Here is a 70,114-nt window from a genome sequence, read left to right as displayed (position 1 = left end):
AGCTAGAGGGGGCACCAGCATGCCTGGCCTCTGGTCCAGCTGTCGTGCCCCTGAGTCGTGACCTCCGAGTCCCTTCCCCACCCAGGCCAGTGGCCACGGGAGTCCCCCAGTGCTCCCAGAGCCTGACTCTGCCCTCCCAGGCTGCCGGTGGTGCCAAGCTTGATGTCTGGCTGGCCGACGGTGACCACGGTTGGCTCTTCTGTGTGCGGGTGTGGAGCTGGGTGCCGTAGCTCACTTGAACCCCACCCTCTGGGCAGGTGCTGCTGTTGGTCCCCTTACAGATGAGTAGATGAACTCAGCTGAAGCCCCTGAGTCTGAGCTCTGACCACAGGCTGGCCCCGGATGTCCCTAGCAGGGGGCCCCTGATCCTGGCTGCTGGTCAGCGGCCCGGTTCTTGTCCCAGGAGTTTGACCGTGAGCTGAGACCCATGGAGAGGGGTGGGAGGTGGGGTGGGGCCCACACTGATGCTGAGAGTAGCGGGGAGCCCCAGCCATGGAGGGACAGCCAGGGGCCCCTTCCACGATGTGCAGCCACACGTGGAGTGGCTGTGAGGGGCGCTGGGGGGCCTGGGCAGGCAGGGGTGCTCGGGCAAGGGGCTGGACGCCCCTCCCAAGGGCCCACGCCCTGCCACCCTGCGCCCACAGGCCCCACTGACTGTGGCTGGCGTGAGGAGGGGCTGGGGCTGCTCAGCCTGGGTGCCCATGCTCCCTGCTCCCTGCCCGCCTTCCCACCCAGTGGGCATGGACAGCGGCTCCTGCCGGCCTGCTGGACGGCATCTCCATTTAGACCGAAACGTGCTGAGCGGCACTTCCTCGGTCAGTCCATGGGCGGGGCTGTAGGGGACACCGGGGGGCCACGGGGGGCCACCTGCTGGGCGTCAATGGGGCCGGGCTACAGGCTTCCCTGCCGCGTGCTGAACAGGAATGTCCACCCTGTCCCTTCTATGAGGGGGCCCCGTCCCCAGGCCCCCCCAACCCCGGCTTGCTGCGGCTCCCCCATGCTCTCACCCGTCTTTCCTGCCCAATCAACCTGCTAATCCCAAGCATTACCTAGCGGGGAGCTAACCGAGTTCTGCGGGGCAGGTGGCATAACTTACTGGGTGGGTGTGCTCCAGCGGGGGCTGTGATCTATTTGCTTTGCGGCGATGTGCTCGCGGCCTTGGCTGTGCGCTGTTCACCGTGTTTGGTCGGCTTCCAGCTCGCCTGTCTGGGAGTGTTTGTTGAGATGTTCATTCGAGCCCCCGGTGACTCCCGACACAGGTGGGCATCGATTGGCCTGGAGTCCTGCAGCTCTGCCTCCTCCCCACCCCCCGCTTGCGACCCCTGCCCCGGGCTTGCAGGGCGCATCTCCAGGTGTGGGGGCCTCGGACGGGCAAATGGAGCTGCACACTGACCCTGCTGTGGGGCACACACGGGCTGGCAGGCTGCAAGCGCCTCGTGCGAATGCGCATGTGTGAATGTGTGTGTGGCTGTGCTGTGTGTGGCTGTGCTGTGTGTGGATGTGATGTGTGTGGATGTGGTGTGTGTGAATGTCGTGTGTGTGATTGTGGTGTGTGTGAATGTCGTGTGTGTGGATGTGGTGTGTGTGGATGGGATGTGTGTGAATGTCGTGTGTGTGGATGTGGTGTGTGTGAATGTCGTGTGTGTGGATGTGGTGTGTGTGAATGTCGTGTGTGTGGCTGTGCTGTGTGTGGATGTGATGTGTGTGGATGTGGTGTGTGTGGATGTGGTGTGTGTGAATGTCGTGTGTGGATGTGGTGTGTGTGGCTGTGCTGTGTGTGGATGTGGTGTGTGTGAATGTCGTGTGTGTGATTGTGGTGTGTGTGAATGTCGTGTGTGTGGATGTGGTGTGTGTGGCTGTGCTGTGTGTGGATGTGGTGTGTGTGGATGGGATGTGTGTGGATGTGATGTGTGTGAATGTCGTGTGTGTGATTGTGGTGTGTGTGAATGTCGTGTGTGTGGATGTGGTGTGTGTGGCTGTGCTGTGTGTGGATGTGGTGTGTGTGGATGGGATGTGTGTGGATGTGATGTGTGTGAATGTCGTGTGTGATTGTGGTGTGTGTGTGTGGATGTGATGTGTGTGGATGTGATGTGTGCGGATGTGGTGTGTGTGGATGGGATGTGTGTGAATGTCGTGTGTGTGGATGTGGTGTGTGTGGATGTGGTGTGTGTGAATGTCGTGTGTGATTGTGGTGTGTGTGTGTGGATGTGATGTGTGTGGATGTGATGTGTGTGAATGTGTGTGTGATTGTGGTGTGTGTGTGTGGATGTGTGTGTGGATGTGATGTGTGTGAATGTCATGTGTGTGGATGTGGTGTGTGTGGATGTGATGTGTGTGAATGTCGTGTGTGTGATTGTGGTGTGTGCGTGTGGATGTGGTGTGTGTGGATGTGGTGTGTGTGGGTGTGGTGTGTGTGGATGTGATGTGTGTGGATGTGATGTGTGTGAATGTTGTGTGTGTGATTGTGGTGTGTGCGTGTGGATGTGGTGTGTGTGGATGTGGTGTGTGTGGATGTGATGTGTGTGAATGTCGTGTGTGTGATTGTGGTGTGTGTGTGTGGATGTGATGTGTGTGGATGTGCTGTGTGTGGATGTGCTGTGTGTGAACGTGCTGTGTGCACCATGCTGGGACGTGTGACGGCTTTGCGGGGACCACTGCAGTGTCAGACGCAGGCACACCGGTGGCCACTTACGGAGCAGTTATCGGGTCCCAGGCTTGGGCACAGACTCTTCGCCCAGCTTGCTCCCTGAGGGTGCCCAGCCACCTGAGGTTGGTGCCCCCGTCTGGACACCGAGGCGCAGGTGGCGGATGACTTGCCCGAGGGAGCCTGGGACTCCTGCCGTACCTTCTCTGTCTCTTCCGGTGAGAGGAGCGCGGTCCGATCTTAGGGACCCGCCCTCCCTTTCCTGCCCCTGTGTGTCTGTGCTGATGGAAACGCTCGTTCCGAGGAGCCTAATGCGGTTTTTGTTCCTGGCCCAGAGAGATCTGATCACGGTAATTCTGTATTCACTTGCCTCTGTTTATCCCCCAAGCCCGGCCGGCACCGGGAAGCAGATTATCAGCGCCAGGCTTGATAAATTGGACTCAAGGCTGGAATGGAAGAGAAATCCTGTTTTATTATTGCAGACAAAGCTGGCGGGCAGGCAGCGTATGTTGTGTTGGCAGCCCCTCGGTGCTCAGAGCCTCAGAGCAATAAGGGCCTTTCAAGAGGCCCCCTACCTGCACGGGCGGCAGGGACCCCATTAGCCCGGCTGTGGGGGAGGGGTGACAGAGTGTCAGTGGGACGGAGGGGGAAGAGCTGATCAATAATGGGCGATCGATTCGCATCTTTCCCCTCGATTTGACACGGAGCAGGGTGGAGATGAGGCCTGTGGAGGGGGTGTTGGTCTGATCGGGGCCAGCAGAAGCTCAGAGGGTCTTTCATGTGATGGAGGGTGGGATGAGGGCTGATGCTGCTTTGTCAGGTGCCTGGTGAGTATCGATCATATTAGAAATGATAATGAGCCAATTCTTCAGGGCTGGGAGGTCTTAACCATTTCACGGCTTGCTGGGCTGACCCAGGTGGATGCTGGAACCCTCCCTGGGTCTGCAGTTGATACTCTGCGTGTCCTGGGCCATGGCCTGAGCCCACCCATGGTCCTGGAAATCTGGCCAGAAGGGCCAGGGCCCTGGGCTAGGAGCCTGGTGCCAATGGGCCAGGGTCAGACCCCACGGGGTTGAGCGAGCACCCAGCGGGTCCCTGGCACTGGTGTGTCTCTCCAGCCCCTGCGAGGTGGGTGAGGGTGACTCTGCCTGTTGTTCCGAGGCCCCCAGCTGTTGAGTGGCTGGGCCTCTGCCTGCCTTTCTTCTCCAGCACGACGCTGCCTGTCACACCTGCCACTCACTCCCTCGTGGAGCGCTGACTTTCGTTGGCCACTTAATCCCTCTGAGGCCCACTCTGCTCATCTGTAAAGGGGGGCTGTGACAGACTGGCTGGGAGAATTCAGAGGACAGGGGCGAGTGCTTTGTACACCCTAGTCTGTACCATAAGGCCCGGCCTGAGCTCCGGGGTGGCTCCAGTTACATGTCTGCGCACGTAGGTGAACATTTCACGTCGAGAAGTCTGCTCCTCCAAGGAGGGGAGAACTGCTGTGCAGCTTTCCGAATGGTTCTGAGAACCAGATGAGTCGATTCTGGGCAAGTACCTAGCATGCTGTGTGCTCAGTCGTTAAGTCGTGTCCAACTCTTTGCCACCCTGTGGACGGTAGCCCACTATGCTTCTCCGTCCGTGCCATTTTCCAGGCAAGAATACTGGAGTGGGTTGCGTTTCCTTCTCCAGGGGATCTTCCAGACCCAGGGGTCAAACTTCCATTTCCTGCATTGACAGGCAGGTTCTTAATCACTGAGCTACCTGGGAAGCCCACCTAGCATGCAGTTGGTGCTTAATAAACGATGGCTTTCATCCTGTCATCATCGGCATCGTCGCTGTCATCGTCAGCAGCACCGGCAGCGTCACCATTATCAACACCACCGCCACCCCCGAGGTCATGGCCATCACCAGCATCATTACCACCATAATCATCAGCCCCCGTCATCATCGATACCATCACCACCGCCACCCCCGAGGTCATGGCCATCACCACCCCCGAGGTCATGGCCATCACCACCCCCGAGGTCATGGCCATCACCACCCCCGAGGTCGTGGCCATCACCACCGCCGCCGCCACCGCTGCCGTTGCTGTGCTCACCGTCCTTGTCGTCACTGCCATCACTAGCGTTCTTGGCATCATCTTGGAAGATAACGCGTTCCAAACAAAGAGGGTGGAGAAAGGACGCATCACTGGAGAGATGAGATAGAAGAAGGATGACACTAAGACACGATTCTGTGTCGAAGGAGTGAACAGGGGCAGAGGGAGGAGCTGATAGGTGGAAGAGTGCCAGTTCCTGGAGCAATACACTTGCTTTTCTCCTCTCTGTTTTCTTCTCAAGGTTTTCTCTTTAGCATTGGTGTTCAGTGGTTTGACTACGACATGCTTGGTGGTGCGTGTGTCTCTGTGTGTGTGTTCACCCTGTTGGGAGTTTGCTGAAATTCTCAAATCTATAACGGACATTGTCTTCAATAGTATTGAAAAGTGTTTTATACTTTCATAATACTTTTCAGGATATTTGACCATCCTATCTTCAAATATCTTTCCCGCCCTTTTCCCCTCTCCTTTCTTTTGAATTCCAGTTACACACATCTCTCAGGCCAGCTCAGCCCCTTGAAGCCCTGTTAAAAAACATGGGTGTTATTCCAGCTACACATGCCTCCCAGGCCAGCTCAGCCCCTTGCTGCTGCTGCTAAGTCGCTTCAGTCGTGTCTGACTCTGTGCAACCCCAGAGATGGCAGCCCACCAGGCTCCCCCGTCCCTGGGATTCTCCAGGCAAGAACACTGGAGTGGGGTGCCATTTCCTTCTCCAATGCATGAGTGTGAAAAGTGAAAGTGAAGTCGCGCAGTCGTGTCCTACTCTTTGAGACCCTATGGACTGCAGCCTACCAGGCTCCTCTGTCCATGGAATTTTCCAGGCAATACTACTGGAATGGGGTGCCGTTGCCTTTTCCATCAGCGCCTTGAGGCCCTGTTAAAAAACATGGGTGTTATTTTTCGCCAGGTCTGGTGAAGCCACCAGATCGTGCATCACCAGTGAAGAGAATTCATTCTTCACAGATCCCAGGAGAAGCGGTCACGCCGCTCTGTGCACGGCCAGACGGGGACACACCAGGGTTGGTCAGGAGAGAGAGTGCAAAGGGAAAACTGTGGGCCAAGAGCCTGTGCTGCTTCCACTGTCAGGGCAATGTCCAGGGAGGAGGCTTAGCAGCTATGCCATCCTGGGCATAGGGTTGTCCCTACTTGCCTGGCACCTGGCCTCATGTAGGGATGGTCAGGGCAGAAGGAGAATTGGCGAGAGTGTGATGTAACCCAGTGAAGAAAGTGCTTGGCGAGTGGGCTCGGACTGACTTATTTGTCTGTGAAAGATGTGCTGGAGCCATGCGGCATCTCTAGGAATTGGCTGCCCTGGGCGGGGGTAAGGGTCGGGGGTTGTCTCTCCAGGGTCAGCAAAGCCCCACCTGTCAAAGCATCAGACTAGAAAGAGGTGCTTAATGCAGATACTCTCCACGTTCTACAATTCTTCCATCTCTTTGTTCTTCAGATTGAATACTTTCCATTGATCCGCCTTTAATCTTCCTGACTCTTTTACAATCTCCAGTCTGTTGTTAAACTTATCCAGTGATCTTTAAAAAAATTCAGTGTTATATTTTTCGGCTCTTGAATGATTGTTCTTGTTTATAATTTCTGTTTTTCTACTGAGGTTCCACAACGAATTTCATAAGATTTTTTATTTAAACCCTGGACGTAGTTATCATATCTGTTTTAAAAGGCGTTTATCTCTTTGTTTGCATAATCAATTTTTTTTATTACACACTGGACGTGGTAAGAGCCCCTCGAAGAGCCTTAGGCTTGGTGGCCAGGCGGTCACAGGAGGCCTGTCTGGAGATGGGGTGGCAACACCAAGCTCATGGGGAGACCTGGCAAGTTGGAGGCCAGACAGGAGCCGGGCTCAGGGGGCAGTGGGGCGTGCAGCAGGCATACAGAGAATGAAGTCACCCACCGGTCCCGAGGAGGACCACACGCAGGGGGGCCCTGAGCTGGGCCTGAAGGCTGCAGGGTGAAGGGGGGTCGTGGGTGGGGCAGCTTCCGCCAGGCTGGGGGCTCCCGTGCAACTCTCAGCACAAGCCCCCCCAACCCCCACTCCGAGCTGGCAGCCAGGCGTGCCCTCCCCCAGGAAGAGGATGAAAGACTCTGGGCTCCGGGGCAACCGCAGCGATCAGCTCCTTGTCAGACAAAGAAAGCGCTTCTTAATGTTCCGATTAATTATTGACCAGTGCCGCGCGTGCCTGGCTGCTGCTTCCTGTCGACCGACTCTGGGTCCCCGCTGCTGCCGGCGCTGGCGGAGTGGCGGGACCCCCGGGGTGACGGTGACGCCTCATCACTCACCTTCTTGTAGGAGGACAGCAAGGGAGCCCGCCCTGGGGGCTGATGCTGCGCTGGTTCGGCAGGTCCGCACCGCAGCCGCCCCCGGACAGTGCCCGGTGGGCGGGCTGGCGGGGGTCGGGAGGTGGGACCCTCAGCACAGGCCCCGCGCCCCTAACGCCCCGAGGTGCCCCGGGCTGGGACCCGGAGCCACGACTGCGGCGGGGGATTTGCACCTTGAGTGAAGCAGAATAAGCAAATCACAGGGCAAAGTACATTCTTCTTGGCTTTTTATTCTTATTTTATTGTAAAATACAACACTCAGGCCGAAAGGTGCGTAAATCAGAAACGTACCAAGGATAAGGAACTGAACGGCCGCTCCCCGCCCCCGCCCCCGGCGCCCCGCCCCGCCCCCGCCCCGCGAGCCCCGCCCCGGAGCCCCGCCCCCGGCGCCCCGCCCCGCCCCCGCTCCGGCGCCCCGCCCCGCCCCCGCCCCGCGAGCCCCGCCCCGGAGCCCCGCCCCCGTCCCCGTCGCCCCGCCCCGCGAGCCCCGCCCCCGGAGCCCCGCCCCCGGCGCCCCGCCCCGCGAGCAGACCCCTCGCTGACCACGTGGCTATCACTGCGCCTTCTCCCTCTCTGGTCCCCACCCCAAAGCCAGCAGCCCTCCACAAGCTGGTTAAGCTGTCCCTGGTGGTGAATTTCATATAAACGGAATGAACCGTGATTTCCCCTTTGTTTCTTGTTCCTTTCCCCTGCCGTTCTGTCGTGACATCCAGCCGTTTTTACAATATTGCGTCTCCCCGGCTCGGCCCGGTGGTCTCTGACTCTGGGTGGAAGCCCCCGGGGAGCCTGGATCTCTACTGACTCCTCGCTCGGATACATCCCAGTCTCCTCCCTCATCCCACTGCTGAGGGAAAGCTGTGGTGCTCCCACGTGGCTGGCCCGACCAGTACCACTAAGGACATTCTTGCCCGTGTCCACTGGGGTGTGTTTTCTGCGGAGGAGAACTGCTGGGTCATAGGGCCAGCTGTTCTTCAACCCGTCTAGAGAATTCCAATCTGTGTTTTTTTTCTTTTACTTTATAGACTTTATTTTTGAGTAGTTTGAGGTTGACGGAAAACTCGAGCGGAAAGCCCAGAGCGTCCTCAGCGACGCCCAGCACCTTGCTCTGGCCTGTGCACTTGCCACGCTTGTTGAACCAGCGTTGGTGGATGGTCACTAGTGGGTGACCATCGCTAGGGCCCGTGGCTCACATTAGGGCTCACCCTGTGTTGTTCTTCCTGTGGTGTGGATGGACGTGTAGTGCCATAAATCTCGCACTGCAGCATCACCCAGCCTTGTTTCTTTGCGCTAAAATGCCCGCGCTCCACCCACTCCACTTCCCAAAGGGACTGCCCCCCCAGACACTGCAGCCAGGGTCGATGGGGGCTCCTGATGTGAGTGCTTGGTATCGTCAGAATTCAGTTTCTGCCCTTCCGCTGGACTGGCGGCGGAATCTGGGTGCTGTGATCCTGTTCTGGGTTTCCTTGACTGCTGATGGGCCCCGTTTAACACTGTGTGGGTTTTCCCTTTTGTGAAACGCCTGTTGGAGTCTCTCCTCTGTTTTTAGACCGGCACCGTCTCTCTTTTTCTTGCTGACGCCTTTCACACATCCTCTGCACGAGGCTTCACGGGCTCATCTTCCCTGTTTCATGGGGGTCTTCGCTCTCATTCCAGGGGCCTCCTCCACCCAAACTTTCTAAGGTTATTTAATGTTGTTGAATTTATTAATCTTTCTTGTTGGTTAAAGCTTTTAGTGTCTTATTTAAAAATTCTTTCCCTGTTCAGGAGTTGTGATGCCATGACCCCATATTATCCTCCCAAAGTTTGGTGTTTTGTCTTTTCCACTTAGGCTTCCTTGGTGGCTCAGATGGTGAAGAATCCACCTGCAATGCAGGAGACCTGGGTTTAATCCCTGGGTTGGGAAGATCCCTTGGAGGAAGGAAATGGCAACCCACTCCAGTCTTCTTGCCTGGAGAATTCCATGGACAGAGGAGCCTGGCTGACTATAGTCCATGGAGTAACAAAGAGTTGGGCACAATGGAGTGACTAACACGCATTTGGGTCTGTATATTTTTTTAATATGGTTTTTTTTAGTGGATGAATTGTATTTATTTTTAATGTGTATTTATTTATTTATTCTTTGGCTATGCCACAGCATGTGGGATCTTAGTTCCTTGGCCAGGAATCGAACCCATGTCCTGTGCGGTGGGAGTATGGCGTTCCAACCACTGGGCCTCCAGGGAAGTCCCCTGGGTCTGTACATTTACTTAGGGTTGATTTTGTGCATAGTGTGGGGAGAGCTGCAAATTCATTTTTCCTCTGTTATTGCAAAGACTGTCTGTTCATCCATGCTCCGGGGTCCAACCTTGGTACTAGTCAAGTGTTTGTCAACTCCCAGGTCCGTATCTGGGGTCTCTGCGCTATGCTGTCTGCTTCCCTGTCCTGGCATCATGTTGGTTAGGGCAGGCTCCCCGCTGCTCTCCTCCTCCTCCAGGGCCTCTGGGCTGGTCCAGGCGCTTTGTAATCCCATGGACCTTTTAGTCAGCTTGTCAACCTCCCCAGCTCCATAGAAACAAGCCCTGTTGGAGTTTTGTTTGGAATCTCACGGAACCAAAATGATCTGGGGAGAAGCGGCACCGTGGCTGTGTCGTGTCTTCCAGCACGTGGACGTGGCTGTCCGTGTGTTCTCAGCCTCCTGTCGTATGACGCTTAGCCTTCTTTCCTGAAGCCGTGTGTAACCTTGTTAGGAATCCCGCTAGACCGCCAGCCTCCTCTGATGCTCTCGAGTCCCATGTCCACTTCGTCGGTGTCGCCGTGCTGCGTTCTGAGCAGGATCCGCAGATGGACGGTCTCGCCTGCGCCGTGTAAAGTCTGCCGTTGAACCCGTCCCCCTGGCTTGCATCTGCGGGGACTTTTCAGATGTGCACATTTTTCTTCTTTTCTGAATCTGCTCCGATGTGTGCTTTTGTTTTCAGTCTCTGCAGGGTTTGGTTTTTATCCTTCAGAGGATCATTCCTCCATATTTCGTGCTCGTGACGCCAGAACCCAGACTCTCTCTGCATGTGTTTCTCTTCTCTGTGTCTTTGCGGCTCCAGACCGTGGAGTTTTATTTACAGTGTGGGGAGGCTGTCCTCGTGTGCTAGAAACTGCTTCTGGAAGAGTCCCGGCGGGAGTCATCTGCACCCTAGAGGGAAGATTCTGCCTTTAGAGATGGTTTTGGCTTGCTTTCCCCAGGTGCCGGGCAGGGCGCTCCATCTGTAACTATTCTAGGCAAAATCAAACCCCGATGTTTCCCAGGTGGGGACCTTATCACCAAGTGTGAGCCCAGGCAGGGCTGGCGTGCCCCGGGTCCCCTCACCCGGAGCCAGGCCTTCGAGCTGAGAGGGTGGAGGCTCTGTCAGACGCTGCCTCCTAGTAGCTCCGGGGTCCTCTGCGCTGGTGCATCTTTACCGCCTGGCTCTCCAGAAATGCAAGCCCAATGTGCAGCATCTGCTGACCCCCAGGGTGTGAATACTCGCACTGCGGCTGATTTCAGGCCGGCAGGCATCACACCTGATGCCGGTGCCCACAGTCAGCTCCCGGCAGCAGGATGGCCTGCTCCAGCCGCCTCCAGAGGCCCATCAGCGGCCTTTCAAGCAAGAGCAGATCTGACGTCCGTCAGGGCTTAGCTTGCAGGCCCCCTGCCTCCTCTGAGTTTGGGGTGGGGATGCATTCCTCATGGTCTGAGCTGTTCTTTTCTGCTTTAAACTAGAACCACTCGCATCCAGCTGTTCTAGTTGTCAGGGCTGGTCCCGCTCACCTCGCCTGTTCTTACTGGAAGCAGACGCCCTCTCTTTTCTGTTTTCAGGATAATATCCGGTCACGGTGGGAGAAAGTGGAAAATGCAGGAGGAGGATGCAAAGCGCCCCGCAGGAGGCCGCTGTGGACCCTGTGGGGACTTTTTCTTCCGGCCCAGGGCCTGTGCTGTGTGCAGAGAGGGCCACCTTTGCACAGGGCAGGGTGAGGGCAGGACACAGACGATGCTGACCACAGGGCTGGGCTTGGCAGAGCCTCCGGCCTCTCTGAGCCTCTGTCCCCTCAGCCGCCAAAGGGACCGTCCCCTGCTTTCCTCAGCTTGCAGAGATAAGCCAGGCCCCGCCTTGGTGTGGCCACTTGCTGCTCAGGGGACATCAGGAGACCAAAGGCTCCCTGCGGGCAAAGCAGATGCGAGCATGGGGTTGTCAGTGGCCGCAGGGACCAGCCTGGCCACCCGGCTGGCAGGGATCGGGCCAGCTGTTGTGCTCTGTGGAATCCTGGGTTTACGGGGAGCCTGAGCCTCAGAAACGCCCAGGAATGCGTTCTTGGCAGCCCAGGAATCAGAAAATGTGTCTCCCAGGACGGCATTCCTTCCCTGGAGCACAGCTGCCCGGCTCGTGTTTTCACCCTTGAGCCATAATTAGTCCTTGTCCCCGACCCCGAATTCCTGGCCGGCCCCAAAATACACTGAGGCCACTCCTCATGGCAGCCTGTCCCTCCTGCCCTCCCGTGGGCCCGGCAGGTGGCAGAGGGGCCCGGCATGCAGAAGGGAGGGCTGGGGAGGGGTCCCACAGACGCTGCGGGGGCTGGAGATCTGCTGACCGAGGTGGTGGGGCAGGCGCTCGGGGCTGGGATGGAGTGGGTGACCGGTGGCCCTCACCCAGCGCGGGAGGTGAGCATACAGCCGGGGTGGGGGAGGCTGGGGTCCAATGCTCCGGTCCGCCCACCCAGGACGGCTGCCAGGGCCTGGGGCAGAGGAGGCCATGGGAAACATCATCCCCGCCCCACCCCTGGGCCGGTCAGCTGTCTTCCTCCTGAGCTGAGGGGCAGGAGGGAGCAGGAGATGGGGGCGGAGGGACACACGGGTCCCTGGCACACACAGGCTTGCCCGCTGCCAGCAGGTGAGGGCTCTGACCAGCACCAGGCTCTGCCAGTTCCCCGCTGTCCACACTCGCCCTTCCCTTGGTGGGCAGAGGCCAGAAAGATAGGGGATGTGCCCCCTGAGCCTCTGCCCTTCCTGGCCTGGCTGGGCTCTGTCCCCAACAGCTGCCCCAGTGTCCGTGTCCCCTCCGCTCCCAGAGGAGGTGACCGGGCCTGCAGGTTTAAGCCCCTTGGCCCAGACCTGGGTCTCCACAGAGGCTGGGGTGGGGGTCAGGGCAGGTAATCACCCCCCTCCCTCCTGTGCCTGAGCAATGAATGGCTGGAGCGTGGCCCGAGCCCTGGCCCAGGTCCGGCCCCGGCGTGTTACCCTGCCCAGCAGTGTGAGCACCTCGGGCTCTTGGCATCTGACCAGCCACATGGTGAGTGCTGACCCGGGACGGAGAGATGAAAGGAAAAGCCTACTTCAGGGGGAGACCGAGGCTCTGGGGGTCAGTGAGTGGGGCTCGGGGTCCTGGCTGGGCCCCCAGCGCCTCCGAGGTCACAGGTCATGGGAGCCTCAGGACGCGCAGGGCACTGGGCCCCCTTTTGTCCTTGTCGGCCTCACTGTCGAGGGCGAGGGGCCCTGGTCCCGCCGGGAGGGGCGGGCTATGAGCAGATCCCCAGGCCCTGGAGGCCCCGCAGGGAGCCCATGCGGGACCGACCCGAGGCTCATGCCCCGGGGCCTTTGCAGGCCCTCGGATCCCTCCGGACGCAGGAGTAGATGGTTGAATGCTCGCAGTGTCAACATGCCAGCAGGATGTCCCAGCTGGTCTGGGGGGGCCCCGGGGGCGGGGACACAGCGAAGGCGCGTCCCTGCCTGCGCACCTCTCCCAGGCCAGCTGCTGGCCTGGACTTGCTGCTGGGACCTCGACCTGGGCCAGGACTTGATCCTAAGGCAGAGGCACCCCTGGTCACAGCCCTGAGCCAGCTCAGAGGCCGCTGGGGCCAGCATGGGAAGCAGACGGGATGGCGCGTGCGGGAGAACGCCTAGTACGGTCCCCTCCTCCAGGGGACCCGCCTTCTGCCTTCCCGTGCCTGCGCCTGCTCGGGGGCTCCTGGGACACGGGGAACGGCCCAGGGGGAGCCTGCCTGGCTCTCTGCAGTGTGTGGGGTGCCGGCCCGGCCAGAATCAGGAGGCTGGCACTCCGCAGGGCCCCCAGCTGTGCGTGAGTGTGTGTGTGTGACCCAGGAGGGGCCAGGCCTTTGAGGGTCCATTCTTCTCTGGGACCCTGGTGAGCAGGAATTTGGATGAGCTGTGGCCCCACTGGGGAGCAGTGGTGGGGGGCTCTGGGAGCCCAGAGGACCCAGGAGGGGGTTGTTCTGGCCCCTGCAGTCGCCCTGAGGAAGGCTGGGGGCTCCGGGACACAGAGCTGAGGGTGGAGAGCGGGAGGCCCTCGAGGAGCCGACGGGCAGCACCGTGCTGGGATGGCCGGGTGAGAGGGCACAGCGGCCCCGCTGTAGCGGGGACTGGACGCGTGTATGGTCCCCCCCGGGGTGCTGCTGGGTGGGGCAGCAGGGTTCCTGGGAGCTTCTTTGGCCATCTCTGGGCACCTCGCGGGGTCTGTCTCCCCAGGAACCCTCCTGGCCAGGCAGCCGGGTGGGGCGGTGGGATGGGCTGGACTCTGCAGGGCAAGGTGCCTCCAGAAGCTCCAGCTTCAGCCCCAGGAACTCCTCTGAGCAGCCACCCGCCCTCCCAGCCCTCCCGACCAGGGTCTGAAGGGAGAGCGAATTGCTGCAGCCTGGTCTGTGGGTAATCTGCTCCTTTGTGGAAGTGCTGTGGCTCTTAAAAGCCCGGGTGAATGCCTTTAAGGGAACGCGACAACGCTGACGGGGAAAATCGATAGCCCCGTTCTCCTCCCAGGTCTGCGTTTGCGCAAGCGCGTGCGGCGCCGGGCAGTGTGGATGTCCCGGAAGTCTTCCGCTCAGTCCGCCGCTGGACGCAGCTCGGCCAGCGGGCTGGAGGGTCGGTCCCACGGAGCGCGCCGAGGCCCAGGGGAGAGCGGGCCCGGGGTGCCCTTCCCTGCGGCCCCTGGTTGGGGCAGACCCGGGGGCGCCCGTCCCTCTGCCCACTTAGGTTCTTTCTGCTCTGTGATAACGCCCTCCCCCGATGGGTGAGAAAACCAGCTCGAAGCTCAGGTGAGGCTGGGTCCTCCTGGCCAGCGTGGGGTGGGCATGGGGGCTGGGGGCTGATCTGGCCACCCTGCGGGGACTCCTGCCTTCCGGGGGGACATGGGCCCAGCTCGCCCACCCCAACCTCACCACCCCAACCTTGTGAGTGGAGGGACCCTGAGGAGAAGCTGTTAAGATCTCAAACTGCCTTCTCATCAGCTCCCAAGTGATAATCAGACTAAATGGTGATCTGAGTTTTCTAAGAGCAAATTAAATATACATAAAAGCAGACTTAGATGATTTATAAAGTTTCTGAAGCAGAAGAGAACCGGTTATGTGCTCGAGAGTTGTTTCAGGGAATTTGTGCTGTGGGCCACCCCCCACCCCTGCCGCCGTCAGGCGGAAGGAGATGGGGGGCAGCCCCTCCTCCTCCTCCCTTCAGCTCGGGGGTCCCGTACCTGGGGATGTGCTTCGTAGGGGGTGCTTTGTCTGCCCTCCGGACAGCGGCGCCTGGAGACAGCGGAGAAGGTCCTGGCCTCTGGGGCTCCTGCCCTGCCTCCAGGGTGCTCCGGGAGTGATGGACAGCTGAGAGGAGCCGGGGAGGGTGTGTGGTTCCTCCTGCGGGGCTGATGCTGTAGCTGCCAGGCGAAGGCCCCGGGCCCGAGACATCTCTAGGACCCCGGTGCCAACCCCCCGGGGCTCAGCTGTTGCACGCACGTTTCAGTGGGGGGACTGAGGCTCAGCGGTGGGAAGGGACCTACCCCCGTGGGAGACCAGTAGGACAGGGACCGGGCCAGCGCCGGGGCCCACGTCCTCTCCCCAGGCCTCTGGGGCTTAGGGAGCCACTTGCTAAGGGGCCGGTGAGCAGGGCATGGGGGAGCAGGGTGTGAGGTGTCTGGAGCCTGCAGGGGAGTGGCCGGGGGGCGAGGCCTGGAGCGGGTCACGGGGTAGGGGCAGTGAGGGGGGTATGAAGTGGTGGGCCTGGTGGGGGCACGGGTTCCCTGCCTGCACAGTGGGTCCCGGGGGACGCTATCTGTAGTGGCCTCTCAGGCCAGGAGACCGAGGGCTGGGCTGCAGGGGCTGCTGAGGACACCTGCGGCCATGGCGCACCTGAGAGGGCTCAGAGGGGCGTCGTGGGGCAGGTGAGGGCACTGGGGAAGGTGGGGGACGGAGTGGTGGAGGGGCAAGGGGGGCCAGGATGGGGGAGGGGCAAGGGGGCCAGGATGGGGGAGGGGCAAGGGGGCCAGGGTGGGGGAGGGGCAAGGGGGCCAGGATGGGGGAGGGGCAAGGGGGCCAGGGTGGGGGAGGGGCAAGGGGGCCAGGGTGGGGGAGGGGCAAGGGGGCCAGGGTGGGGGAGGGGCAAGGGGGCCAGGGTGGGGGAGGGGCAAGGGGGCCAGGGTGGGGGAGGGGCAAGGGGGCCAGGGTGGGGGAGTGGCTGGGGGAGGCCCCATCAGTGGGCAGAGGGGATCCCGCTCCGGGTGAAGGTTAGACCGGGTGTCCTGACGTTGGTGGGCAGAGGGGACCGTGCTCCGGGGGAAGGTTAGACCGGGTGTCCTGACGTTGGTGGGCAGAGGGGACCGTGCTCCGGGGGAAGGTTAGACCGGGTGTCCTGACGTTGGTGGGCAGAGGGGACCCCTCTCCGGGGGAAGGTTAGACCGGGTGTCCTGACGTTGGTGGGCAGAGGGGACCCTGCTCCGGGGGAAGGTTAGACCGGGTGTCCTGACGTTGGTGGGCAGAGGGGACCCTGCCCCGGGGGAAGGTTAGACCCGGTATCCTGACATCGGTGGGCAGAGGGGACCCTGCCCCGGGGGAAGGTTAGACCCGGTATCCTGACATCGGTGGGCAGAGGGGACCGTGCTCCGGGGGAAGGTTAGACCGGGTGTCCTGACGTTGGTGGGCAGAGGGGACCGTGCTCCGGGGGAAGGTTAGACCGGGTGTCCTGACGTTGGTGGGCAGAGGGGACCGTGCTCCGGGGGAAGGTTAGACCGGGTGTCCTGACGTTGGTGGGCAGAGGGGACCGTGCTCCGGGGGAAGGTTAGACCGGGTGTCCTGACGTTGGTGGGCAGAGGGGACCGTGCTCCGGGGGAAGGTTAGACCGGGTGTCCTGACGTTGGTGGGCAGAGGGGACCCTGCCCCGGGGGAAGGTTAGACCGGGTGTCCTGACGTTGGTGGGCAGAGGGGACCGTGCTCCGGGGGAAGGTTAGACCCGGTATCCTGACGTTGGTGGGCAGAGGGGACCCCTCTCCGGGGGAAGGTTAGACCCGGTATCCTGACGTTGGTGGGCAGAGGGGACCCCTCTCCGGGGGAAGGTTAGACCGGGTGTCCTGAGGGGCCTGCTGGCTGCCACTGTCACTTGGCAGCTCATCCGTACGTCCACCATCTGTCGTGAGTCATCACTCATCGTCCCTCCACCATTCGTCTGTCCATCCATTCACCCACCCACCTCTCCCTTTTCTCCTTCAGTCCTTCTCCCCTTTTCCTGTCTTTCCCCAAGTTCACTACAGCCTCTGTGAATATTCTCCCCATCTCTGATGGGGGAGGGCGTGTCTGTAGCTGAGAAGCCCCCTCCTCATGCCTCATCTCACCGCCCAGAACAGCTGGCCCCCAGCCCTGCAGGCTCAGGCCTGCTGACTCCTGGCATGAGAGCTGGGCTGCGGGCAGAGGCTCTCCCCAGCCCCCTTAAGGTCTTGCCGAGGGAGGCAGGCAGTCCCTGTCCAACCCTGACTGGCCCCTTAGCCGCTGGGTTGGCCTGGTGGCTCACGTCGGGGAGCCGAAATGCGGCCGGGGCCATGATGAAACCCCGCTGGCAAGCGCGGCCCTGCTCGCGGCTCCGTGGGTGGCTAGCAGGCGGGTGGGCTGCAGCCGGGGCCTTCCTGGCATCCCCTTGGAACACTGGTCTCTGAGGTCGAGGGTGGTGTGCGCACGAGCTCCCGGGGACCTTGGGGTCAGTTCTCAGGACCCGCCTAGGACCAGAAGTGCCTTTTAGAGCCAGTTCTGGGCCCAAGTGGCCCCCGAGGCTCAGTCAGAGCTCAGGATTCATGGGTAGCACAGACCCCCGGCCCCCGAGAGAGCTGCTGCTCCCGCCCTGGGCTGAGCCCAGAGCCCCGAGCAGGGGCCTCCGGAGACCACCGATCCCTTCCATAGCGTCGCAGCAGAGCAGGGAGGCTGGCTGAACGATCACCTCTGGGGGACAGGCTCATGGCGCACAAGCAGGTTCCCTCCTTGGCCGCCCATCTCTTCCCTCTGAGCCCTGCAGACCTGCTCAGGAGGGCTGCTGTGTGCTCAGTCACCTGTCCGGTCTGCCTCTTTGCGACTCCCTGGACTGTAGCCCGCCAGGATCCTCTGTCCACAGGATTCTCCAGGAAAGAATACTGGAGTGGGTTGCCATTTCCTCTTCCAGGGGATCTTCCCGACCCAGGGATCAAACAAACTCTTGTCTCCTGTATTGCAGGTGGATTCTTTACCACTGAGCCCCCACTTCAGAGGGGCCGGGGGGGGGATGTCAAACATCAGCTGTCAAAGGGAGGTGTTCAGGGGTCCCTCTACCAGCTGCTAACTGGGAGAATTGGCAAAATGGGGCACTTCCCTGAGCCTCAGTTTTTCCACTCAAAAACTGGGCACAGTTGGGTTACTGGGAGGAGGCAGCCTGGCTGTCTGGAGTAGGTCCGGCGTAGAGCGCCTGTGGGCAGTATCCTCTCCTCCCCCACAGCTGGGCCCCCGAAGCCTACTGCTTCTGTGCATCCAGCCTCCCCACAGCCTCAGCTGGCCCCCTTCCCCTACTCAGGCCAGGCCCTCTGCTGCCGGCAAACCTGGTGGGCACCCCCATCTCTCCGGATGCCCTGGGGTCCGGCCCCGCTCTGATTGAGGGTGGCGGAGCAGGCTGCCCCATCGGCTTCTACTGGGGCCTCACCCTAGGGCTGCAGACTCAGAGTCTGCAGGGCTCTGGGGCCGGACAGGCTGGGTGGTGGGGTGGAGCTGGGACCTCTCAGAGGGCGAGCCAGCCATCGCTGGGCACCGGCTGATGCCTCCATGATGGCCCCTGCAGCTGGAGCTTCCAATATTTCCAGAAAGCCAGAAATCTGGGCTTTGATCTGAAATCTGTTTATAAATGTCGACCATGAGTGACTGTGTGTAAACACAGTGCAGTGGAGATGGATACGTAAGGAAACGGGAGGGGTTGAGGTTGGAGCCCAGGATGGGGGGAAGGGGAGGGGGTGGTGGGCAAGCTTACAGGGCTGCCTGGAGATGGAAGGGCGTCCGGCACCTTCGCTCCCAGCAGAGCTGTGAGTGTGTGAGCCTGAGCAACGGTGTGTCTAAGTCCTTGTTAACACCCTGCCCTGCCCTTCCGACTTGTGGTTCAGGGGCCCTGCAGGAATCAGCTGTGTCCTGTCTGTGGAGCGGCCACCATGGAGGAGCGTGGCCAGGCCCCCTCAAGTTCACCCGGCATGCTGTGGGGGCCGGGGGCTCCCAGGGGGAGGTCAGCAGGGCCGTTAGGGTCACCGAGCCTGGGCAGGGGCTCCAGATGCCAGCTCCACGCGTCCAATTTCAGACTTAATCCTGGCACTCCCCCGGGACCGAGGGAACCGTGCTCATCAGCTTTGGGGAGTGGACGGCAGACCCTGGTGTGTGTCTGCTCATCACGCTGCCGGCTTATAAGGCTGGGGCCTCACGGGACTCTGAGCAGCCCTCCAAAGAGGTGGCAGGGGGTGGGGCAATGCATGCTGTGTCTTTCTGCAGGATACACTTGGATGCCTGGGTGTGCTGCTGGGTGTGTGTCCATGTGTGTTTCTGCAGGCGTGTCCATGCCCGTTTCTGTGTGCGTCAGGAGAGTTGATGCCTTTGCAGAGTTGCCAGCAGCGGGCAGGGTGTCTGGAGGCCAGCCCCAGGTCTCGGCAACTTCAGCCTGACACGGGCAAGAGTGGAGATCGGCCTGGGAGGCCTGGGAGAGGGTCCAGACAGTTGGAGCTGAGGGATCCCTGGCCATGGAAGCCCTCCTTGTTGGTGTGGGTGGGGAAACTCAGGCAGAGTCAGAGGCTGGGAGACAGGGGCGTGAGGAGAGCCAGGCTGGGTGGAGGGGACTATGGGCCTGGCTTACCTTCGTATAAAAAGCCACGAAACCTGCCCGAGCCAGCCGTGGAGGAGAGGGCACCAGGCTGGGCTGCTCCTGGCCCCCCCACCCGCACCACCTCAGGGCCTGCCCCGCCTCTAAGATATGGGTGCTCAGCACGCTATTAGCCCCAGGCAGCTGCCGTTCCCCGCTCAATCTGCTAAATTTATGCTTCTGGGAAGACGCACACCCTCAGCCAGAGCTGAGTGGGATTCATACGAAGGTGGGAGAAAGCCCGCTTCCTTCACGTCAACGTGTCAGAGGCTGAGAGCATCAGCTTCGCCGTCTCTGACAGGTCGGTCCCCAGACGCCCAGCCTGGCTGTGCCCGAGACTCCGTATGGCTGGAGACCGCCTGGGCTGTAGGCAGCCCCTGCCTTTACAATAGCGTGAAGTGAACACAGCACCATCGCTCTCATCTCAGTGCACGACTGCTCAGTGGCCGTCTGAGGACGTTCGCAACGCTGTGTACCTGTCACACCATCTGCACCTGAAGCTCTTCGGCGTCTCCAGCAACTCCGCTCCTTAACCACTAACCCCTCCCCCTCCCCCAGCACACCCCCCGCCCCCCCCCCGCCCTCACCCTTCTACTTTCTGTCTCCGTGAGACTGACTGCTCTAGGTACTTCATTTGTGTGTGATTGTGTAACTGGATCGTATCCTCCCTTCTGTGACAGGCCTATCTGACTTGGCATGACGTCATCCAGGTTTGTCCATGATGGAGCAGGTGTCAGAACCTCGTTCCTTATTATGGCTCGATCCTGTTCCATTGTATGGATGGACCACAGTTTGTTTATCGATTTACCCAGCCACGGACACTTGGGTTGCTTCCGCTTTTGGCTGTTGTGAGTGACGAACGTGGGTGTGTGAACACTGGTGCCAGTCTGTGCCCTCTTTTGAGTGGTCACCCAGGAGCGGAGACACTGGTAATTCTGTGCTCACCCTTCTGGGGAAGTGCCACGCCAGTTCACAGCCCCGCCCGCAGTGCACAAGCTTCCGTTTCTCCACAACCTTGCCAACCCTTGTTGCTTTCTCTTTCTCTGGTAGTGGCCAAACTAGTGGGTGTGCGGCGACGTCTCATTGTGGTTTAGACTCGCGTTTCCCTGATGGCTAATGATGCTGAGCGTCCTCTCCTGGGCTCGTTGGCCATTTGTAGACCACCACTGGGGAAATGTCTGTTCAAATGCTTTGCCCATTTTTGCACTGGGACCTGCAGTCTTTTTGAAGCCTGTCTCCCTAAGTCACAGAGGTTAACAGTGCTGCCAGGCTGGGTCTCGATGGTCTGAATTTGAACTGTGGGAGCCCGGTTCCCGTCATGCTGGAGGACTCTGGGGTGGGGGCTCTGAGAGGCTGGGAGGATGAGGACAGGAATCCTCTCGGGGGGACAGTGCCAGGAGATGGGGTGCTGAGTGATGGCAGAGCCCCCCGATTGTAGGTGCTGGGGGCACAGTATGGGCAGAGGAATCTCCTCATGTAAGAGAATGAGGACCTTAGGGTGTACATGCTGAGTGGGGGCCTTTGGGGACAGTCTTCCTGGTGCTGGCTTATTCTCCTGCCAGGCCGGGGGCTTATGTCACATTTTTCCTGCCAACTGTTCACTCAGCAAACACTCCTGGGCACCGTGTGCTAGGGCATGTGGTGCCCAGTGGTAACGAGGCAACTGGGTTTCTTTCCTGACACAGCCCACAGTTCTTTTTTTAAAAAACTTCTTATTTTATTTTAAAAAATCTTTTGGCCATGCCACACAGCATGTGGGATCTTAGTTCCTTGAACAGAGATCGAACCCATGCCTCCTGCATTAGGGGCAGGAGTCTTAACCACTGGACCACCAGGGGAGTCCCAGGGCACAGTTTTGAGCTGTGCCACCCAATTTTTGTGAGTACTCAGTTCAGTTCAGTTCAGTCGCTCACTCCTGTCTGACTCTGCGACCGCATAAATCACAGCACTCCAGGCCTCCCTGCCTATCACCAACTCCCGGAGTTCACTCAAACTTATGTCCATCAAATCAGTGATGCCATCCAGCCATCTCATCCTCTGTCCTCCCCTTCTCCTCCTGCCCCCAATCCCTCCCAGCATCAGGGTCTTTTCCAATGAGTCAACTCTTCGCGTGAGGTGGCCAAAGTACTGGAGTTTCAGCTTCAGCATCAGTCCCTCCAATGAACACCCAGGACTGATCTCCTTCAGGATGGACTGGTTGGATCTCCTTGCAGTCCAAGGGACTCTCAAGAGTCTTCTCAAACACCATAGTTAAAAAGTATCAATTCTTTGGTGCTCAGCTTTCTTCACAGTCCAACTCTCACATCCATACATGACCACAGGAAAAACCATAGCCTTGACTAAATGGACCTTTGTTGGCAAAGTAATGTCTCTGCTTTTGAATATGCTATCTAGGTTGGTCATAACTTTCCTTCCAAGGAGTAAGGATCTTTTAATTTCATGGCTGCAATCACCATCTGCAGTGATTTTGGAGCCCCCCCCAAATAAAGTCTGACCCTGTTTCCACTGTTTCCCCATCTGTTTGCCATGAAGTGATGGGACCAGATGCCATGATCTTCGTTTTCTGAATGTTGGGCTTTAAACCCACTTTTTCACTCTCCTCTTTCACTTTCATCAAGAGGCTTTTTAGTTCCTCTTCACTTTCTGCCATAAGGGTGGTATCATCTGCATATCTGAGGTTATTGATATTTCTCCCGGCAGTCTTGATTCCAGCTTGTGCTTCTTCCAGCCCAGTGTTTCTCATGATGTACTCTGCATACAAGTTAAATAAGCAGGGTGACAATATACCACCTTGACGTACTCCTTTTCCTATTTGGAACCAGTCTGTTGTTCCATGTCCAGTTCTAACTGTTGCTTCCTGACCTGCATATAGGTTCTCAAGAGGCAGGTCAGGTGGTCTGGTATTCCCATCTCTTTCAGAATTTTCCACAGTTGATTGTGATCCACACAGTCAAAGGCTTTGGCATAGTCAATAAAGCAGAAATAGATGTTTTTCTGGAACTCTCTTGCTTTTTAATGATCCAGCGGATGTTGGCAATTTGATCTCTGGTTCCTCTGCCTTTTCTAAAACTAACTTGAATATCTGGAAGTTCATGGCTTGCATATTGGTGAACCCTGGCTTGGAGAATTTTGAGCATTATTTTACTAGCGTGTGAGATGAGTGCAATTGTGCGGTAGTTCAAGCATTCTTTGGCATTGCCTTTCTTTGGGATTGGAATGAAAACTGACCTTTTCCAGTCCTGTGGCCACTGCTGAGTTTTACAAATTTGCTGACATATTGAGTGCAGCACTTTCACAGCATCATCTTTCAGGATTTGAAATAGCTCAACTGGAATTCCATCACCTCCACTAGCTTTGTTCGTAGTGATGCTTTCTAAGGCCCACTTGACTTCACATTCCAGGATGTCTGGCTCTAGGTGAGTGATCACACCATCATGATTATCTGTGTCGTGAAGATCTTTTTTGTACAGTTCTTCTGTGTATTCTTGCCACCTCTTCTTAATATCTTCTGCTTCTGTTAGGTCCATACCATTTCTGTCCTTTATTGAGCTCATCTTTGCATGAAATGTTCCCTTGGTATCTCTAATTTTCTTGAAGGGATCTCTAGTCTTTCCCATTCTGTTGTTGTCCTCTATTTCTTTGCATTGATCACTGAGGAAGGCTTTCTTATCTCTTCTTGCTATTCTTTGGAACTCTGCATTCAGATGCTTATATCTTTCCTTTTCTCCTTTGCTTTTCTCTTCTCTTCTTTTCACAGCTATTTGTAAGGCCTCCTCAGCCAGCCATTTTGCTTTTTTGTATTTCTTTTCCATGGGAATGGTCTTGATCCCTGTCTCCTGTACAATGTCACGAACCTCAGTCCATAGTTCATCAGGCACTCTGTCTATCAGATCTAGTCCCTTAAATCTATTTCTCACTTCCACTGTATAATCATAAGGGATTTGATTTAGGTCATACCTGAATGGTCTAGTGGTTTTCCCTACTTTCTTCAATTTAAGTCTGAATTTGGCAATAAGGAGTTCATGGTCTGAGCCACAGTCAGCTCCCAGTCTTGTTTTTGCTGACTGTATAGAGCTTCTCCATCTTTGGCTGCAAAGAATATAATCAATCTGATTTTGGTGTTGACCATCTGGTGATGTCCATGTGTAGAGTCTTCTCTTGTGTTGTTGGAAAAGGGTGTTCGCTATGACCAGTGTGTTCTCTTGGCAAAACTCTATTAGCCTTTGCTGTGCTTCATTCCGTATTCCAAGGCCAAATTTGCCTGTTACTCCAGGTGCTTCTTGACTTCCCACTTTTGCATTCCAGTCCCCTATAATGAAAAGGACATCTTTTTTGGGTGTTAATTCTAAAAGGTCTTGTAGGTCTTCATAGAACCATTCAACTTCAGCTTCTTCAGCGTTACTGGTTGGAACATAGGCTTGGATTACTGTAATATTGAATGGTTTGCCTTAGAAATGAACAGAGATCATTCTGTCATTTTTAAGATTGCATGCAAGTACTGCATTTTGGACTCCTTTGTTGACCATGATGGCTACTCCATTTCTTCTAAGGGATTCCTTCCCACAGTAGTAGATATAATGGTCATCTGAGTTAAATTCACCCATTCCAGTCCATTTTAGTTCACTGATTCCTAGAATGTCGATGTTCACTCTTGCCATCTCCTGTTTGACCACTTCCAATTTGCCTTGATTCATGGACCTGACGTTCCAGATTCTTATGCAATATTGCTCTTTGCAGCATCGGGCCTTGCTTCGATCGCCAGTCACATCCACAACTGGGTATTGTTTTTGTTTGGGCTCCATCCCTTTGTGAGTACTGCTACTGCTGCTGCTAAGTCACTTCAGTCGTGTCCGACTCTGTGCGACCCCAGAGACGGCAGCCCACCAGGCTCCCCCATCCCTGGGATTCTCCAGGCAAGTACACTGGAGTGGGTTGCCATTTCCTTCTCCAACGCGTGAAAGTGAAAAGTGAAAGTGAAGTCGCTCAGTCGTGACCGACTCTAGAGACCCCATGGACTGCAGCCTACCAGGCTCCTCCGTCCATGGGATTTTCTAGGCAAAAGTACTGGAGTGGGGTGCCATTGCCTTCTCCTAGTCACTTCTAACTAATGCAATTCAAGGCAATAAAATAAAATGGGGCTTATTCTAGCCAAGATGGAGTGCTATGGACCATATTCATCTTCCCACCTGTCATAAGCTAGAAGTAGACAGAAATATGTTTAAAAGCCCATTATCAAGATGAGGGACATCAGGCAGTGGAGTAGGGTTAGAGACTGAGTACCCTCCCTGAGTCTGGAGGGGGCGCTGATGTGGGGGACCCTCCCTGATTCTGGAGCAGGAGCTGATGCGGGAACCAGGGAGCTGAAAATGTGGGAGGAGTGAGTGGCGCACGGGAGCCCTGGGCTTGCAGAGGGCCCCGCTCAGGGCTCCGCTGACTCTGCTGAGGGATTATCGGCACCTGTGAGTCAGGGAAATGCTTGAGGTAGGAAAGGATTTGGGGTAATCCTGGTGTTCAGGGATGGTGTCTGTCTCACAGTCATCTAGAAAAGTTCAGGACTCCTGGGCCTGAGGCAGAGGCCTTCCAAGGGCCTTATGTCTGTGGCGGATGACCCAGACTTAAAGCCTGCTCCACTTCTGCCTAGAAAGCCTTTAAAGAAATGCCCCAAAGGATCAAACTCTTTCCACATCTCAGAAAGAGCTCAAGAACCCAGTAACCGACAAGGTAAAACTCACAATGTCTGGAATCCCATAAAAAACACAAACATGCACAGGAGTTGGAAAATGCAATGCATAATGAGGAGAGAAATCATCAAAACCAAAGCAGCACTGATGCAGATGTGAGGATGAGCAGAGAGAAGCGTTAGGACAGTTATTACAACTGGGTTCCGTATGTTCAAGCAGAGACATGGAAGATGTGAAAAAACAATCCTGACTAAACTTCTAGAGATAAAAACTCCAGTGCCTGAAATAAAAAACTCAGTGTTTATAATTGATGATGGATTAGATATTGCAGGAGAAATGATTAGCAAACTTGGAGATAAAACCATAGAAATTATCTGAATTGAAACATAGAAAAACATTAATTTAAAAATAAATAGAGTGTCAGTGAATATTGAGAAAGCTGCAAGTTGCTTAATATGCTTAATTAGAGTATCTGAAGGAGGGAGAGGGGTGGGACAGAAAAATACTGGAAGAAATAACGGCCAAATGTTTATCATGGATGAGGAAAACATACATATCCAATAAGCTCAAGGAAGTCACAGCAGGAGAAATATAAAAAAAACACACCAAAGTGCACCTCCATCAAATTGCTCAAAGGCAGTGATAAAGACAAAATCTAAAAGCAGCCGGAAAGTAAAAGAGAAGATTCATACTGTGGGAGCAAAGTAAGGATGGCAGCGGACTTCTGTGGAAAATGTGGAGCAGATTGTGGAGCAACGTCATCCAAGTCCTCAATGGAAAAGAATCAATCAACGTAGAATTCTATACCCGGTACAATGTCTTTCTAAGACAAAGCAAAAAAAGGCAGCTACAAACATACAAAGGCTGAAAGGACTCACCAGAAGACCTGCAGTACAAGAAGTGGTAAAGGAGGTCCTTCGTGGAGAAAGAAGATGGTACTAGGTGGGCACCTGGAGCCACGTACAGTGGTGGGAAGTAGTGAAGCCAGCACTTTTATACGTAAACATGAGATGCGTTATTACTGTTCAGCTACATTTAACAGATAACTGTTTAAACAAAGATGGTAACAGTGCAACATGGAGTTTATGACACGTGCTAAGTCACTTCAGTCGTGTCCGACTCTTTGTGACCCCATGGACTGTAGCCTGTCATGGGATCCTCTGTCCATGGGATTCTTCAGGCAAGAAGATTGGAGTGGGTTGCCATGCCCCTCCTCTAGGGGATCTTCCCCACTCAGGGAGCAACCCCGCATCTCTCGTGTCTCTTGCGTTGCCAGGTAGGTTCTTTACCACTAGCACCACCTGGGAAGCCCATTTATGACTTACAATTAAGTAAAATGTATAAAAACAGCAACATAAAGTTTTGAAGGGAATAAGTGAAAATCTTCTATTTTAATGTTATTATATTGTACATGAAGTGCTATAACATCGCTTGACGTGGACTGTGATAAGTTAAATATGCTCCCTATAAACGTTAGAACAATCAATAAGCTACACATCAAGGAACCATAGCTAATAAGCCAACAAAAAGATAAAATCATAAAAACATATTGAATTCATCCCAATGAAGGCAGAAAAAAATGAAAAGGAGAAAAACAGATGGAACAAATAGAAAATAACAAGATAATGGACTTCAACCTACCAATAGTACATTAAATGTAAACAGTCTAAATAGCCCAAACGAGAGACAGATTGACAGATTGGGTAAAAAAGCAAGATCCAGCTATACTTTGTCTGTAAGAAACACACTTTAAATATAAAGATACAAATAAGTTAAAAGTAAAAGAATTGGAGGGCACAGCCCTGGTGGTACAGGGGATAAGAATCTGCTCTCCAAAGCAGGGGACATGGTCTTGATCCCTGGTTTAGGAAGATTGCACATGCCTTGGAGCAACCGAGCCCATGTGCCGTGACTCCCAAGCCTGCACTCTAGGGCCCGTGAGAGCCACAGTTACCAAGCCCACGTGCTGCAAGGAAAGTAGCCCCCACTTTCTGTAACTAGAGAAAGCCTGCACAAAGCAACGAAGACCCAGCACAGCCAAAAGGTAAACTGAATAAATAGTTAAAGAAAAGACTTGGAAAAAATATCCTATGCTAACACTAATCACAAGACGTCTGTAGTGGCTATATTAATGCCAGACAAGACAGCTTTCAGAGCACAGAATACTGCCGGGGATGAAGAAAAGTGTTTCGTGATGATAAAGGGGTCAAGTCATGGAGAGGACATAATAATCCTAGATGTTTATGCAACAAATAAGAGAGCTTCAAAATACACAGAGCAGAAACTAACAGACCCAAGAGGAGAATTAGAAAAGGTCCACAATTAAAGCCAGAATTGTAATATCTCTTTTTAAATAATTGTCACAAGTCAGTAATCAGTAAGGCTATCAAAGACTTAGAAGTCAGACTCAACTGACTTTCATGAAACCCTCGCCCCCAACAAGAGAATGGCCATGCGTTTCATGCATGTATGGAGCATTTACTAAGATGGATTGTATTCCAGGCCACAACACAAACTCCCAGAATATGAAAGGATCCAAGTCATAAAAAGTATGTTATCAGACTATAGTGGAATTAAATGAGAAATGGAAGATTTCTGGAAAATCCCCCAGATTTGGAAACTAACACATTTCTTAATAACCCATGGGTCAAAGAAGAAACCAGAAGGAAAGCTGAAAAGTATTTTGAACTGAATCAAAATGAAAACTGCAAATCCCACAGAAAATGTGTGGATTTGGCTAAGTCACTCCTTAGGGGGACATCATTTATAGCATTGAATGCCTATATTAGAAAGGAAAAAAGATTTCAAATCAATGACCTCAGTGTCCACCTTCAGAACCTAGAAAAATGGGAACAAATGAATCCCAAACTAAGAAGAAGAAAAGCCGTAATAAAGATTAGAGTGAAAAATCAATGAAACAGTAAACAGAAAAACAATAAGAGAGAATCAATGAAACCAAAGCTGGTTCTTTGAGAGGATCAATAACAGCAATAAACCGTTAGCTTGCCGGATCAAGAGAAAAAGGGGGAAAACAAATTACCAGTATCAGGAATGAAAGAGGTGACATCAGAACCGATTCCACTGATATAAAAAGGACAAGAAATGCTAGGAACAACTTTATATCAATAAATTCAACTACTTGGCGATTTCCTTGGTGGTCCAGTGGCTAAGACTTCACTTTCCAATGTGGAGGCTGTGAGTGTGATCCCGGTCCAGAGCTAAGATCCCATGTGCCTCACAGCCGGAACACCAAACATAAAATAGAAGCAATGTTTCACATAACCAATAAAACCAAAGACAAAACCGATAAAACCAAAAAATTTATTGAATGTAACCAATTCAATGGTCCACATAAAAAAAACTTTAAAAAAAATCAGTGACTTAAAGGAAATGTATAAAATGTATAAAATTGTACATGAAGTGCTATGGCATTGCTTAAGTGGACTGTGATCAATTACATATACTTCCGATAAACCTTAAAACAATCAATAAACCACACATCAAGGAACCGTAGCTAATCAGCCGACAAAAAGATAAAATGGACAAATTCCTTGAAAGACAAAAATTACCAACGCAGGATGAAACAAATAGCCAGGTAGCCTTATATCTATGAAAGAAATACAATTTGTACTTAGACGCCTTCCTATCTGAAAGACCCAGGTGGCTTCCCTGATGAATGTTACTATGCTTACGGAAAAGACACCACCACCAAGCAATAATGGTTAACAGCACGCAGCACCGGTCAGGATGCCCAGCCTGGTTAGCTGTCACGGAGACGAAGTTAGAACCACGGAGGCAGGTGCCCCCCGCCTATCAGAGCAGCAACACCGCAAGGTTGGCGAAACGAACAACAAATAAAAAGACTGGCCGTGCCCCGTGTCCCAGAGGCGGGGGCGGGGCTGGGGCGCTCAGGCCTGCTGCAGGCAACATAAGGGGACGACCACCTTGGGGAGCAAGCTGACAGCTTCATTTCAGGTTAGTTTATTTATTTTAATTGGAGGCTAGTTACTTTACAATATAGTGGTGGTTTTTGCCATGCATTCACATGAATCAGCCATGGGTATACATGTGTCCCCCATCCTGAACCCCCCTCCCCACACCATCCCTCAGGGTGGTCCCAGAGCACCGGCTTTGAGTGCCCTGTTTCATGCATCAAACTTGGACTGGTCGTCTATTTTACATATGGCAACGTACATGTTTCAATGCTATTCTCTCAAATCATCCCACCCTGGCTTTCTCCCACAGAGTCCAAAAAGTCTGTTCTTTACATCTGTGTCTCTTTTGCTGTCTCGCCTATAGGGTCGTTATTACCATCTTTCTAAACTGCATATACATGCGTTAATATGCTGTGTTGGTATTTTTCTTTCTGACTTACTTCACTCTGTGTAATAGGCTCCAAGCTGACATCTTTTTAAACATTGTATGGACACCTGCTGTGTGATCCAGACGTTCCTCTGCGAGGGGAAGGGCCCACGTACATGGAGCTGTGCCTGGAGTTGCATTGCGGCCTTAACAGCCCAGAGCCGACACAGCCCCGACGTCCAGACAGCCGAGCGCACAGATGAGCCTGGCGTGTCCAAACGTGGACACCTCTCACTGAAAAATAGCACACTGCGCCTGAGTGTCTGAATGCTGAATGAAGGAAGCAGATAAAATGTAAGTGATGAGTCTACAAAGAATGCATAGAACGTTCCAGAAAATGCAAACTTGAGAGTCCCTTGGACAGCAAGGAGATCAAACCAGTCAATCCTAAAGGAAACCAACCTTGAATACTCTTTGGAAGGACTGAGGCTGAAGCTGAAGCCCCATTACTTTGGCCACTGATAACGAAAAGCCAACTCATTGGAAAAGCCCCTGATGCTGGGAAAGACTGAGGGCGGGAGGAGAAGGGGACCACAGAGGATGAGATGGTTGGATGGTATCACCGACTCAATGGACATGAGTTTGAGCAAACTTTGGGAGCTGGTGAAGGACAGGGAGCCCTGGTGTGCTGTAGTCCATGGGGTCACAAAGAGTCAGACACGACTTAGTGACTGAACAGCAACAACAACAATTCTTAATGACAGAATACGGATCAGAACCGCCTGGCGGCTGAGGCCAGACGCAGAGGGCGAGTGGGCTGGTGACCGCGCGGCTCCAAGTTGTCACGTGCTGGGCCTGGATGCTTTTGCTGTGCATATTCAGGTCAAGTCAGTTCAGTTCAGGCGCTCAGTTGTGTCCGACTCTTTGCGACCCCATGGAAAGCAGCACTCCAGGCTTCCTATCCATCACCAACTCCTGGAGTCCACCCAAACCCGTGTCCATCGACTCAGTGATGCCATCCAACCATCTCATGCTCTGTCGTCCCCTTCTCCTCCTGCCCTCAATCTTTCCCAGCATCAGGGTCTTTTCAAATGAGTCAGCTCTTCGCATCAGGTGGCCAAAGCATTGGAGTTTCAGCTTCAGCATCAGTCCTTCCAGTGAACACCCAGGCCTGATTTCCCTTGGGATGCTCGGGTCAGTACCTCTCAAACTGTTGACCACAAATGCGCATGGTTTACTCGTGTTGGTCATACAGCAATAAACCGATTAAATCAAGTACAATCTTAAAATCCAGCCCTGCGGTTGGAATAGCCCCCTGTCCAGACCTCAGTGGCCCCGTCGTCCAGTGGCCCCACGCTGGACGGGGCGAGTGAAGAGTGTCTTTGCCTTGAGGAGATGTGTGGGAGACAGTGCCTTAGAGGGAGCGAGGCACACTGAGCAGGCTGTGGCCAGTGGCTCCATTCCCCCCATGGACATGAACCACCTGGGGGACAGCTGTGGGGGTGACCAGGTCCTGGGGGCCCCTGGTGGGGGGGCGGGCCCTTTCTCACCCAGTCAGGGCAGAGGTGTGGTGGCCGCCCTGCAGGGTGGTCCTGATGCCAGGTTCCCGTGGTGGTGGTGGGGGGGGGGCTCGGGGCGTGGGGGTGGGGGCAGGGATGCTGTCCAGGAGGGAGGCCTTGGTGAGCTCCGGTCGCGGGTGGGGGGCCTGTGTTGAGTGAGCAACAGCCTCAGTCCCACGGGCTGTCGCTGGTCCCTTGCTGCTTATCTTTGGGGAGTGGGGGATGGAGCGGCCCCACCCCTGCAGGTGGGGTTACAGGCAGTGGGGGCAGGTCTCCATGCCTCCCTGACCCTGGCCCAACGGAGCTGCGTGCAGCAGACAGGGGGCCCAGGGGGGTTCAAGCTCTGGGCAGAGCCCCCTGCTCTGAGCTCCTACCTTCTCCCTCCAGCCTAGGGATTCTGCCACTGATGGGGGCACCCCCGGCTGGGACTCTGGAGCCTGACTTCCTGCCTCCCACCACCATCTCCCTGAGTGGAGGGGCTGGTTCAGGGTCAGGCGCCAGCTCAGGGTGGCACAGTTTAGTCTCACGGCCCCTGCGTGGGGACAGTGAGGCTGGGAGCCAGCCTGAAGGTAGGGGCACAGCCAGCCCTGGGGGTGATGCTGTCCCCCAGGCCGGGGGGCGGGTGCCAGAGGCAGGGACAGTGCTGGGTGGGTAGTGGAGGCTCGTGCGTGGCTGGGCAGGCGGGGGCTGGTGGCGTCCACTCGGGCTGGCGCCTGGCCTTCACTCCTCCCACGCCTGGTAGCACTGGTGGGCTTTCCTTGCTTTGTCCCATCTGCCCCTCGGGTGAAATTGAGCAAACCCATAAAAGCCAAATGGACCTGATTGCAGAGGACGGTCCATGGCCCAGGTACGTGTCGGGACTCGTGAAGCTGAGTTGATAAAAATGTAATAAGTTCCAACAGAAGATGTATTTCATGACAGGTACGGCGGGGCCGTGTGGACTATGCCTACAATTAATTAACCTCCACGCCGTTCATTAAGCTCCGGTATTTATGAGCTTGGCACCACATGATTGGGCAAAGCCACGGGGCGGGGGGCGGGGGCAAGGGGGGCAGACACGATGAGAACCAACGAGCGGACTGTCGGCCGAGGGGTCCCTGAGGCCGGCCCCCGGCACTGGCGTCTGCGGGGGCTCGCCCACCCCGGACCCGAGCGGCCACCGTGGAGCAGCCGCCGCGCCTCCCGGCTCATTCCTTGTGTGGTTGGAAATAATTGTAGTTGTGGTTTGCACAGAAACCCTGCCCTGCACTGATTTTTCAGCTACGGCGGGACGAAAACAAGAGTGAGGCGGAAGGAGAGGGCCCAGCGCGGGTGGCCGCGGCGTTACAGCCGGAGGCCCCCTGGCGGGGAGCCTGGTGGGCCGGGGACCTTGAGCCGGTCAGCACCTCGGGGACTCTGAGCTACAGGTGCCCTCAGATGTCCTGGTCTGTCTGCCCGAGGAAACGGATCCTGGGTGGGGGAGGGCCTCGCCCGCGGGCGGAGGCCAGGTGGACCGGGAGGTCAGGTGGACCGGTAGGTCAGGTGGACCGGGAGCCCAGCCCTGGAGTCCTGGGGGGCGGCCGGTGCCCGGGGAAGCAGCCAGTGCTGCCCAGGACCCTCGGGCCAGGGAGAGGGCAGTGCTCTGCTGTGGTATGAGCGCGTGAGGGCAGGACAAGCTGAAACCTTCCGGCGGGTGGGGGGTCCATGTAGCCCTGTGGGATTGTGCAACTAGCTAAGGATGCTGGGACTGGCACCCTCTGCAAACCGTCCCCAGTACTCCAGCCCGCACGAGCGCCCGCCCTTGGGTGACATCACCGTGGGCCTCTCTGCGCTACGCCTCTTTAGAGTCTCCGTCTTGGCCAGAGTGCTGTCCTCGGCTCCTCCCAGAGCCCCCCACCTTGTCCTGTCTACCCCTCCCCATTTGGCTTCTTGTTTCCAATCTGGCCAGCATCACTAGGCTGTTGGGGGCATGGGTGCGGTCTGGGGTGCAGGGCTGGCTCTCTCTGCCTCCTTGGCCCTGGGGTGGCGAGCCCACAGCGGGAGCAGGGAAGCTTTAAAACGGATTCATGATTAGGGCGCCCGGCAGCCCTGGCCAACGGGCAGAGGGGAGGGGGCTCTGGGCAGGTGGGTCTTGGGGTCCTAGGACCCCGCAGGGGGTGCTGAAGCTGGAGTTGGGTGTCACAGCCAGAGGGGTGCCTGCAGGTGTCTGGCACCTCTTTGCTCTGCCTCCTCATCCTGTCCCGGAGCCTGGGACCCTGAGCCTGGTGGGGATGACAGCGCCGTGGCGAGTAAGCCTGGGTGCTGGTGGCAAAGCGAGGGCCCCAGGGCCCCCGGCTGGCGCGGAGGCGGGCCCAACCAGGGCTCTGAGCCGCTGAGCTGAGCTGAGTGCAGAGCAGCCCAGGGGGCTTCCCGGAGGTGGAGGCAGCACAGCTAGACTCAGAGACAGGGTGGGGCCAGCTCTCTCAGCACCTCCACGGCAGCCCGGAGCTCAAGGATGACATTTCGCAGTGCCGTGCGTGATGCTGGGGCGGGAGTGGGGTGGCGATGGGGCCGGCAAGCTCTTTGCAAGCAGACAGTCTTTTGGAGGCTCAGGCACAGCCTAGACTGGGCTTTAATTGAAAAATCAAACTCGTATTTTCTCCAAAAGAGCCCCGCTCATTTCTAAGCCCCCAGGAAGCTGTACAGACTGTGTTTCCCCATGTTCTTCTTTTTGAAAGAAGCGGAAACCACACAAAACAGAGCACAGAGCACCTCTTGGCGGCAACCTCTGTTGCAAGGAACTTTTTGGCGTCCCCTGAGATGGAGGTGACACGTCCAGGGGCCCAGCGCTGTCCTGGATCTGACAGGTGCAAGCCCTGCGGAGGTGAGGACTCAGGGTAGGAGAATGGACCAGGAGCCGGGACTTCCGGGAGCCCGTGGGCCTACCCAGGTGTCGAACATCTGGCTTTCTGGTGGCATGGGGGAAGGAGGGGCCAGGGCCTCCGTGGCTCGTCCCGAGACCCGCTCACCGCCTCCTACTCCGGAGTCCACAGTGCCTCACCTCCTCTGGAGCAGGAGATGGATACAGGGTCCAGGCCCGGCCTGGCGTGTTTGTGTGAACACCACTGTGAGTGTGTGTGCACAGGGCCAACTGGGGGTGATTGTCAGGGTGGGCGCCATTTCTCGATGACCATGGGGAGCTGATGGTGGACGCTGTCTGGGGACAGGAAGGGGCAGGTGTTTCTCGGGTTGGGGTCACGCAGTTTCTCCAGCTCCTTCTCCGGCCGCGGGAGGACTGGATGGTGGCTCCTTCCTGTGTCCGGGGGGCCCCACGTGGGTGGGGTGTGGGGGTGCGGGGGCTGCACGCCCCGGATGGGCGTATGCCGGGTCCCCACTGCTCAGCCCCTGTGCACGGACTGCACGGGGCTCCTGACCTGGGTGTGGGCGCCGAGATCCTCCTACAGCCCAGGACCTGGGGTCCCCAAGAGGAGGTGGCCGGGTCCCACGGCCTCGCGGAATCCCCTGGGGAATTCCCTGAGTGTGTCTCTGTGTAGGTCTGTGAGCCCGGTGGGGTTGGGGAGGGTGTCTGGGAGGCAGAGCTGGACGTGACCCTGTCGGAGAGGGAACCCCTTGTTCAGGCCACAAGCACGGGGCATTGAAAGCCAAGGGGTTTCTCTGGCTGTGAGGAGAGCCCATGGCTTGGATCCTGTTTTCCTGGCAGGACCACCACTTCTGAGATCCCTGTTTCTTGTTTCTGTTTGGGGTTCAGTCTCAGGGAGGCCTGGAGGAGTGAGTGTGGGGTTTCTGGACTCGGTGGTGTGAGGGGGAAGTGGGCAGAGGGATCCTGGCTTGTCCACCCCACAGGGGACGGAGAGCAAAGCTGGCCAGAGGGACAGGGCCCCTGAGGGACTTGGCCCCAACGCGGGAGGGTGGGGGGGCCTGGTGAGACCCCATCTCTGGGAGGGACCCTCCTGCGTGGGCCTGAGCCCTGACCCTGGGGGGCTGTGAACCCCCCGACCTGTCCTGACCGGGTGAAAGAAAGGGTTGGGGTGTCCTCGGGGGCCGTGGGAGCCACCCACCGGCTGTGAGCCTGCCTTGGCTGGACAGATGGCCTGCAGACGGCCGCGGGCCCCTGCCCACCCTGGGGTGGGCTCTGTCTCAGAGCGGGTCCGGGGGGTGAGGCCCGCTGCCGGCCCTACCTGTCGAGGAGGCTGCCTGGGCCCTCCCTGTTCAGAGTGCTTTCCCCGCCAGGCCAAGGGCTCGGTCTTGCGAGCCCCCTTCCTTCCGCCGGGACCCCTGATGGCGGGGCCGCAGCCGCTGCGGCTCAGAGGCCTTCTTGTGGACGGCAGCGTCTTCTGGCCCAGGACTCTCAAGAGCACCGGCCCTTCTTTTTGGCCTCCTCTCTCCCTGGGGGCTTTCCAGCCGAGGCCTGAAGGGTTCTGAGCAGCCCCTTCCTCTGTGTCTCGGGAGAGGCCGGTCAGCCGCCCGGACTCCCGCCGCTCATCCCCCTCTACAGGGGCCAGTGGGAGAGAAGGGGGCCCCTCGTAAAGGGAGGCTGGGGCACTGGACCATCAGGGTATGGGGTCCAGCCCCGCCCAGCAGCGGGCTGCCCTGTGCCCAGGGGCCACGGGCCCGGCCAGGCGGGGGTGGGTGCGGGGAGGGGCCGGGGGAACCCCGTCTGGACTAGCGCCTTCCCTCGGGCCCATCTGTCCACTACCCTCTGGCACAGGCCCAGAGAGGGCAGGGGTGCGCCCAGGATCACACAGCAGCGGTCAGAGCCCCGAGGCCCCCCACAGTGGGCAGGGGCGGGAGGGCAGAGTCTGAGGGCGGAGGTCAGGGTGCTCAGGGGCAGCGCCTGCCCGCCCAGCTCATAAATCACCACACAGGTAAAGGGTTTCATTTTCTCTCGTTGGCTCGTTCTGTGTTCTTGCTGCCTCATAAATCTGCCGGTTATGACTCTCTCTTCGGCACTTTTGCGATGGCCGATAATGGCTGAGGAAGGGGCAGGCTGGATGGATCCCGGAGCAGGTTTTAAACAAACATGCGCATCAGAGCTGTAAATAACTCTAAGCAGAGGCGGGAGTGGACACCACCTCACAGCTACTGGGTGGGGGGTACCACCGCCTGTGGGCAGGGCCCGGGGCTCCCCACCCCGAGGGGATCAGGGCCCAGGGTGGGGAGGGGGCTCCTTTCTAAGGCTCTCAGTCACGAGGAACAGAGACCCACCAGGGCAAACGTGTAGTGCGTGTGTGCACGTGTGTGCCGTGTGTCTCCATCTGGGGCGCCCGGTCGCCCCTGGGGCTCTGTGCCCTCTGTAGGATGAGCCCTTGTTCAGTGGCTGAGGGGCCAGGACTGGAGCCCAGCCTGCTCAGCCCCCAGCCCCTGCACCTCCAGGGCAGCCCCCTGCAGCCTGGACCCCCGGGCCAGCCGCCTGCTGACAGAGGTCTCCCCAGCTCTGATGTCCCGGCCCCTCCAGGCCAGTTGTGGGGGGCAGAGCCCACAGAGAACCCTGGGCTCAGAGCGGCGGTCCACGGGGGTGCGGAGGTGGGGACCGGGGGGGGGCTGGGCTGTGGCCAGGGGAACAGGGCGTGGGGCTGGCCCCCGGAGCAGAGCCTCCCTCTGCCCTGGGCAGGGGGCTGGGGGCTCCTTTCCCCCAAGACCATCCTCTCCTCAAACAAAGAAGACTCGAGGGAGGGGCATCCCCACGCACACACCCCCATGCACACACACCCATGCAGAAAGTCCCCCGAACAACAGCCCTTGGTTCATCTGAATCTGCCGGACCCTCAAACACAGCCCGGGACCTCAGCGCCTGCTGGGCACCCGGTGACCCCATGCCTGCTGTTGCTTATTTTCTGCTTAAACTTGCTCTGCCAACCAGGGGGCTGGAGCAGCTCCTCATAAAGCCATAAGCGTAATTGATATTCTCAGCATTTCGAGAAAAAATACGAGTATTAAAGATATACAGTACACCCCATAAAATTCTCTCATATTTCTTCTTTATGGTGGGCTCTAAAATTGGCAAAATAAATTCCCGAAGACCCATTACACTTAATGCAGAGTGTGTTTTGGAGGTGGGGGTGGGGCTGGGCGGTGGGCGGTGGGCTTCTTGTCAGGGCGGCCTCAGGCCCGCCGGGCCGTGTGCTGGTCTCCTGGAAACCTGGTTAATGTGGGAATGGTGATCGCCTTGCCACAGTCTCCAGCCACGGCCGAGCGCTGGGCACGTCCATCTCAGCGCTGGGGGATTTCCGTCTTTCTCCAAGAAAAGAGAATGCCTTACGAGGCACCCCTGTGCTGTTCTGCCATGTCTGTGATTCTGTGGGCACCGAGGTTGGGGCCAGCGTGGCCAGCCCAGAGCTCTGCACTGTCTCCTCTTGGCCAGGCCAGTGATCTGCCTGCCTCAGGCTCCCTGCTGGGTCCTGTGGGTTTAACTCAGAGGGGAGAAGACAGCCTGTGACTCAAATGCATGCTTTTCTACATTACTACCTTCCTCCTTCATGAGACTAAAGCTCCCAAGAGCAGGGACCACATCTTGTTTTAAACTTGAAAAAAAATGTTTATTGGGGGATAGTTGATTTTCAATGTTGTGTTGTTTCAGATACACAGTGAAATAAGTCATATGTATACAGTGAGTGAGTGAGATCGCTCAGTCGTGTCCACCTCTTTGCGACCCCATGGACTGAGTGACTAAACACACGCACACACACACATGCACATGCAAACACACACATGCGCACACACACACAAACACACACACGCACGCACACACCCGCTCGTTTTTAGATTCTTTTCCCATATAGGCTATTACAGAGTACTCAGTAGAGTTCCCTGTGCTGTATGTTGGGGTCTTGTTAGTTTATCTATTTTATATGCTTGTTTGTGTTTAGTTGCTCTGTCATGTCTGATTCTTGGTGACCCCATGGACTGTAGCCCTCCAGGCCAGGCTCAGAACATGGGATCTTCCACGCAAGAATGCTGGGCTGGGTTGCCATTTCCTCCTCCATTTTTATATACAGTAGTGTCTATATGTCAACCCCAATCTCCCGACTTATCTGTCCTCCGCCCCACGCCCTGGTAACCATGAGTTTGCTTTCTATGTCCATGACTATACTTCTCTGTAAATAAATTTATGTGTACTCCTTTTTTAGATTCCACGTAGAAGCGATATCATATGCTATTTATCTTTTTGCGCCTGACTTCACTCAGTATGACAATCTCTAAGTCCATCCTGTTTTAAACTTTAAAACCAGCTTTACTGAGGCATAATTTACATGCAATGAAATGCATGCCTCTTTTAAGAAGTAAAAAAGTAAACTTAATTCTTTTAGAACAGGTTTAGATTTACAGAAAAATCGTGATGCTAGTCCGGAGTTCTCATATACCCCAAGTTCCCCTCTTATCAACCTCTCGCATTAGGACAGTGTGTCTCATGCAGTGAGTGACCTGGTGTCCTGCATTATTATCAAGTAGACCTGACTAATAAGCAGCGTCTGTGCATCATCCAGGCTTCCCTAGTTGCTACCTGGTTTCCTTTTTCTGTTCCAGGCCGCCAAGTCATCCCCCTTCCTCAGGCGGCTCTCGGTTGGGTCAGTTCCTCAGGGTTCCCTTGTTTCCGACGATCCTGACAGTTTTGAGGTGAACTGGTCAGGTGTTTGGTATGTCGTCCCTCAACCGGAATTTGTCTGCGTTTTTCTCACGATTACACCGGGGTCCAGGCGGACGACGCGGAGATAAGCCCAGCTGCATCACACGATTTCAGAGGCACACACTCTGGGCGTAGTGTCTCTCAGCCGACGCTGGTCTAGACTCTGGCTGAGGCACGGTGAGTTGGATTTCTCTGCTGTAATCTGGCTCCTCCCCCACACCCCCAGTTTCCCACACTGTCCTTTTTGGGACGAGGTCACCCTGCAGCTCAGAGCTGGGGACTGGGAAGTCCACCTCCGCCCCCGTGAGAGCAGAGCATCTGCATAAATTATTGGGAATTCTGCAGGGAAATTTATCTCTTCTCCCCATTTAGTTACTTGTTTCCCTTTCTTATATCAGTACAGACCCCTGGATGCTTATTTTATGCTTTGGATCAGAATCCTGAGCTGCTTGTTTCATTGCTCAAACTGTTCCAGTCTTGGCCACTGGGAGCCCTTCAGGTGGATCCTGTGTCTGGGACATGCTTGTGGCTTGCTGACCCTTTCTGACTTTCTGGTATGACAGGAAGCTGCAGGTTCTCTGAATTTTCTCTGCTCCAGCCCTAGGATCAGTCATTTCTCCAGGGAGCCCTGGTATTGCTGGAGAATACTGTTAGAAACCGATATCTGGGCCCTGGTTGGGGGCTGCTTGCTGCCGGGGTGTTGCTGCTTCTCAGCCCTCTCGGCTGACACGGCCAGGGAACATGTGCGTGCTAACTGGTGTGGGGGTTTAGCTGCTGAGTCGTGTCCGACTCTTGTGACCGTGGACTGTAGCCCGCCAGGCTCCTCTGTCCACGGGATCCTCCAGGCAAGAATACCAGAGTGTGTTGCCATTTCCTTCTCCAGGGGATCGTCCTGACCCAGGGATCAAACCCGTGTCTCTCGCATTGGCAGGCGGATTCTTTCCCACTGAGCCACCAGGGAAGCCCACTAACCGGTGTCCACACACTCACATCACATACACGACGCATGTCTCTGTTTCTATGTGCTGGTGATAAGGCTCTCCAGAGACACGGGCGAGGGGCATGTGCGCCCCCAGGGAGGTTTTCTATGGGGACTTGGCTCCTGTGATGATGGAGGCTGAGAAGTCCCACGAACTGCTGTCACAGACCGGGGACCCAGGAAGCAGGTGGTGTGAGTCACCCCAAGTCCAGAGGCCTGAGGACCCGGGGACAGGAGATGGGATGACACCAGCTTAACGCCAAGGCAGGTGCAGAAGGGCAAATCCCACCTTCCTCCACCTTCTGTTCTATCCACACCCTCAGTGGATGGATGAGCCCCACCCGCCCCAGGGAGGCACCCACCCTGGGGAAGCCCACCCACCCTGGGGGGGCACCCGCCCTGGGGAAGCCCACCCACCCTGGGGGGGCACCTGCCCTGGGGAGGCCCACCTGCCCTGGGGGGGCACCCGCCCTGGGGAAGCCCACCCACCCTGGGGGGGCACCTGCCCTGGGGAGGCCCACCTGCCCTGGGGGGGCACCCGCTCTGGGGAAATCCACTCACAGTGGAGGGGCACCCACCCTGGGGAGCCCCTCCTACCCTGGAGAGGCCCACCCTGGGGAGGCCACCCACCCTGGGGAGCCCCACCCGCATTGGGGGGGGCACCCCTGTTACTGAGACCACCTGTTTCACTGCTGAGCTCACCAGAAACCCCCTTACACACACCCAGACACTGCTTAACCTGGGCACCCGTGGCCAGTCGGGTGGACACACAAAACCACCCATCCTCCAGCTGCGTCTCTGCTAAGCTAAGCTGAGTTCCTGCAGTGTCTCCACCTCAAATTCATCACCACGTGCTCATCCCAGCCTCCTCCTCATGGTCGACTGTGACCTCCCACGCCAGTAGCCGAGCCCGGCCCTGCCATGGACCTCACCGTTCATTTCCAGGGTGGACATACAGCGGTATCCGAGTCGTCCAGCTGTCCTTCCAGGGAGACAGAGTGGGGAATTGACCAGGGCACGGTGTTTCGAGCAGCTCTCCTTGTCTGTAACCTCACAGACTCCTCTCCTTTCTGAAATCACTGAGATCAGCACTGTCCCTAGCTCCTTCAGTGAGGCTGTTTCAGACAATTTTTATTAAAGTAGGGTTCTTTTGTTCCAGTCTGCACATCTTCTCAGGAACCCCTAGCCTCCTAAATACGTTTTTAGTATTTGCATACGTTAAGACCATGCATTTGCATAAAGCTGCTTGTTGCGGCGAACGCACAGGGTCTTGTATCTGTCCTTCTGGCCTCATGCAGAATTCTTTCATTGCCCTAAAAATCCTTGCGCTTCACCTGGGCACCCTCTGCCCTCTGCCCTGCGACCCCTGGCAACCACGGACCTGTGTCCTGTCTCTGGTTTTGCCATTTCTGGAACGTCATGGAGTTGGAATCCTGTAGCACCAAGTCTTTTCAGATTGGCTCCTCTCCCCTAGCCATATGCATTTGAGGTTCATCCATGTCTTTCTGTGGCTTGACAGCTCATTAATGTTTATCCCTGAATAATACTCCACTGTATGGATGTACCAGGATTTGTTTATTCATCACCTATGGGAGGACATCTTGATTGCCTCTGGTTTTTGGCACTTCTGAGTAAAGCTGCTATAAACATTTGCATGCGGGCATTGTGTGGACATAAGTTTTCAAGTCAGTTGGGTAAACGCCTAGCAATTCAACTGCTGGTTCATATGGTGGGACTATGTTTAGCATTGAGGGAACCTGCCAGACTGTCTCCCACAGTCAGTACCAATCTGCGTTCCCACCAGTGAGGGACGAAGATTGCTCCACGTTCTTGAAAGCAATCGGTGTTATCGACTTAGGGGCATTTGGCCATTCTTGTAGGCATGCAGTTGTTTTTCCCTGTTTTAATTTGCATTTCCCTAATGATAAATGGCATTAGTATCTTTTCATATGTGTATTTACCATTTGATTATATTTATAAATTTTTTTACTGAGGTGTCTGTTCTGACCTTTATTTTATTTTGATTATTTTATTTATTTATTTTTGGTTTTGGTTATGCCATGGGACATGTGAGATCCTAGTTCCCCAACCAGGGATGGACCATTGAATCGCCAGAGAAGTCCCAGAACTTTTCCTTATTTTAAAATCAGCTGTTTTTGTTTCCTGTTGAGTCTTAAGAGATCTTTGTGTATTTTGAAGTCCTTTATCTGACATGTGTTTTGCAAAGGTTTTTTCCCTGCCTGTGGCTTGTCTTTTCATTCTCTTAACAGTGTCTTTTGTTTTTCATTTGAAAAAGTCTAACAGCAATTTTTCTTTCATAGATTGTGCTTTTGGTGTTGTAACAAAAAATTGCTCGTCAAACCCAATATCACACAGGTCCTGAGTTTTTTTTCTCCTAGAAGCTTTATAGTTTTGAGGTTTACATATAAGTAGATTTGAGGTATTTTTTGCGAAAAGTGTCCTTGATCTGTGTTTTGATTCACTTTTTAAAATTTAGAATATGATGTCCAATTGTTGCAGACCATTTGTTGAAAATGGTCTGCAACATGTTTCTCCGTTGAATTGCCTTTCCATTTTTAAAGAATTTTTTTTTTTTCTAACGTGGACCACTTGTAAAGTCTTTATTGAATTCGTTACAGTAATGCTTCTGTTTTTTTGTTTTCATTTTTCGACCTTGAGGCATGTGAGACCTTCGCTTGTGGCCAGGGCTTGAACCCTCACCCCCTGCGTTAGAAGATGAAGTCCTAACCGCTGGGCCGCGGAGGAGGCCCTGCCTTTGCTTCTTTGTCAGAGACGAGTTGACAATATTTGCACAGGTCCACTATCAGGCTTTCTAAGATGTTCCAGTGATTTTTTTTTGTCCATCCTTTTACCAATACCACTCTCTGGGTTTCTGCAGCCTGATAAGAAGCTTGGAAATCAGACATTGTGAGTCCTCCAGCTTGGTGCTGTAGAATGTGCTGGATATCCTGGGACTTCTGACTTTCTGTATAAACTTTTCAGAATCCATTTTTCGACAGCTACTAAATGGTTTGCTGGGATTTTGATTGGAATCCATTGACTGGATAGAGTATATTTGGAAGAAGTCATATTTTATCAATAACTCAAGTCTTCCTATCCATGATCATGGAATAATATCTCTCCATTTACTTACAGCTTCTTTGATCTCTTTCTTCAGAGTTTTGTAGTTTTTAGCTTATAGATCCTGTACATACTTTGTTAGGTTTATGCCAAAGTATTTAAATCTGGGATGGGGGACTCTCTTGTAACTGGCATTGTTTTCTAAATTTCAAATTCCAGGGACTTCCCTGGCAGTCCAGAGGTTAAGGCTTCAGCTTCCAGAGCAGGGGGCCGGGGTTTGACCCCTGGGTCGCGGAGCTGAGACCCCACATTTGTGCGTGCTTAGTCGCTAAGTGTCTCTTTTGCGTCCCTGTGGACTGTAGCCTGCCAGGCTCCTCTGTCCATGGGATTCTCCAGGCAAGAATGCTGGAGTGGGTTGCTGTTTCCTTCTCCAGGGCATCTTCCTGACCCAGGAGTTGAAGCTGAGTCTCCTGCACGGGCAGGCGGATTCTTTATCACTGTGCCACCTGGGAAGCCCGTGTCCCACATTCCTTGGGGCCAAAAAAATATTGTAACAAATTCAATAAAGACTTTAAGAATGATCCACATTTTAAAAAATCTTAAAAAAAAAACAAAACAAGAAAACAAATTCCAGTTGTTCATTGCTGATTTATAGGAAAGCAATTGACTTTCATATATTAACCTTGTATCTGGTGACCTTGTTAAACTCAATCATCAGTTCCAGGAGATAGTGAAGCAGACAGATGGGTGGGTAGATTTATTTATATACATATGTATAAAGAGATTGATTTTTGAATGTAGAAATATGCCTGACCATAGCATATAATTATTTTTATATATTGTTGGATTCGATTTAATGGTATTTTGTCAATGAATTTTGCATCTGCATTCATAAGAGTCATTGGTTTGTAGTTTCCTTTTAATGTCTTTGTTTTAGTATCAGGGTAATGCTAGCCTTACAGAGCAAATTAGGAAGTGTTCGCTCTACTTCTATTGTCCATAAGAAAGTGTTGAGAACTAGTATCTTTCAGGTCTTAAATGTTTGGTGGAATTTACCAGTGATGTCATCTGGGTTTTTAGTGATTCTTTTTCCAATTCCTATAATAGACACAGGTTTGTTCAGTTGACCTTTTTATCCTTGTGTGAGTTTTGGCGGTTTGTTTCTTTTAAGTAATTGGCCCATCTCATTACACTTTCAAATTTGTGAGCGTCGTGTTTTTACACTATTCTTTTATGATTCATTTAATGTCACCGACCAGTGGCTATGTCACCATTTTCATTTCTGGTATCAGCAATTTGTCATCTTTTATTTTTGGTTAGCCTGGCTAGAGATTAATCAATGATCTTTCCGAAGATCAAGCTTTTGGTTTCGGTGATTTCCCTATCGCTTTCTCATTTTCAGTGTCGCTGATTTCTGCTCTCATTTTTGTGACTTCCTCTACTTGCTTTGGTCTTAAATTGCTCTTCTGTCTCCAGCTTCCTAACACGAAAGCACACGTTTATTTTAGATTTCTCCTTTTCCGACACATGCGGTTACTGCCACAGAGTTCCCTCTGAGCGCTGCCTTCACTGCATCCTGCAAGTTTTGAGAATTTTTATTTTTCTTTTCATTCAGTCCAAAATATTTTAAAAAATCTCTCCCCACACTGCTTCTTAGGTCCTGTGTTAATTAGGCATGTGTTGTTTAACTTTCAAATATTTGGGGATTTTCCAGCTTCTCTGTTCTATTATTATTTTTAATTTAACTCTATTGTGGTCTGAGAATATCATTTGTATGATTCCTATTCTTTTTGACCTAAGAGTTGATTTAAGATATCGTGACAGTTTCAGGTGTGTAACACAGGGATTTGGTCACACATAGACCTGTGTCCTCAGATGCTCAGATGTGTCTGACTCCTTGCGACCCCCTGGACCGTAGTGTCAAGCTCCTCTGTTCATGGGATTTGCCAGGCAAGAATACTGGAGTGGGCTGCCATTTCCAGGGACTCTTCCCAGCCCAGGGATTATGCCCAGGTGTCTTGTGTCTCCTGTATTGGCAGTGGATTCTTTGCCAATGCACCATCTGGGGAGACCCCGTTTCCCTTATGGGTTATTTTTAAAGTATTGAATAGAATTCCCTGTGCTATACAGTAGGTCCTTGCTGGTTATCTATTTCATGTATGGCTGTTGTTTAGTTGCTAAGTTGTGTCTGACTCTTTTCGACCCCACGGACTGTGTAGCCTGCCAGGCTCCTCTGTCCAGGGGATTTCCCAGGCACGAATACTGGAGTGGGTTCCCATTCCCTTCTTCGGAGATCTTCCCAACCCAAGGATCAAACCCACGTCTTCTGCACTGAAGGCAGATTCTTGACCGCTGAGCCACCTGGGAAGCCCATTTTATGAATAATGAATGGTGTGTGTATGTTAATCCAAAACTCTTAATTTCTATTCTTTTAAATCTGTTACGGTGTCTTCTGGCCCAGATGGATGTGAGGAGGATGTGCAGTCTACTGTTGCGTGGAATGTTCCAGACATGTCCTTGGAGAAAGTCAACTGATGGTCTTCATGTTGAACTGTATCCTCCCTGGCTTCCTGACTGCTTGTCCATCAGTTACCAGAAGAGGGCTGCTCAAGTCTCAGAGGTGAACCTGCGCTTGCCGTTTCCCCTCACCATCCTGCCGGGCTCTGCTCACCTCGGCTCTTTGATGCTCTGGGGTTTGGGAGGCAGGGAAGGCTCTTCCAAGGCTGAGACTGTAGAAGTTATGGGGAAGTTCCACGCACTCGGCCGCTGCTCCGTCCCAGCTACCGGCAAATCCCTCTCTTAGTGGTGGGCCAGGTCCTATTTGCAAACCTGTGCGGAACAGTGCGCAGGGAGGAGTCTGCCTGTAGAGCTGAGTTACTCCTCCCAGCAGTCTCCGCCCCCTGCCCCCCACAGAGGGTCAGTGTCGTCTCCTTCTGAGTGTCCCGGCCATCTCTGCAGCCTGAACCCTCAGGTATGGAAAAGGCAGTCGGCAGGTAGCTTGGGTGAGAAATAACCTTCTCGGAGCCGTAAGGGTCTGAGGTCACTGTTATCCCAGCTGGCACAGACTGGCACCTTGATTCGGGTGCTGCGCCCACAAACCCCAAAGCTATGGCGTTGGCTCTGGGGCTGGTGGGGCTGTGTGAAACCTTGCCCAGACTGGTTCCACGAGGCCCCGGAAAGCAGAGGTGGAGGCTGTGGACGTAGGCCCAGAGGTTTGGGGATCAAGTGAGATCACAGGGCCTTGATCAGCTGCAAGGGCTGCGGGTCCTCAGGTGGCAGGAAGGAGGAGAGGGCAGGCAGGTGGAAGCCAGTTTGCAAGCAGTGTGGAAAGGACGGGCCCACCTCACTTTGCTGCTCTCCGCAGCTGCTGCGTTTTCTGCAGATTGGGGGTTTTTGGCCACACCGCGTTGCTCAAGTCTGTCTGTGCCGCTTTTTCCTTAGCATTTGCTCACTTTGTGTCCCCGCATCTCAGTTTTAAATTCCTGCAGCGTTCCAAATGCCCTTCCATGTTTTCCTATTTATTACCATGCTCAGTGATCTTTGATGTTTCTATTAATACTACGATTCACCGAAGGCTCAGACAGTGGTTAGCATCTTTTAGCAATAAAATATTTTAAATTAAGGCACATACATTGCTTTTTAGAAAGAATGCTATCTCACACTTAATAGAACACAGTGTAGCATAAGCATAAATTTATAGGCACAGGGAAACCAAAAAATTCATGGGACTCGGTTTACTGTGGCATTTGCTTTATTGGGATGTCTGGGACTGAACCTGCAGTGTCTCGGACGTCTGCCTGTGCTTCTTCCCTCTGGCTAACACAATATAAACTAGAGATGTTTCACTTAACAAAGGCCAGTCAGACTCAGCCTGGTGGCAAAGACCAGACGAACAGGATGGCCATCAGGGCTTCAGTTGTTAATACAATCATGGGGCAGGCTAAGGGGACAGCCATTGTTTCCCCATCTATTTGCCACGAAGTGATGGGGAAACAATGGAAACAGTGACAGACTTTATTTTCTTGGGCTCCAAAATCTCTGTGGATGGTGACTGCAGCCATGAAATTAAAAAATGCTTGCTCCTTGGAAGAAAAGCTGTGACCAACCTAGAAAGCATATTAAAAAGCAGAAACATTACTTTACTGACAAAGATCCGTATAATCAAAGCTACAGTTTTTCCAGTAGTCATGTATGGATGTGAGCCTTGGATCATAAAGAAGGCTAAGCACCAGAGAATTGATGCTTTCTAACTGTGGTGCCGGAGAAGACTCTTGAGAGTCACTTGGACTGCAAGATGAAACCAGTCAATCCTAAAGGAAATCAATCCTGAATATTCCTTGGAAGGACTGATGCTGAAGCTGAAACTCCAATACTTTGGCCACCTGATGCGAAGAGCTGACTCACTGGAAAAGACCCTGATGCTGGGAAAGATAGAAGGCAGGTGGAGAAGGGGATGACAGAGGATGAGATGGTTGGGTGGTATCACTGAGTCAATGGACATGAGTTTGAGCAAACTCTGGGAGATGGCGAAGGACAGGGAAGCCTGATGTGCTGCAGTCCGAGGGAGTCGAGTCTGAGTCAGACACGACTGAGTGACTGAACAACAATGAGACAGCCCAGTAGATCTTTTTTGAGGGTGGAAATTTGTAGGAAGAGAGATTGAGGTCCCCACTCTCCTGAGGGAGCCCAATAAGATCGAGGTGACCATTAGCAAGTCTGGAGAGGGGGCACATCCCCAGAAACACCGTGGGCTGGGCAACTGGCCAAGTGGCCTGGAATCAAAGAGCCACAGAGCCGGCAAAATGCTGCGGAGGCTGTTTGGCCAGCTTAGATTCACAGCGCCTGCGGAGGTGCGAGCCTCTGGGCCTCTGACCTCCTGTGGGCGGGATGCAGGATGCATTTTCAGATGTAGTCCAGAGGGTGATGGAAAACGAGAGGCTTCTTGGACTGGGAACCTTACGCCACCTTGAGTAGGACTCTGGGGCCATTTCCAGTGTCATGCGAGTGGAGAGGAAGGCAAACGTTGTGGCCACCGGGGCGGGTGGCTGTCCTGTATCACCGACGCCTACTCCTCTCCTCCGAAGAGGGTTGTGTCCCCCTCTTCAATCATATCAGACTTTTCCAGACAGATGTAGCAGAGGGGGCGTGCTACATCCGAGAGAAACTTTAGGGGCACTGTGCAGTTCTCCAGTCTCTCTTCTTTGGCCCTGAGAATGACCTGAGAAGGTCTGCATCCTCAGCCTGTGTCCCTCCAGAAAGAAAGCGTGCAGCGCTTACCCGGCTCATCACCTGCACGTGACGCGAGTGAGAGATCCAGCTCTGTGCATGAGCCCGTGGGCGTGCCCGTGCGCGAGCCCGTGGGCCCAGGGACGTTTATTACTGCGGCATGGTCTAGCATGAGCTGACTGATACACACCGAGTCCTTACCCCACTCTTGGACCTCACCACTGACCTCCAGGTTGACAAGCGCCACGGGGCTTCTCCTCTCCACCCTGCTCCCTGGCCCTGCACGTATCTGACATATTTGAAGCCAGGGGAGAAAGGAGACGCAAGCAGAAGCCAGAGAAGACCCCTGCCGTGGACAGACCCCTGGGCAGAGAGGTGCTTGGCCCAGGAATAGACGTGGGCGGTGCTTCTGGGACCCCAGGCATTCTTCGTGCCCACATCCTTTTAGCATTAATGAATTCCTCTAAAATCTTAAGTTACTAGTTTTCTGTTCCAATTTGAATATGCATCTTTTAAAAGACTTTACAAATTTTGAGGGCTTCACGCATACTATTTTGATCCTCCAGCTACGAGAGCAATTGGAGAATCATGTAGATTAAGGACAGTTACTCTGGGAGGAGAAGGAAGCAGGAGATCAAACACGTATCTGTACAAATAAATTCAGTGCAATCCACAATTAAGCAGCATTTGACATTTAAAAAATATTTGATCCATGTTTTGGCTTCCAGAACCGCTTAAGGGAGCTGAGATGTGTAAATTACATTCAAATCAGGATTAAATATAGTTCTCAGAGGAAGAGTGTATGATTTAAGTTGCCTAATTATTTGGGGGAAAATCTGTTCTCCAATAATTAGGAGAATGAGGGTGCTTGGTTTGTTGGAGAGAGAGACAGAGAGATAGAGAGATGAGAAATGAGTATTCCTGGCCTTGAGATTGGCGGTGCAGTCTCGGGAAGGGTCGTGTCTACACAGGCTGGGACTGGGGTCTACAGTGGGGCAGGGCAGGAGTGGTGCTCAGAATCACAGCAGCGTGGGGGCAGGGGCGTGGAGCCAGGAGCCCAGTGGCCCTGCCAAGTGGGGAACAGGCGCCAGCTCCTCCTGGCAGGGCCGGCCAGCATATGAGAGCACCCAGGCAGTGGCCAGACGCCACGGGAGGGAATTTGGCAGTGCTGAAAGCCAGCGATCCGTTAATTAGGTGATATTTCTTAAAAGTCACTTGGGGGGAGGGGTGTAGATGGCAGGCAGCCTTCAGGAAAATATCCAAACCGTAGCAGGGCCTCCTTCTAGGATGAAGAAATGGTGGGGGTGGAGAACACGGAGCTAGGCGGCTTCAGTTGAGGGGGCCTCCGGGCCCCCGTTGACAGGAGGCGTGTGGCCCTGGGCCGCTGCAGAGGGCTCTGACCCCTTGCTTCCTCATCTGTAAGGTGGGAACATTATCCACGTCTCTCTGCTACTGAGGGTTAGGTGTAGACGGCACGCAGCGTGGGAATCAAAGTCGAGGCAGATCTCTGGCCCGGGGTCTCTGCTGTGTGACCTTCACAAGCTGCTTACCCTCTCTGAGCCTCAGTTCGCTACCTGGAGAACAGAGGTGGTACCTGCAGCCACCTCTCAGGCTGCCGGGACTGCTTCCACCAGACACTCCTCTCCCGGGGCTCGCGCTGTGTCTGGCATGCGCCAGGCGCTCAGCTCCGGCATCTCACAAATATTTACTGCGCACCTGTGACATTCCAGGAGATGATCCCGGTGCCAGGCGTCCTCAGGGAACGGCGGAGGAGACTCCTGTCTCGTTCCAGTGCGGGGGTCACAGTGCAAGGAGGATGTGGAAAGTGGTGTGGGTTCTCAAAACAAAGGGTCCCGGGAGGGCCCAAGGGAGTCTGGGTGGGAGGGCTGCCTGCAGGTTGGGGGTCTGTGGGAGCCTCTTGGGGTGAGAAGAAGCTGTTCTGAGGGTGCGGGTGGGCTCGGGGCTGCAGGGGCCACGGTGCAGTCTGTGCTGTGTGGGGCCCCCTGTCCCCCCAGAACTGGGCAGAACATAGGCCTGAGGGTGGGGGCCCTGGCTGGGGGCTCAGGCCTGAGGACACCGTCCCTCCTCTGCAGGCAAGGGTCCAGTGTCTGGGCCAGTCCTGGTGCCATGATGCCCGCGGGGGAGCAGAGGTTGGCCGGCCCTGGGCACCTGCCTGTGGTTCCTGGAGAAGAGACTCAAAGCCCCCCCGTGCCCCCCTCGACATGGTTGCCCCTCTGGGACCCTCGCGTTCAGATAGGATTCCTGTCCCACCCAACGCTGCCTCCCGGGGGCTCTGAAAGGGTGGTGGTCCGGGTCGCCCCAGGCAGGGTGTGTGTGGGTGCAGTATCCCGCCCCCGGGCCTGCTTTGGAGCCGCTGCCGCTGGTGGGCTTTCTCGGGAGGAAGAGGTCAGTGTGAGTTTCTGGGCATGGAGGGGGCCTGTCCTGGCCCCCCTCACAGAGGCCCTGAGGCTGAACTACGAGGCTGGGTGGGGGCCCGGTCCTCTGTCTCAGACCCCGCTGGGCACAGAGGCTGGGGGCAGCCCCTGTTCCAGGTTCTCCCTGGTCACATGTCCAGAGGGTCAGCAGACAGATGTCCCCGGGACTTGGGACGCCTCGCCAGTCCTCCTGTGCCTGTGGTCAAGGCCCTGGGGTCCCTGCGGGGCTCCTGCGGGAAGGAGCTGGCAGGGCAGCCATCCTCCACTCTGCTGAGGGGTAGGGAGGAGCCTGCCAGCGTCCACAGTGACCGGAACGAGAGCCCGACGCCCAGGCCGGGCTTGGTGGGCCTGCGTGTCCGTGACCCAGGCCGCGCCCTGCGGGGCACCTCTGGGAGGGAGGCCAGGCACCGGGCCGCTTCCTGGGAGCCCTGATCCCGGACAGGACTCGACTGGGGCCTCGGGGACAGCTTGGGGCGGGCCCCTGGCTTGCTCAGCTTCCATGAATCTGTCTGTCTGCCCTCTGGGGGGCTGGCTTGCACTCAGATCAGCTCCGCCAGCACCACGCAAACCCCCATCCACCTTCCAGTCTGGGCCGGAGTGGGGATGCGACTCTTCCTGCCATCTCACGGGTTGTGGGTCCTCTCAGGGATAGTCAGCTACGGCCACAGGGGCGTGTGTGTGCCAAGGCCTGCAGCCCCAGGACGGCGGGGCTGGCTGTGAGCAGGGGCACCATGAGTGTGGGTGAGGTGCAAGCCTCCCAGATGCCCTGTTGCACACCAGGGGCGGTGGGCATAGGTCTCCCACTGCAGCCGGTGTCCAGGCTGGCCCGGCGGCCCGGGTCTGCGCGCAGAGCAGGTCCGGGGCCCTGGCTGGGAACACGCTCATTCTCAGTTCAGTGCCCTTCGAGGACTTCCAGAAACCCCTGATCCGTCTTTGTGCCGGTTCTGCAGCTGAGTGTCGGCCGCGCACCTGCACTTCCTGAGCCCCGGAAAAGGCGGAAAAGGTGCTGGAGGTAACCTTGGCGTCGGGCCCTCCCCAGCGCCCCCTCCCCATTCACAGGGGAGACGGGGGTGGGCGGGGAGCCCGCAGACAGCTGGCACAGGTCACATTGTTCTGTGGAGCGCCTGGGCTTGTAAACCCCGGATGGTAATTGAATCTGGGCAGGAGTCCTTGACAGGGGTCGTTAAGCGCACATGGCTCTGCGGCTCTCGGTCCCCAGCTCCTCTCCAGGAAGGCCAGCGCTGCGCTTTCCCGGGGAAAGTGCGGGGCTGGGGAACGGAACCTGGGCTCTCTCCATGCATGGGTGGTCACTGGGCTGGGGAGCCCGCCTGGTACTGGCAGGGGGGTGCCCGGGTGGCTCGGACCCTGTGCCCACCTGGTGCCCTGGTGAGCAAGGAGGGAGGGTTGTCCAGCCCCAGATCTTTCCGAATGCAGCAAGGATGGGGGTCTGGGGAGGACAGCGGAGGCCTCTGGGCGGGGGGAACAGGCCTGCACTGAGGCTGGAGGGCCGGGCGGTCTACTGCCCCCCGAGACCACGGTGATGAGGGCAGCACCAGCAAGAGGGCTCCCACTGGGCCTAGGGAGGTTGGGAGACATCCCCCGGGGGCCCAGCACGCCCGTGGAGGTCCTGGGCAGGAACCTAGGCAGCCGGGATGACAGGAAGGCAGGCATGCTTGCCTTGAGGACCAGTCGCCGGTGTCCCGCAACGGGCCTCTGCTTCCGTGACCATGCATCTGACCATGCATCTATGGCCCGGCATCCCGGCCAAGCCATCGAGGGGGACGTGCTCGGCCCACCGGGCTGGGATGGCGGGTCGGGGGGCTGGTGACTTGTTTAGTGTTGCCAAAGGTGATGAGTTAGAAGCTAATTAAAAAAGCTATCTGCAGAGCCACGCAATAAAAGAAGCATAAAATTCCAATCTCATTTGTTCCACTCGGCTTCCCTGGGTGCAGGACGCCTGTGTGCATGCCGCAGGTCTGTGGGCGGCTCGGCAGGCAGGGGCCCAGAAGCCCGAGGCGGGCCTTCCGTGGGCTTCTGCTGGGCAGGTCACTCACATGGCCACCTTGCTGGCCGGGGGGAGAGTCCTAATGAGCGGGGCAGGGGCTGTTGGTGGTGGTGGCTGCGAGGGCCCCAGGGATGCCCAGGGGGCTTCTTGGCGGGGGAGTGGGCAGGTGCCTCGTTCAGAGTGAGACCGAGGCCCATGTTTTGCTAATGGGGCTTTGCTAGCCTGCGGGCAGGTGCTACGGCTGAGGCTGAGGTGTCCTGCCTGATGGGCTGGGGTGGAGGTAGATCCCTGACCCCGGGCGGGGGAAGGGCTGGGCTCACCCTGCCTGATGGGCTGGGGTGGAGGTAGATCCCTGACCCAGGGCAGGGGAAGGGCTGGACTCACCCGAGAAGGGGCGGTGGCTTACCCCCACTGGGCTGAGAAGCGTGGCCCTGGCCTTGTCGGCATTCGCTGTACCCGCATATGCCTCTACTGTGCCTACTGCGTGCGGCTCTGTGCAGCCTCCTCTCCCCGCCTGGGGAGACCTCCTGGGAGGAGGGGTCTGAGGTGGGAATGCCTGCATTCGCCCATGTCAGCTGTGGTCACCCCCTGGACCGGGCCAGGCTGTGTGCCTGCAGCTGAGGGGCTGAGAGCAGCCGCCTTCATGCGGGTCCCAGCGGAATGTGGCGCAGGGTTCAGGGGGTGCCTTTGGGGAAACCGCTTTAGCATCAGAAGGATAGGCCCTGCCCTCTGGGCTCAGACGCGGGCTTGGTCCTGGCTCTTCCCTCTGTTGGCTGCGGGCCTCGGTTTCTTCACCTGCAGAATGGATTACCAGGGCCACAGCTTCAGTGGGCCATGGGGAGGGCGCAGTGAACTGGTCACCTGCCTGGCACCAAGCGTGGGCTCCCTGAGTGCCTTGGGAGCTGGGGCCTGTCCCTTTACTGCAAGTCACAGCGCCTGTGTCCTCGGGGCTGCGAGCCGTAACCGCTCCAACAGGACGTGGGTGCTCAGAGAAGTGGGCCCCAGGGCCATTTGCCCTGTGGCCACAGGACATAAGGAGCCCCAGCCTGGCCATGTCCCAAGGGGATGCAGGCTGCAAGGATCCCCCAAGCAGGACAGGAGGACAGCCAGGGGCTGACGGGCCGTCTCCCAGGTGCTCTTGAGTAGCTGGGGGCCGCGGTAGAGTTGAGGGTGGTCCTGGGTCAGTTGACACCTGGCCTTAGCTTCACCCACTCACAGGCATGATGCATCTGCTGGTCACCCAGGTATGAGGGCAGCCAGTCACATCAGGAGGCAGGAGAACCCAGCAACTCCTGAACACAGGAGCCTGGGACCCCAGACTGCTCTGCGGCTCCGGAGGCCTCAGTGGGGATGTGAGCAGTCGCTGGTGTCTGGGGCTCACCTGGGCCCACTGTCCAGCTGATAACATCCCTCGTCGGCAGCAGCTCGGGCTCTATCTCGGATAACAGAGATGGCGCGTGCCGGCCGAGACTGCAAGCTGCAGTCTGACCCCATCTCAGCATGGAGGCCGGGCTTCCTGAGGCTGGCGGCCTGTGTCGGGTGCGTGGGGGGTCACTGCCCGTCAGGCCTAGCCCGCACCTTTGTCTCCGGGATGGGAGGCTTGAATGTTCCTCATTTGACCAAACTGTCCAGACACGAGGGGGTAGGAGCAGAGAAGCGACATGCTTGGGAGGACCATTCCACACTATAGGCGTCCTGGAGGGGCAGGCTGGCCCCCTCTGTCTGTCCCCAGACTACTGGAGACCCAGCCCGGGGCAGGTCTGTGGGGTGGGCCCTGGAGGAAGGCTGCTGTCACCTCGGGGTCTGTGGCCAGTGTGTGGGGGAGCGGTGAAGGCAGGGGCTGTCAGGAGAGCAGAGGGCGCCTCCCTAGACGGGCACGGAGGCGCCCGTGCGTGTCACACCATCGCTGCTGGTGGGATGGTTTCAGAGGAGCTTCCAGGGAAGGGGGCCGCTGTTTCTCATGCAGTGACTCAGGGCCCCAGGTCCTTCCAGCCTTGGCTCTGCCAGGCCGAGGGCCTCACTTCTGCCCATGGAGGGAAGGGGAAGTGTCGGGAGCCCCTGAAAATGCACTCCAGGTGCAGAGAGGCAGGTCATGAGGCAGGACGTGCAGCTGGAAGCAGGGGCCCTGGGCTCTTGGGGGTAGTCTCCTCCTTAGGGACACCCATGGACAGGTGACAGGGATGGGAGGAGGGCAGCACCCCAGTTTGTGCAGAGTGTGGCCGCACCCCCGCCCCCGCCCCACCCGCCATGCACATGCCAGCACATAGAGAATGTTCCAGAACAACACGCACCCAATAGAGAATGGCGGTCACCCCGGGGAGGCCACTCGAATGGGAGGAGGTCACTCAGACTGACCCCTGTGCCTGTGCAGTTTGAATTTCCACAAGTGATTTGCATAATTAATGAACTAAAGTGGAGAGGATTCAATCACTGAACTGTGATGCAGCTTCAGGGCCATGCTGGGGGTGCTGGTCCGTCGGCCTCCTGGGCCTCCTCGGCCCCCAGGCTGGGAACGGTCCTCACAGATGTATTGTGATGATGCAGCACGGATTTTACAAAATTTGGAAATTCCAAACATGCCCAAGGAGAAGGCATTGCCTTTGTTACCCCGTCCTGGGGCCGCCGGCCGTGAACGCTCGGGGTCGGAGGTTCGGGGGTGTTTTCCATACACTCGGTTGAGATCGAGACCCACACGCTGTTTTTCAAATTGTGATCTTTTACTGAGAACAAGTATCTGCTGCAAACAGTCTAACGCCTGTACAGACGCTCCACTGATGTGACCACCTGTCCCTGGGTGACCGTCTCTGGTGCCTCCAGGCCTCCCCAGCTATGACAGCTGTCTGCCACCTCCTCAAGCATGGGTCCCAGTCTCTCCCCTCACAGCCACCTCCTCCTGGCACTGCTTCCCTAGATGCCCCAAGCCCATTCCCACACCTCAGGACCTTTGCACATCGCAGGAATGCTGCTGTGTCCCCCTCCACCCCCCACCGCCACCGAATACTGTCATAATTGATCCATCACTTTGCTGGGGTCTCTGTCAGTTATCATTTCATCAGAGCATCCTCCTGACCCCAGCCTGTCCAGACGCACACCTTGTCCTACCCTAACTAGGTCAAGTCCCATTCCTCCAGCCCTGTTTTCGTCTTCATAGCTCTTCTCACCCTTGCTGTTTCCCTTGCTCCCTGCTGGAACTCAGGTCCCGAGTGTCTGACCCCTGCGTGCTATTCACGCAGACAGCAGTGTGCCAGAAATGCTGGTTCAGTGGACGAAGGACGCCTGCTGGAATCCCTGCTGGGAGCTCCCCCACACCTGCATCCTTGGAAGTGGGGCTGGGGCCCAATGGCACACGAGCCCCAGAGCAGGCGCTCCCTGCCCTCTCAGCCGCGCCCTTCCCCCAGGCAGCGACCAGCGCAGGGGAGAAGGGGGGTGTCTACGCCTTCTTCATCTTTGTTGCCAGCTTGGTGAGCGATTGCTTCTTGTTCTGGGATTCGTCTGGCTAGATGCGACTGTGCGTTTTCCACGCTTTGTGGTCATTTGTCCTTCTTTGGTGAATTGCCACTCTGAGCTCTGTGCCCGTCTCTGCCCAGAAGCCGATTTGTTCTCATTGATTCCTGGTTCCTAGCCCAGTGTGTGAGCTGTGGTTGCTGTGTCTGGAGGTTTGTGGGGTGTGTGAGCTGATTCGGGGCATTCAGGAGGAGGCAGTCATGGGGCTACAGGCAGGAGCAGGGATCTTCCAGGTTGAGTCAGATGTTTGGGGGATGTCCGGGTGACGGCCTGCGTGAGGTGGGGGCTCGAGTTTTGGAGGGTCAGCGGAGGGGCTGCCAGGCCTCCCTGAGAGGCAGACGGGCAGGGCAGGAGGCTGTCTCTGTAGTGCCCTGGGAGCCCAGCCACCCGCTCTTTGAAGCAGTCTTGGGACAGCCCCGTGGCCCCTCTGCCTGGAGTGGCTGGTGTGCCTGCGGCTGCCAGTGGACCACTCTGCCCGCACACACATCATTTCTTTCCTAATCGGCACCCAACCTCCTGCGGTTCCCTAATAGCCTGGCTGTTTTAATTACTGATAATTGGTGTTTACCCAAAGCCTTTACAAACAGTTCCCGCTGAGCTTGGCTTCCTCATGCAGGCAGACCATGCGGGAGAGGCCCTGGCTTCCAGCTGCCCCTTTGGCCCATGGTCATCCCACCCTCCAGGCATCGCCGCAGGGACCCCCTGGCCACGGGAGTGCCGGACCCCTCCTGTCCGTGCAGAATCCTCCAGGGGGCCCCTCCCTCCTTGTCTGCAGAGCCTGGCTGGCTGGGGACTGGCAGCACCTGCCTGACCTGGACTAAGTAAGTCTCAGTGCATTTTGTGAGCTGGCTCTGTCCAGGCCCCGCCCTCTACAGGCCCCGCCCTCTACAGGCCCCGCCCTGTCCCCAGGCCCCGCCCTCTACAGGCCCCGCCCTGCCCCCGGCTCTGCCCTCCATACCCGCACGGGTCAGGGACCCCAGAGTGTTACAGAGCCGGTCACACGGCTGTTCCCTCTCCCACCATGGGATAAGGGGCCCTCCTGCTGCTGGTCTTGGGGTCTTTGAGCATCCTTTGGGTGATGGGTCCTGGGGAGGAGGAGGCAGGAAGGAACAGAAGGACACGGGGTTGCGGAGGGGTCTAGGGCTTCTGAGTCCAGGAGGCACCCCAGCCGCCCTCTGCAGCCTCGCCCTCCCACGTCGTGCTCTCCAGCGTGCAGAGGGTGAACTGCTTCTGGAGTCTTCTCTGAGGGGCGAGCCATGTGCTGCCCTGGCCGCCGCTGCTCCGTGGAGAGCCTTCCTGACAAGCCGGGATGTCCCAGGGATTCCAGGCGAGTCTCTGGCAGGGACATTTCTGGCCTGGCCTCTTCTGTCCCCCAGGCGCAAGGCCCCTGGTGTGGCCACGCCCTTTCCCAGGGGTCCCAGGACAGGGAGCTCCTAGCTGGGTGCCTCCAGGACCTGGGTGCCACGTCATCACTGTGGCCTGATGTCCTGGGTCAGCTCAGGGCCTTTGAGGGGCGAGCCCAGCTCTCTGCGTCTGCGGGCAGGGGTGGCCTGGCCGGCTGTCGCACCGGCCACCCCGCTGGAGTCAGACACGCATGACACATGTGTGATGTCAGCAGATGTTGGCACTACTTGAAGGCCCTTCTCGGGCTTCCTCAGCGCCACTCCGGGAGGGGTCTGTTGGGTTGGGATGGGGCCCTGCAGGCAGAGAGGGGAAGGGATCTCCCTGCCCTTCCCCAGGGTGGGGAACTGGGGCATCAGATGTTGGGGCCCAGGAGAAGCATCTGACATTCCCACAGCCTCTCCTATGATCTGCTGTCTCTTTCTGAAAACGGGATTTTGTTCTAGCCAGCATCTATGGTTTTTGATGGATTCTGAAACATTTAATAAATATTTGGCTTCGCATTTCAAAATGTTCTGTGTTCTTTTTTGTTTTCCTTATGGAAAGAGACTGGGAAATGATTACCTCAACTTCCGGGATCCTGCAAGCCAGGGCGGGCAGGGTAGGTGTCTCGGACCCCTTGCCCCCAAACTGCCCAGTTGCCTGGTTCAGGGGTGATGGCTCCAGCCCAGAGCTGCTGATTCAGTTTCCTGAGGCTCGGAGGGGAATGGGGTCTGTGGTGGGGGGATTGTCTAATGCTGCTTTTTCCCTTGAAAAATGAACCAGTGCAGGGATGGGGTGAAGAGGGAAATGGGGGGTTTAGGAGGGAGGGGACATATGCCTATGGCCGATTCATGTTGATGCATGGCAAGAGCCCTCACAATATTGTAAGGCAGTTATCTTCCAATTAAAATGAAAAAAATGAACCCAGTGTTTTGTGTTGATTTTTTTAGCAGAGAGTGAGCTGGGAGGGGTCTTGGAGCGTGGGAAATCCCAGCCTGGGGGCAGGGCAGGTGAGACCAGGTCTCTCTGAGCCCCCCCACCTTTGTCCAGGGGCTCTTCTGGGACCAGTGGTTAGGTGCGAGAAGCCCAGGACCCAGGTCTGAATCTTGAGCCCCATTTTCTTGCCTCTAAACGGCTCACGGAACAGCTGGGCACTGCAGGGTCCAGTGTTTTGCGTGTGGACCTGGCAGAGCCAGCTGCTGGGGAGCAGTGGCCGCTGTCGCCTTCCTGGGTGACCCTGAGCCGGGCAGTGGCCCCTGCAGTCACTGTCTGGCTCTAGGCACCGAGGGACAGAGGAAGGTCCTGGCCATGGTCCCTCCCAGCCTGGGGGTCTCAGCCCTCTCTTCCTGAACCCCCCTTTAAGGCAAAGGCACCCCACAGGGCACCACAAAGTGCCCTGGTGTCCCAGGAGAGGCATGGGGCAGCTGGGCAGGCTGGTCCTGCAAGAAGGCTTCCCCCCCCACAGCCATGTCCCTGCGGGTCCCTGGACAGAGCCTGCCTCGCGCCCCAGAGCTAGGTGGGGTACGAGGGTTAGCAGAGAAGGTCGCAGAAGCACCCTGCTAAGTCTGGTCACCAGGAGTGTCAGGTGTTTTCAGGGGGCTTGGAAAGTTGTGGGGGGGCACTCTGGCAATGTCCAGCACCCAGTGTCTCACCAGGGGCCGACCTGAGGCTGGAGGGAGGAAAATGGGGGCACCGGCTTCCCTCAGGAAGCCTGCAGTTGTCCTGGGGAGCATTAAAGAAAAGTCTGCTCTGACTAGGGTGCTGGGACATGCCACTGGGGACACATGTTACTTGCGGGGGCAGTAGGGGCAGCTTACGTAGCTGCGTGTTTCCGGGCCAGAAGGGGAGGTGTCCATACGGTTAATTATGTGTCGATCCGACTGGACCACGGGGTCCCCAGGTGTTTGCTTAATGATCGGACGTGTCTGGATGAGATGAACGTTTAGCTCATGGACAGGGCAGAGCAGTGGGCCCCGCCCAGTGTGGGTGGGCCTTGTCCCATCAGTCGAAGGCCCGACTAGCTTAAGGAGGCTGAACGTCCCCCAGGTAAGGGGAAGTCCGTCCTGCCTGGCTGCCTGTGAACTGGGACGGTGGCTTTTCCTCCTCCTTCGAACTTGAACTGAAACACTGGCTTTCCTGACTGCAGGTGGAGGGACTGCTCTGCCTCCAAAGTTAAGCCAGCTCCTTATTATAAATCTCTTTGAATATATATATATATATATCTCCATCCATCGCATTGGTTCTGTTTCTCTGGGGAACCCTAATACAGGTAAGAAACTCTGGGCTCTGAGTCAGAGCCGAGGATTACTCTAATGGAAACGTAGGGTCTGGGGTGCAGGAGGTGACTCCCCCCAGCTTCCTCCCTGGTCCACGACAGGTGGAGATGTGCCCGGTTCCCAAACTGGACTGTGAGAGACACCGGCTAGCGGAGTGCCTGCCCCTGATGGAGCTGGGGCGGGGTGACAGGTGGGGACAGGTGTTTGGAGGTCGTCCAAGCAAACTTCCAGGAGAGGCTGTCCCTGGAGCCCAAGGACTGCGATGAGGAGGAGAGCTGGTCTGAGACGGCCCTGGGGTGGGCGGACCCCCACTCCAAGTCAAGGGGGCTCACAGCTCCCAGGCAGCGCTGGGAGGGAGGGAGGAGCCCCGTCTCCGGAAAGGGGGCAAGCAGAGAGCCTGCTACTGGGGGACACATGGTGAGTTGCACCCAGAGGGGTCCTTCCCAGGCCTCCGTGGTCACTTCGGGACCCCAGAAGCAGGCAGAGCCGGGCTCAGCAAGGCCTCACATGGGCAGACCCAGCCTCTAGAGGTCCGGGTCCTAAGGGACAGGGCCTCCCTGCACCAGGTGGCTGACGACCGGCCCAGCAGGATGCGGTCCTGGCCTGTCTTGTAAATCTCGCCATTTACAGCTATTGACGGCGGCGTGCTCCGGGCAGCCCCGCGTGATGAATTGGCAGAACACCGACCACGCTGTCCGACAAGCGATTGTTGCAGCGAAAATGAGAAATAACGATCAGGGCCAGAAGCAGATTATTAAGAAAGACTTCCAGCAACTTTGCAGGCTGTCTTAGCTGCTCTAATAATCAGGGCCTCACCAAGAGACACGTGCTTCCGGCGGCAGCATTTTTTCCCGACAAGACGGGCCGGCCGTGTGGTTTACACGGACATGCCTGTGGAAGGGCGGGAGCTGGGCAGGGGCCCCGGCCAGGCGTTGGCGGGATTCTTCCTGACCATGCTCACAGTCCAGGCATGTGGGCAGGGTGCACGCCGCAGGGGGTCACTGTGTTCGGCTTCTGGGGGAGTCCCTGAACCCCAGTGGGCTTGGAGAAGTGGGGCCATGTGTATGGTCAAGCCCCGGGAGAGGAGGTCATTCCCAGAGCTCGCATCCACTTGCCCCGGGGCCCCCAGGCCCAGCATTTCTGTCTTCTCTCTTTCACTAAGATGGAAAGAGAGCAGGCGTCAGTGGGGATGAAGCCTCTGGACCCCAGGCTGCAGACAGACAGCAGTGATGGGGTGAGGGGGGTGGCGCCCCGCTGGTCCCTGGGGAGGCCATGTGGGGATGGGCTAACGGGGAAAAGAATCTGGACCAAATGAGTGAATGAATGTATACAGGAAGGAGCCATCTGGGCTAAATGAGTGAATATGTACAGGAAGGAGCCAGGGGAAGACCCCCAGACACATGGCCAGCCCCCTTCCTTCCTCCCATCCTCCCCATGTTCCTGGAGCCCCAGGAAGGGTTGAGCCCGCAGCTGTGGGTCCTACCAGGGATGCTTGACGCCTGAGAACCACCTGCTGTTGAACGGCTCCAAGGCCGGGGAGGGTGTCTGCAGGAGAGGCCTGGGCAGTGGTCCCCTGGTGGCCCCTGGGCTGAGGCAGGAGCACAGACGGGTCACTGCAGCCCTGGCTCTGGGTCGTTCACGCCTGGGGACTGAGACACGGCCAGGGGAGGGTTAAAGCAGCAAGCAGGCTCGTCCAGCCCTGTTAAGAAAATGATGATCTGCCGCTTGACGTCATTTTAATTCCATTTCAAGGGCATTTAATCTCGTTTGCCGATGACTGATCCTTGGCTGCCGATGGATTAGCTCATGGTCCCTCCTCCAAGGGCAACTGGACCCCTGCAGCCGAGACACGGCGCCATCACGTCCTGCTGCGCCCCGAGTGGGCGGGGGAGGTGAGGACCTGACCCGTGGCCTGGCATTTGCTCAGCCCTTGGAAGTTTCCAGAGGGTGCTGGCCGGCCGTTTCTCCCCAGCCTCACCCTGGTGGGTGGAAGGTGCTCATTCCTCAGGTTCAGGGTCAAGTGTTGACAGGTGCTGGTGTCCAGGATGCGGCCCTTGCAGGCAAGGGTGGGGACAGCCCTCCAGACAGGGCTCCTTTGTTTTGGGAAAACTGTCACAGTGCCTGAGGTCTTTCCCTCCGTCCAGGCCTCCCCAGAGGCAGAGGCAGGCAGGTCACAGCGCCAGGAGGCCCCAGGCCCAGCGAGGAGCTGGGGGAACATGACCTCCGGGAACCTTGCCCTGCCCCCTCGGCATCTGGTTTTCCTCCCGCTGGTCACTCCGCATGTCACAGAAACTTCTTCAGATTGCTCTAAGGGCTCACCCTAGCCAGGACATAGCTGCGCTTTGGGGACCTGAGGCAGGGCTGTGTCCAAGCTTATAGGTGGTGGCATCTAAGTGAGGACCACAGGCCCCGCGATGCAGGGGCCCGGGGCTTTCCCACATGGTCTGGCAGAGGCCCATGGCCCCAGCACCCAGCCCAGGCCTTGTTCCCACCTGGATGAGCCTCTTGAGATCTGCACACTTGGGGGTATGAGTGGGGGGCACGGCATTGGAGTGCCTGGGGACTGAATCCTGGGGACTGAAGGACACTGTGGTTCCCCAGGCTGGAGATGTTTGGACGTTGGGTTATGCTGAGAATGATGGATTGTAACATTTCAGACCACAAAGCATGGTCGATGTGAATGGCATGGGGTTGACCTCCAGCTTCTGGGCACCCTGGTGATGCCCGTCTGGGCTCAACGGCCCCTTCCTTGTCATCAGCTCAGGGATGCGAGGCCTGAACCAGTTTGCTCGGATGCTTGGGATGGTGGCACCAGGGGGGCTCGCCCTCAGCCGGTGGGGTGTGACTGGGCCTGGGAGCTCGTGCCTCACGGCTGCTGTGGCCAAGGTCTACTCAGAGCGGCCCCCACCTGAGGCTGACACCAGTCCACGTGTCTGTCCACCCACCCACTAGCTCTTCCTCCCATCCATCCATCCAACATTTATTTGGATCCTGCTGCATTCTGACCAGCATCTATAGCACCCTGGGCTGTGACAGAGGGTAGTTTAGGGGTGGGCATGGAGTGAGCAGCTTTGAAGAGGCCCCTGGACCCAGAGAACTAATAACAATATTCTTTTCAAATAAATCCAATCATGACATATGTCATTTACCTGACATGCCCATATTGTATGACTTTTCAGGTGAGTCAGATTTACAAAGTAAAAAATAATCCTCTGCCAGAATCTTTATTTGAGTCTGGAAAGTAGAGATTATACAGCTCTAGGAATTTCTTAGAAGGTTCTTTGGAAGTTCTGACAACCAGAACTGGTTCCCCAGAGATGGTCGGAGGCAGGAGAGATGGGAACTCCATACTCACAAGAATTAAAAAACAAAACAAACAAACAAAAACCCCACAAAAATGTTGTGAATCAGAACAGGCGTCCTGGTCCCGGAGGTGTGCCATGCCAAGTAACAGAGCATAGAGCTCGAGTACCCTGCTGCCTTCCGCACTCAGACCACCTTTCAGCTGTGTGACTTCGGGCAAGTGACTTGACCTCTCTGAGCCTCAGCTGTCTTTTTGGCAAAGAGGGATGCTAATTCTAGCTTGCAGGTGGCCGAGCCCAACAGGTGCTTCTACAGTGTAGCCTTGTGAGGCGCTCAGTCACCTGTTCCCTACTCTGGGGTTGCTCCTCCTGCAGGTGTCCCAGGAGACCCACCATCCCTCAGGGGGCCCCAGGTCCTTCGGCTCAGGCCAGGAACTGGCTCCCTCCTTATTGGATTATCTCATTTGCAAACAATAAATGTCAACACCAGGAGACCTTGTCAGACTTCCCTTCCAGGATGCAAATGTAGCCTTTATCTGACTGTGCCCTTTATTAAAACAACCACCGAGCCACGGCGGATAAACAAGACAATTAAATGTAAATGAGGTCATCTCCCTCCTCCCATTGCATCCAGGAGGCGCCCAGGCCCTGGCCAGGCGCTGGCGGGAAGCCGGAAGAGGCCGAATCCGAATCCGATTACAACTCAACGGAGAGGCCACGGTGACCTTTCGCTTTTAACGAGTGACCCAGCGCCCGAGCGAGTGTGCCAGCTGGGACCAGCCCGCTCTGGTTTTCACTGCGATTGCATTTAAAGAGTGAAGATTTACTGTCTCCCCGTAATGAGCCAGGGCTGACTGCACTGTGAGGAGCCCCGTGTGCTCGGTGGCCCGCGGTCCCCTCGCCCTCTGCTCAGCGCAGGCGCGTCTGCAGGCCTGGACGGGCTGCCACCCGTGCGGGGACCCAGCGAGGCGCCACTGCTGCCGCATAGGCAGGAGGAGCGCCGAAGGCCGTGGGCAGGACCAAGGGATCGCGGGGTGCTGGGAGGAAGGGCCGGGAGTGTGCGTGGAGCGGAGGTGCGTCCTGAACCTTGCGGGGCCGAGAGGACCAGCGGCTGCCGACTGACCCCGGCACCTCCCGGGCGGGAGGACGGACGCCACTGAAGTCACTACGTGGGGGGGGTGGGGGAGTACAGCCCTACCCCCGAGTTTCTGCCGGGCAGGGGAAAGACCACCTCCCCTTCTGTCTCTGCTGCTACTACGGCCGCTACTGTTCCTACCCCGAGCACCTGGGGAGAGGCCGAGGTCTGAGGACGCCGGCTGGGGGCGAGGGGGAGTGCGAGCTCGTGCCCGGCTGCGGAGCCCGGCCCTGCGGGCCTGCGCGCTGCGTGGGGCTCCCACGCCTCCAGCGCGCTCGCCCCGAGCCGCGGTGGAATTTGAGCGACTGGGACAGCACTCTATGAAGCTTCTTCTGGCTTTTGTGAGGCAGAGAGGAGCCCAGTGCGGGCAGGCGATGGCAGGTCCCTGGTGGGTGGGGGTACCCACAGACATCCTGGTCTCGCTCCTTGCCTCCCTCTTCCGACTCTGTCCCAGTCGAGAGCCGTTGCCCCGGCCGGTCGGGCAGGCCCAGGACAAGCACTGGTTAGCAGACCGGTGCTCTGGACGCGGACGCCCAGGCGCCACCCCGGCTCCGTGTCGAGCCGGCTGTGTGACGTCAGGCGCGTCCCTTAACCTCTCTGGACTTCCGTGTAGGCGTCTGTAAAGTGAGCGCTGTGCAAGGCCCTCGGGAGCTTGGTTCAAGGGTGTGTGCGCTACAGCTCGAGGACAGGGCCAGCCGGCACACGGCAAGGGTTGGCATTTCTATTACATTACAGCAGACAAATGGGCCAGGATTTCAGTAACTGACATTAAACTGCAGTCAATTAAGCCTTCCCAGAGCTCCAGAACCCCTCCAGCAGCACCAGGGAGAAGCAGTTACATGTACCATCAGGTGCTGCTAACAAGGAAGTGGAAGCTGGGCTTTCTGGAACATCCTGTGCCCACCCCGCCACCACCAAAGCCCCGCCGCCAGCTTTCCCATTGCTGTGGCCCAGTGGTCACGTTGCTGGTCAGATCATGAGCCCTGCAGGCTGGCTGTGCTTCATCCCATCCCTGGCCCCGACGGCCAATGGCCAGCCCCGGCTCGGCCCAAGGGGCCAGGAGGGTGGGCAGATGGGGCCAGGCTGTATGTGGGGCGAGGCTGCAGGACGTACAGGGGGTGTTGCTGCCAGACCTTGGCCGGTGAGTGCTGGGCTGGGAAAACCCATGGGTTGTGGGAGGGGAGCTGCCGGCCCAGGACCAGGGGAGGGGGAGCAGGACCTCTGAGCCGGGTCCGGTGGGCTCTCTGCCTCCCTGGGAAATACTCGCCCTTCTGCACTCGCTGCCCGGACACTAACACTAATTTGCAGGAACGCAATTTCACATCAGACTTCTGGCTGCAGCTCTAGACTGCAGGCCAGCCCAGCGCAGGACATGTGGATGTCAGTCACCCTGCCCTGCACAGCCGCGCCCCGAGCTGGGAGAGCATGTAGTCCAAATACCTGTCAGGAACTAAAAGGGGGCAGGGAGACCTTCCCAGAGACCCCCTCTCCGCCCCAGAGGATCAGTCTCTGAGAGTGGCCACAGAGCAGGACTGCAGGCCAGTGGGCTTACACACAGAAGCTGTTCTCTGGGTTCTGGAGTGGGGCCCACATTCAGGGTATCATGGCGCCGTCCTTCTGAAGGCCTGGGGGGACTCTGTGCATCTTTCCCAGCTCCCTACGGCAGCCTCGGGGACCCCTGGGCATGTGGGTCCACCATTCGGGTCTCTGCCTCTTTCTCCACGCAGCTCTCCCTGTCTGGATCCAGATTTACCCTTCTTACAAGGGCACGGCCATCCTGGATTAGCGCCCACTCTAATGACATCATTTTAACTCAGTCACCTCTTCTCCAAATGCAGTCACCTAACAGTGTATTAAAAAGCAGAGACATCACTTTGCCAACAAAGTTCCCTATAGCCAAAGCTCTGGTTTTTCCAGTTCAGTTCAGTCGCTCAGTCATGTCCGACTCTTTGAGACCCCATGGACTGCAGCACACCAGGCCTCCCTGTCCATCACCAACTCCCGGAGTTTACTCAAATTCATATACATTGAGTTGGTGATGCCATACCAACCATCTCATCCTCTGTTGTCCCCTTCTCCTCCTGCCTTCGATCTTTCCCAGCATCAGGGTCTTTTCCAATGAGTCAGTTTTTCACCTCAGATGGCCAAAGTATTGGAGCCTCAGCATCAGTTCTTCCAAAGAATATTTAGGACTTATTTCCTTTAGGATGGACTGGTTGGATCTCCTTGCTGTCCAAGGGACTCTCAAGAGTCTTCTCCAACACCACAATTCGAAAGCATCAATTCTTTGGCGTTTAGCCTTCTTTATGGTCCAACTCTCACATCTGTACATGACTACTGGAAAAACCATAGCTTTGATTATGGGGACCTTTGTCAGTAAAGTAATGTCTCTGCTTTTAAATAAGCTGTCTAGGTTGGTCATAACTCTTCTTCCAAGGAGCAAGTGGCTTTTAATTTTATGGCTGCAGTCACCATTTGCAATGATTTTGGAGCCCCCCAAAATAAAGTCTGTCACTGTTTCCACTGCTTCCCCATCTATTGTACAGATGTGAGAGTTGGACCATAAAGAAGGCTGAGCACCGAAAAATTGATACTTTGGAACTGTGGTGTTGGAGAAGACTCTTGAGAGTCCCTTGGACAGTAAGGAGATCAAATCAGTCAACCCCCCTGAATATTCATTGGAAAGACTGATGCTGAAGCTGAAGCTCCAATACTTGGGCCACCTGATGTGAAGAGCTGACCCACTGGAAGAGACCCTGATGCTGGGAAAAATTGAGGGCAGGAGGAGAAGCGGACAACAGAGGATGAGATGGTTGGATGGCATCACTGACTCAATGGACATGAGTGTGAGCAAGTTCTGGGAGATGGTGAAGGACAGGGATGTCTGGTGTGCTGCAGTCCATGGGGTCGCAAAGAGCCAGATGTAACTCAGTGATTGAAGAATAATAACTGCGGCCCAGCAGCAAGGGGTGAGGGAGCCCAGGGTTCCCGTGCTTCGGGGTCTTGTGGTGCCGAGGTCACCGAGGCACAGCCCACCTCTGACGCTGTCGTCAGGCCCTGCCTGGACCGGATCCCTCGCACCTGACGCCTGGAGAAGCCGGCACCCCAGCCCCGCCTCACCCCTGCCTGCCGTCTCCTGTCCCCACCCCCTCAAGTTCCGTCCCTCCCAGTGCTTCGGCTGGAAGCACCACTCAGGCGTCATCGTCCCCTGACGATGCAGGTTAGAGCCCCGTGGGGTCTCACCTGCCGCAGTCTGGCCGTGAACGCTGCAGGCCCGTGCTGGGGTCGTGAGTGTGAGGCCACATCCATGCTAACTGTCATGAGTGTCAGTTCCCGAGCTCCAGGCCGGCTCCCTGCTGCCTGGATCCTGGGGCTCCAAGCTCGTACGCTGCCCCCCTACCCCGAGCTCCTGGCCTTCCCTGCCCACAGCCCGCCCCCCAGTACGAATCCGGGACAAGAAGAGGGGCCAAGGGTCTGGACGGGAGGAGGCTTCTATGTGACGCAGGCGATGAGCGCAGAGGCCCAGGGCCGGGGCGTCAGCAGTGTGAGGGCTGCTCCTGGGAGACGTGGGGAGAGCCCAGCCTGCCCCGCGCCCAGACACTTGGCCTTCGTCCACTCCAGCTGGCTGGGTGCCCCCGCCTGCCGTTGGGGGCACTTCTGCAAGGCTCTGTGACTGTGTCCGCGCCACCCCTCGCGTGGGCAGAGCTGCTGCAGACCGCCGGCCGCTCTTCGGGTTTTGTCACCTGGAGGCCGGTCTCAGTTGGCCGACTGTGTGTGCAGCGGCCCTGAGACTTGCTCCCAGAAGCAGAGCAGGGGCTTCTGACCTGAGCCCACGGCTTGGGGTGCTGGTGTGGGGCTGGGCCAGCCAGGGCATGGCACCGGCTCCCGTACCTCTGGTCCATGCCCCTTCTGACAGAAGGCAGGGCGTGCCCTCGGTGCCTTAGGATGGAGCGTCGCTGGGGGCCTGGGTTTCCACACCTGGGTCGGTGGGGACTTCTAGGGGTTTTCAGCATGGCGGTGCTGTGGGCAGGATGCAGGCCTCGGCTCTGGGCCAACGTGGGTGCTCCTGACGCGGGAAGGCTGAGTGCCTGGCCCCTCAGACGTGACGCCCAGAACAGTCTGGTCCAAGCCAGTGGAGACCCCTGTGAGGGGAAGGTGCTGGAAACACTGGTAGGGAGGTACGTTTGGGATGGGCTGGGGGAGGCCCAGCGAAGGAGCGGCCCCCAGGAGGTCCTGCGGTGCAGACGGGTCAGAGAACAGCCAAGTTGCTAGAAGATGGGCACGCATGTCCCCTAGGGGTCCTGGCAACCTGGCGGAGCCCCGACAAGGCTGCCGGCCACTGGGCAGTGCGTCAGGCGGAGGGGAGGCCTGACGGGAGGCGGTGAGGCCCTGCGGTGAGGTGACCCCATCAGGCAGAGGGGTCACCAGCAGGGCGGGCTGTGGGGTCTGGGGTGGAGTGGCCCTGGGGGCTTCTCACAGGACCCTGGAGGATGTGAACGGCCCCTCGGCCCTCAGTCTGCTTTCTGAAATGGGGCCGTGACCAGGGCGTCTGAGCAGGGCCAGAGCGAGATGAATCGGTGGGAGTTGCAGCCGTCATGAGCAGATGGACGCTGCTGCGGGGGCGTGCGGGGTCTGGGGCAGTCGGGGCCGGGGGTCAAAGCTGGAACCCAACCCTGGTATGGGGAGGGTGGGGCGGGGGGCTGCCCTCTGCACCCGGAGGCCTCACACTGGGTGGTTCCTGGACAGGGGCCCTGGCGGACCCCCCGCCTGGCACCTCGGGTTTCCATTCCAGCCCCTCCCTGGCTTCCTGGCCGCACTGCCTGCCTCCACCCGCCCTTCCGCTGGCCTATCGGGGCTGGACCTGTTTATCCAGCTGGGCCAGAGGAAGCAGCTCCTCCGAGACCAGACAGGAGCGGCCGGTAGTCAGGGTGGAAACTGGAAATTACCCGAATGAGGGGACAGCTTGGGGGAAACACAGGCGTGAGGGTGGAGTGGATGGATCCCGGGTGCTTCCGGCAGCCGCTGGCACTGCCCCGGGACACGGGGCCAAGGAGTGTGGTCATCGACGAATGCACCTCTCACCTTGACCCAGGCTGACCTCTCCAGCGCTGGGAGCCACGTGTGCTCCTGTGGGACCCAGGGTGGGTGGGTCTGGGTGCAGCCCCAGAGGTGAGGACCTGACCCCACTGGGCATCATGAGGGTGGACATTTGCCAGGGTCTTGATGGATGAGCAAGAGTTTGCCACTTGGGTGGGAAAGCCACTTTGGGGTGGCACTGCCCTGAGCAGAGACCCCTAAAGGAGGGGTCCAGGGTTCACGGTGACACAGGCTGGGGCTCGGGACAAGTCTCAGATGAGCAGCCAATCCTGAGAAGAACTGCTGATGGCCGCTGTTTACAGCCATGGGCCAGCAGCTGAGTCTCACCAGCCTGGAAGACCCCTGCCAGGCCCAGGCCACGTCCATCACGGCCCTCAGTGGGGTCCTTTACCTGGGCCTGCCCTCCTGTGACTCTGCCCTCAAGCTGGCTCTTTCTGCCACCTGGCATGGGGACCCGAAGTCACACGGTGGATGCTCGTTCGGGCCACATTCTGACCAAGGTGTGCCTGCCCAGGGAGGGCCCCCTGCTCCAGCAGAGAGAAGGGGAGACCTCAGGCTGGACCTGATGGCTGCACAGCTGCCAGCCTGGGGCACCCCCTTGGGCACCTGCATGAATGGGAGCAGAGGGCTGATGGGCTGGGCCTGCCACTTCCTGGGGAGGGACACCAGCCCTGGAGCCCTGCTGGCCGGGGCTGCCCGTGCCACCACAGGGACACAGGGACTGGCGCCATCATCGCCAATCAGGGCACCTACCCAGTGGGCACTTCAGAGGGGCAGAGGCTGCTGTTACTAATTGGTGATTCCGTCCATTAGATGTAGGACAGCTGCTGTGGGTGCTGGAAAAACATTGTCAAATAATCGGGTTATTCTCCTAAGAGCAGAGGCCGCTTGCGGCCTGTCGCATGGCATTCTGCTTCCTGCCTTTCTCCTGCCTGGTTGGCTAGAGGCTGGTTTGGGGGTGCTGGGCATAGAAGACCAGGGGGCCACAGAACCCTCTGCACCCCCAATAACGGGGGGCACTTACAGTCCGAGTGACGACACCCCTGCTGGCATGGAAAGGCTCTCCCAAACCCAGACAGTCCTCGTCCATCCCCCGCCAGGCCAGTCTCCCCTGTGCCCCACCTGGGCCGTGGTCATCCAGCCCCCAAGGCCCACCCTACAGCCCCCCTGCCCGGGAGCTCTCAGGCCCTCTGTGCACCCCTTGGCCACAGCCTGCAGGAACTGGCGGGCCAGCATAGGCTCTGCCTCATGGTATTCCTGGAGGCCAGAATCGCATCTGCCTGTCTCTGTGGCCTCACCCTGCTTTTCCTGGGCTGCCCTGACCCCATGGGGAAATGCAGTCCTGGTTGAGAAGGTGTCTCATGCAT

General features: G+C 56.7%; 1 long non-coding RNA gene across 1 annotated transcript; it reads left to right on the top strand.

Moving 5' to 3' along the window:
- Window positions 1–13,866: 13,866 nt before the first annotated feature.
- LOC123330767 lies at window positions 13,867–46,443 on the top strand. The gene is made up of 3 exons (XR_006546883.2): window positions 13,867–14,105; window positions 29,253–29,516; window positions 44,846–46,443. It is a non-coding gene; the product is annotated as an uncharacterized LOC123330767 (long non-coding RNA).
- Window positions 46,444–70,114: the final 23,671 nt, after the last annotated feature.

Source organism: Bubalus bubalis, chromosome 20 (genome assembly GCF_019923935.1).
Source record: "Bubalus bubalis isolate 160015118507 breed Murrah chromosome 20, NDDB_SH_1, whole genome shotgun sequence".
Lineage (NCBI taxonomy): Eukaryota > Metazoa > Chordata > Mammalia > Artiodactyla > Bovidae > Bubalus > Bubalus bubalis.
This window is presented reverse-complemented; position numbering and strand designations above follow the sequence as displayed.